General features: G+C 38.8%; 4 long non-coding RNA genes across 4 annotated transcripts in view; all 4 read right to left on the bottom strand.

Moving 5' to 3' along the window:
* Nucleotides 1-22,260: 22,260 nt before the first annotated feature.
* LOC105946489 lies at nucleotides 22,261-46,996 on the bottom strand. The gene is made up of 3 exons (XR_004221322.1): nucleotides 46,938-46,996; nucleotides 46,677-46,730; nucleotides 22,261-22,472 (listed from the first exon to the last, which is right to left on the bottom strand). It is a non-coding gene; the product is annotated as an uncharacterized LOC105946489 (long non-coding RNA).
* LOC108645861 lies at nucleotides 35,825-36,250 on the bottom strand. The gene is made up of 2 exons (XR_001924147.2): nucleotides 36,139-36,250; nucleotides 35,825-36,039 (listed from the first exon to the last, which is right to left on the bottom strand). It is a non-coding gene; the product is annotated as an uncharacterized LOC108645861 (long non-coding RNA).
* On the bottom strand, nucleotides 36,364-41,117 carry LOC105946490. The gene is made up of 3 exons (XR_004221323.1): nucleotides 38,594-41,117; nucleotides 38,381-38,489; nucleotides 36,364-38,274 (listed from the first exon to the last, which is right to left on the bottom strand). It is a non-coding gene; the product is annotated as an uncharacterized LOC105946490 (long non-coding RNA).
* A 23,670-nt stretch (nucleotides 46,997-70,666) lies between the features above and the next one.
* The window catches only part of LOC105946488, a 4,826-nt gene continuing 3,403 nt past the window's right edge, over nucleotides 70,667-72,089 (bottom strand). The window contains exons 2-3 of the long non-coding RNA XR_004221321.1: nucleotides 71,646-72,089; nucleotides 70,667-71,448 (exon numbers count right to left, since the gene is read on the bottom strand). The exon at nucleotides 71,646-72,089 is cut by the window's right edge and continues 2,037 nt beyond it. This is a non-coding gene — a long non-coding RNA (uncharacterized LOC105946488). The remainder of the gene's footprint in view (nucleotides 71,449-71,645) is intronic.

Genomic DNA, 72,089 nt, shown 5'->3' with positions numbered 1-72,089 from the left:
AGATTCATCTCAAGTGAGCATGCTCATTAAACGGCTTGGAACTGGGCATGTGCACCACGCCAGGCAGACAAGGAGATTCTGAAGGGAGGGGGGGAGAAGGAGTTACACAGCTCTGCAGCAAGAGAAACTCCAAGGGATCGCTGCAGCTTCAGTGTTTGCTTCTGAGGGACAGGAGTGGCAGGTATTTAAACAGTGCTGTGAGGCTTTTCTCTGCTAAAATTTTTGGTTGGGGGGTTGATATGTCCTTTAATGTGTTTCACCAAATATTTTGTCATTTCACGAATTTTCACGTTTTTTTTTTTTTTTTTTATTTCGCACATTTTCTTTTAAAGCGAGCGCTGTTTCTGTTGCAAACTAAGATATACTCTATGGGTGTTTTATTTGCAGAACCCTTTTTTCTGCTTTTGGGCTATCAATAAATTATTTGTTATTTTTAACTCTTGTGTTCAATCTGTGATTGAGCGAATCTGGCGCTTTTCACTTTGTGTAAAAATTCACAAACCAGGCTCAAAATTCACAGTACTGTGTTAAAGTTAATGGGAAAGTAAAAACACATTTTTTGCCCATATTATACTACACACATTCCCTAGCTCCTATCCACTATGCTGCCACAGCTTTTTCAAATGAAAACAAAAATTCAAATGAAAAAAAAAACCTCCATATTTCTTACAAACATGTCTGATTTTTTACAATTAGTAGATGGTATCATTTGAAGTCCACCAGAAATAAACTATAACTACATAAACACAGGCACAAGTAAAAATATATATGACCAAGTAATATCTGGGTGCTTGTATCCCATTAAAATGAATGAACCATATATTTATGTGTAAGTGTATGAAATCTGAAATACTATGTAATGTAAGGAGACTAAAAATAGTCATGGGTGTGTTAATAACCCAAACAACTTGAAGTACCTTCTGAGTACTTAAATTAGAAAAAAAAACTCCAAATGGATGAAAATTTTCACTTTTTTATTATAAAGACAAACAAAAGCACAATTGTGCTTAAAGGAACAGTAACACCAAAAAATAAAAATGTTTTTAAGTAATCATAATACAATGCACTGTTGCCCTGCACTGGTAAAATTTGCACATTTGCTTCAGAAACACTTCTATAGTTTATATAAAAAGCTGCTGTGTAGCCATGGAGGCAGCCATTCAAGGAGAAAAGGCACAGGTTACATAGCAGATAACAGATAAAACACCATTGTATTGTACAGAACTTATCTGTTATCTGCTAAGTAACCTGTGCCTTTTCTCTTTTAAATGGCTGCCCCCATGGCTACACAGCAGCTTTTTATATAAACTATAGAAGTGTTTCTGAAGCAAATGTGCAAATTTTACCAGTGCAGGGCAACAGTGCATTGTATTATGATTACTTAAAAACATTTTTATTTTTTGGTGTTACTGTTCCTTTAACTAGAAAATGATGCTGCAGGAGTTGGTTTTTCCTGGAGAGGAGCTGGTTGTGCCGACCCGGGAGCTTCTGCCCTGTCTCCATGGAGCCATCCAGCTGGCAATTTAATACATAATAATTTTAGTTTAATACTACACTTGCATTTGTACAGTACACATTATACAGGCTGAGGTATTTTTTGTAACTTTAGGAAAACCACCATCTATAAGTATGGAGCAAGGATTTCTATTAGAATGGGCAGTATGGGGCATGGACATCTTTTGCAGGATAATTGCCAAATCAGCTATCAAGCTGAAAACAGGGAGAAGTAATACACAGTGAAAAAAAAAATCCTTTCACCTAACCCTCTATCAAACAAATTCTTATTGAAGGCTGAAGCTCCTGCTCTGTTAGACTATCCCTTGTACCAGTGCATGAATTCAATAGACCTGTTTACTAAAAATTGCACATTTACCCATCAGGCACAAAACCCCTCCTTATAAGCCACAAGTAAGTTTCCTCTATGGTTTTCCCAAACAAAAGCCCAATATTGCAAAACAAGAAACAGGACTGAATATTCAAAAAGAATTTATAGAAATTAAGGCAAAAAACTAAGTGGCAAACATTTGTTTGCACAGCAATCAATTTATCACTTCTCTCACACTGCATCAAAAGCACAAGTAACCCTCAGTGAAGTGCCAAAATTGAGGCTCAATCTGTGAAACAGAGGCTGGGCTTGAACAACATTGTAAATTTGTCCATCAACTAATACCTAGTAAAGGAAATGGGATTTCAAGTAACTTGCCAAGTCTGTAGTACCACAGTGACATTGGCATCTCTCTTTTTATCGGTTTTCCTGATTTGGCAAGAGTTGAAGAAAAACACCAATAGTGAAATTGTCCATCCGCCCATACTACCAAAGAAATGGCATACCAAGTAAGATGCGAGGTTGTACAATGGCAGGCAGATTTTTGTTTTTTGCAGGTTTTTCATTTTGACAAACATGACCCGGCTGAAGTACAACATCCCCATAGAGTCCATCCAGTCCAAAAGAAACAGGATCCCAATTAACCTGCCAATGATAATGGATCGCAGCTGCCATATGTTTTGCAGATCAGGAATATCTGTAAAAACTAAAATACTGACATTTAAGAATAATGCAACCATAGGTAAATTTCCATCCACTCATACCTACCAGAAGAAACAGAATCCCAAATAAAATGCCAAAACTGAAGTACCACAGTGGCCAGACATTTCCAGAACAGAAAAACCTGTAAAAATAAGTCAATTAAAAGGTTGAAGAATCACTCTTCATACACATCTATTCCTCTACTCACATACTGATCACATACTCCAGAAATAGGATCCTAAGTAAAATGCCAAGGCTGACGTATCACAGGAGCAGGGCGTTATTCAAACCAAAAGCCTGTAAACAATATGGATACCTGTCTGAAGAGAGTCATTTATCTGTGCACATATGATCACTATGTGAGTAGAGTGATATAAGCACCAGCTGTCCAAGGTAACATGTATCTGCTGCTAGACTTCCTACACCAAAGCCCAACCTGTAAAAACACCCCAAGAAACGTGCATGAATTTATAATCTCAATTCATTTCATATCTATTCCTCTACTTACATACCAATCACAGGCTCCAGAAGTCCAATATCTACATTGGGATCTTGAGATTTGCAAACTTTCAGAAACCTAACATGATACTTCATGTATTTATTTTAACAAGTAAAAAGGCTGAAGATGCTGAATCTTTTTTCCATTCTCATCTATTCCTCTACTCGCATACCAGTTATAGGCTCCAGCAGTCCAAGGTTACCTTCATCTGCTGCTAGACTTCCTACACCAAGGCCCAACCTGTAAAAATAAACATGCCCTGGGTTAAGAATGACAACAAGAATGACTGTAAGTACATTTGTACATCCACTCACACCCATCAATAGGATCCCAAGTAACCTGCTAAGGCTGAAGTACCAGATGCCAGTAATTTTCCAAACCAAGATAACCTGTAGACAAGCTTTACCAGTACAACATTACGTGCATCTGCTGCTAGACTTTTCTACACTGGGGCCAACCTGGCCAAAGAATCACTTGTTTTCATTTTACCTCTGATCAGTATCTCATCACAGGAACAGAGGTAAAATGAAAACAAGTGATTCTTTGGCCAGGTTGGCCCCAGTGTAGAAAAGTCTAGCAGCAGATGCATGTTACCTTAAAGCCTTTCTACACCAAAGCCCAACCTGTAAAAACACACCAAAATAAATTCCTCCATCCACTCTTACCTAGAAGTATCACAGGAGCCATACGGTTTTTTAAACAATAAAGCCTGTAAAAACAAAATGAATATTGGTCTGAAGAGTCTCTTAACTGTGCAAATATATCCCTCTACTCACATATTGATCATATGCTCCAGCTGTCCAAAGTCCAACCTGTAAAAACAAAGATGCCCTGGCTGAAAAATGACACCAAAAGAAATTACTATATCCACTCATACCTACCAAAAGGAAAAAGTATGCCATGTAAGATGCCAAGTCTGAATGGTCAAAGTGACATTTACCAAGCTGCAAAACAAATAAATGAAGATGCTGAAGAGTTTTTTTTCCATACTCATTTATTCCTCTAGTCACATACCAATAACAAGCTCCAGTAGTCCAAGTTTACCTTAATCAGCTGCTAGACTTCCTAAACCAAAGCACAAACTGTAAAAAGAAACATGTCCTGGGTTAAAAACAACAACACCATAGTGAATTTGTACATCCATTCATACCTACCAAAAGTAGGATCCCAAGTAACCTACAAAGGCTGAAGAACCAGATGTCAGTAGTTTTCCAAACCAAGATAACCTGTAAAAAAATCTGATCAATGCACATTTACTTCGATCCATTGATACGTACCATAGAAAACAGGATCCCAAGTAAAATGCCAAGGATGAAGTTTCACAGCGGCATTTGCCAAATCGCAAAAAACCTGTAAAAATAGATACATGAAAATCATGAAGATTTTCTCTCAAATCATGCAAATTTGATATTAGACCTTTCCTACACTGGGGGGCCAACCAGCAAAAGAAAAATGCCAGGACTGAAGATCACCACCATAGTGAATTGGTCATCCTCTGATACTAAGTAACCTGCCAAAGCAGAAGCAGTACAACAGTGACAAACCAGGAATGTCTGTAAAAAGAAAGATGCATGGGCTGAATAATAAAACACCAGTGAATTGGTCACCCCTTGATACCTACCGAAGGAACCTGGATCCCAAATAAGATTCCAACCCTGGAATTTCCTGGAAGAACCACAGTGGGCAGATGTTTTTGCCAAAACACACATGTCAACACCATAGTGATGTTGTTAATCCACGTAATCCTACCATAAGAAACAGGATCCCGAGTAAGATGTAATGGCTGAAGTACCTCAGGAGCCAGAAGATTTCCAGACAAATTAAACCTGTAAAACAAATTGTAAGTAGAGGGATAAATGCGATACTTGGCTGAAGTGCCTCATTTCTTTGCAAACATATCACAAGCTCCAGCTGTCCAAGATTACATTTACCTGCTGTAGACTTTGTTCTACAGGTTGGTCCCTGGTGTTGGAAAAGATGCCCAAGTTAGTTTAGATTTATGGGAATATTTCAAATTAATCTGTTGCAAGGTAAATAGCTATTGCTGGTTATGTTGGAGCACTCAGTCTGAAGTGTCCTATCCTTTCCAGTCTCTCTAAATGATTTAGTTGTTTCATTCCAACCTATAATCGCATATGCTTGCAGATGAGAGGCTTTGCTGTTATAAGCAGTGAAAAAAGCCTCCAAAAAAAGACTGTATGATTTTTGTGCAGTATATAGTAGTAAAATCACCTGCCAAAAATGAATATATTCTTGTGGCAGAACAATTCCCAAACCAGGGCCTAAATTCTAAAAGAAAAATATCAAATAAAATTGCACACTTTTTTTTTAAATTGCATATTTGTTTAGATTTGCATATCTATCACCATGGATCCGCTTTACCTACAAAGGATGCTTTGCTCTGGAACAGGAGTTTTGGCCTCATTGGGGTTCAATCTGTAAAATTGGGCATTTTTCAAACACCAAACCAATTATCCATTTGCCCTCACCCTACCTTAATCGCCTGCATGCCTACTCCCTATGAAGACTGAAGAGCTTCTGGGGCTGAGTATTTGGATATTTAGGATGGCCTTTGGGACTGCTGGTCATCTTTGCCAAATCACTCACCTGGCAAGGCGAAATTTCACCACACAAACTTTCCAAAACTAGGATTCATCCTGTAAAACAAATTAGGTGAAGGGATAGATGCCTAGGTAAAGTACACACTGGAAGCAACTATGAGCACCAGTAACCACCCTTGCCTACCAAGGCTGTAGTTCCTTGGTAGGCATTTAAACTTCAAAACCTAAACTGCACAATAAAGAATACTTACACACCAATATCCACAACCCACCACTAGCACCAGGCACATGCCTGCTAAACTTGTTTAAATCTAAGGTCTAACCAGTAAAAAGGACATTCAGGCTGACATGGCACAATGGCTGAATAAAACCCATTTTTAGATTTGTGTGAACCAAAGGTGACCAGGCTAAAAAATATTTTTCCTAACCTTTATATGTATATACTAACCAGAAAAGATGCTTGACTCCTTGCTCTATACACCAGTACACAGCAACATTCATTACAAAATGAACCAACCCCATGCCTTATAAAGCCAAAATGGAGGGAAACCCCAAACTGATGATGTAATGATTGTCCCACACTGATGACATCATATCCTCCTCCTCCATCTTAACATCCCCCATGTAATAAAAACACCAGCTTGTTAAAGGACTGTATAGCAGTCTAGTAAATGAATAGGAATAATAAAAAAAAGGTAAACAGTTCACACAGGTTGAGCAAAAACACAAGTTGGAATGGAATCCTTCAAATTCTGTTAAATAAGTGTAATACAAATAATCATATTCAAAGAGTAAAATGGCAATAAAGAAAGAAATCAAATAGTTACATAGGGTTGAAAAAAAGTCCAGAGTCTTCCAAGTAAACCCAGCACACACAAACCTATACTGACCTATATACTCACATACATAAACTATATATACTAACATCAGTACTAACTGTAGATATTAGTATCACAATAGCCTTGGATACTATGCTTGTTCAAGAACTCATCCAGGCCCTTCTTATAGGCATTGACAGAATCTGCCATCACAACATCACTAAAAAGGGCATTCCACAACCTCACTGCCCTCACCGTAAAAAAACCACCTGCTTCAAATGGAAGCTCCGTTCCTCTAATCTAAAGGGGTGGCCTCTGGTGCGCTGATCATTTTTATGGGAAAACAGAACACCCCCCATCTGCCTATAATCCCCTCTAATGTACTTGTACAGAGTAATCATGTCCCCTCGCAAGCGCCTCTTTTCCAGAGAAAACAACCCCAACCTTGACAGTCTAACCTCATAGTTTAAATCTTCCATCCCCTTTACCAGTTTAGTTGCACGTCTCTGCACTCTCTCCAGCTCATTAATATCCTTCTTAAGGACTGGAGCCCAAAACTGCACTGCATACTCAAGGTGAGGCCTTACCAGGGACCTATAAAGAGGCAAAATATGTTCTCATCCCTTGAGTCAATGCCCTTCTTTACACAAAAAGTAGATTGCGGTCTTAAGTGTGGGTGTGTAAGTCTGTATGCATGGGCTCCATTTGCCAGTACATTCTGACAGCTGTGGGTGGTCCTGTCTTATCCCTAAAAGCTTGGTATCCCCCAGCTGCTGTGATACACTATATTCTGATTGATTTCTGCCTAACACAGAATAATATGACCAAATGTAAACAAATCTGATTAATGGAAATTTAGTGTAGGAGACTGAGTAAAGGTTGGGTACCTCAGCAGCAAATCACAGGACACAAGGTCACTGGTATTATGTTATAATGTGCTGCAGTGAGAACTGGACAGCTTAGTGAATGTGGTTGTGCAAGTCTCTATGTCTGTATGTTTAAGTAAAAAGACACATGGCATGCGATTGGTTGCGGTGACTTGTATAATAACCTATGGCAGGTAAATCCCTACGATTTGTCTTTGTGATCTACTTTTTAAAAGATGGGGTGACTAGTCACCCCATATGTCTTTGCCAATCCCCACTTGCAGTCTTTCCGCTCACCTTTAAAGCAAAGGTGAAGAGGGCCCACCAAGGTGTTAAAGCAGCAATGCTTGTCATAGGATGGTGGAGGGCTTTTATTAAGAAAACTAATCTTTTTTTGAGGTTCTGGGCTGCCTGGGATGATAGAGGCATTAGTAGCCACAGGTGATTATCCCTTAGTTGAGATGTCACCTTTTCTGGAAAAGAAAACCAGCCTTCCTATATTTTTATTATTTTTCCATTAATAACACTGGTGTCAAGCATCATTTTTACTAACCAGACTAGTAAAATACCTGCCGGGTGGTGACCCTAACCCTTAGGGTTTGCTGAAAGTGATAGGCACCATTACTAAAGATGCTTTTTTATACAATGGCAACTGGAGAAAGTGTGCCTGCAAGACAAAGGTTTTGTGCCGATGGCGCTGACACAGTAATGATGTGGAGGTCACAATGTGAGCACTATTTTCAGCGGCATGAAAAAGAGATGTCACACTGCTTATAAATATCTGGTTCTCTTATAACTTATTAACACCATGCTATTGATTCCCATGCCAGACAAGCAGATAAGGCATTTCCTGCCCATTGAAGGTAACCCAGGCCTGCACCTAAAAAAATAGGTAAAGAAATATTAAAGCTGTGTTATGATAGTATCTTATGATCATTCCACAGCTGCAGAAAATGATCAGTCTTCCAAAAGAACATTGAAGTTATTTTTACAAGAATCAAATTCCAAGTGGAAAGGACGCAAGATTTTGGCACACCTGTCTCCAGTTACCTCTACCAAACCAAAACTTTAATTAAATCAGATAAAACCAATTATTACCATTAAAAAAACAAGAAAAAAAGAAATAAAGAATAGAAGTTAAAATATCAAATCTCAATACCTTTCTATGATAGTTAGTCAGCAACATTGTAACAATTTCAGCAACAGCCCTGATCTATTTGCAGAGGTTATAATAATGTTACAAGTTATCTTACTTCTTCAGATGCCGGCTGAGCCTAAGGATTTTTTAGCAAAATATAACTGTTACTAAAATATTTTAACAGTTCGCTCTCATTCGAGACTGATTTAACAACATCTCTACCATTTGCTGATAACCCCTTCAATTTATTACAATTTTTACAAGAATGGCAAGCATCTATTCAAGATCTCTGGATGCTAGATCCAAAGTTTTATAATTAGTCCCTACAAGGAGGAGAATTTCTACCTATTTAAGAGTCTCGAGCTTTTCTCTTACAGAGAGACACAAGACACAGTACACAAACACATGCAGAAATCCAATCTTTCTTCAGGAGTTGAGATGGATAATAAACTTTCAAAAAGCTTTGGTACGAGTGGACTTTTCCAGTGACAAAAACACTATATAAAATACTATAAAAGTTTACCATTTTCTTGTTTTGTATTAGGACTGTAACGCTTACTCAGTGCTCTTCCTTTATATGTAAGTATTCATCTGCATGTATGTTTGTGAATTCACATGAGTGGGAGATGTGCCAAAATTCTCATTCAAGCTGTAAGAGAATGTTTTTCAAAGACTCTAGTTAAAGCATTACCTCTGTGGGCCAAATTATCATCATCTGCTTTGTGAATACTAGTCTACAATAATGTGGCCTTTTCGGCATTAAAGGCAGAAAGCCATTTATTTTTTGTGGTGGTTGTTTTTCCACTAAAATATTTTGCTATCCAATTAAGCAGTAGCAGACAAACAAAAGTAGATACACTTGACATTATTATTATTAAGTATATGATGCACTGTTGTAAGCAATACTCTTTTAGAACAGTAATTGTGTCCCATACAGCTTGCTACTTCACATGGTTAGTTTCACCAAATCACCAATAAATGTACCCTCCAGAAAGTTCCAAATTACAGAAATGCAGTCTCCCATAGACTCCATTATAAGCAAATAGTTGGAATAAAGTACAAGGTACTGTTTTATATTTATAGAGAAAGAGGAAACTATTTTCAAAAACTAGAACGAAGATATAATCAATTCTTATTGGAGGTAAAATAATTGTATTGGGTTTATTCAATATTTAAATCATTTTTAGCAGACTTAAGGTATGGAGATCCAAATTACAGAACAATCCGTTATCCAGAAAACCCCAGGTTTGAAACACTCAGAAGGTCCCATACCTGTATTACTATCTAATGTGATACCAGATTTGGTGTCTGAGAGGCAACATGTGTGAAACATTTAGCACTCCAGCTATTTCCAAAAGTTAATTTCAGGTGCCCTGGGAAACATTGTGACACTGTAGAATTCAGGAAATATATCACTTCTAAAGATTTTTGATGTTTTGTACATTATAGAACACATTTAAAATGTCTGTAAATACCATTAAATGAAGAAAGAGACATTGGGCTGGAAGTTACATGAGTATGTATTTAATAAAAACATTTTACAATCTTAATACAAATATAAAATCCATCTGGATACATCATGGCATGGTGACACTCCAGGTTTTTCATCCTTTTGAGATGGCTAAGGTGCAAGGTAGAAAGAATGTTGGGTTCTGAGTTGGTGGGACATCACAATAAGGAAACATCTCGAAGGCAGAGACTTTTCCCAAACCAGGTCAGAACCTGTAAAACAGACATGACCAAATTAAGCCAAAGCACACACAAAATGTTATCATCCCCACCTGCACCTCTACTTCAACTAAAATCTGTGCACTGAAATGTCCCAGGGCTTACTTGCAATTTGACCTCTGCAGTAGCTGTTTCCAGTAAGACCAGACTATGTTCACAACTGAGGATGAAAATTACTTTATGTTCCTGTTGACTTTCAGGTGGAAATCATTTCATAAAATTACAAAAATTAAGACAAAGCATTGCATATAGATTAAAGAGGTGGTAAGCCCAACCCCCCAAAATAACTTTGCCTAAAGAAAGAACACAAACCCCCATATGCAAAAAAAGGCAATAAGTTTGCCCAGGAGCAGTATTAAGTTTTTAAACAAGTGACCAGTATATTCTACCTGCTGGATGGTTATGGCCAAAATTGGTGTATTTTATTACATAACCACACAAGGGTTTCTTGCTCTCAAGACCAGGGAAGTTTTAAAATCAAAAAGGATGATAGAGATTAGAGAATCCAACCCAGATTTCAAAAATAATGCACCTACACTTTGAGTTCACCAGAGTTCAACCTCTTCATTGATAAAACTAGGCAGCACCTTCATCGACAAAATATAAATAAAAATAATCTAATCCCCTCTAATACAGCCACCAGCAAGCCCATTCACCTGCCTATCAATTTTTAATGCTACCAACCTGTATAAAACAACAATGCATAGGTAAGAAATCACACTTATGTATATCTAAAGTAATATATCCTCCCATCTGATCAGTTACCAAAATATCCAGCATAACCAACCATTCACATGAGAAGCTGTGCAACCACAGCCAGACTTTTCCAAATCTAGTTTATTTTGTTTTAGTTCCTTTATTTTAAATAATTCCACATGAACCCCAACTACAAATATCACTCTGCTCTCCTGCCAGAATTGAAGAGCCACATTGGCAGGATCATAGGTGGATTTTCAATAAGGCTAGGGGAGGCTAAGCCTCCCTAAACCTGCTTGGCACCTTAAAAAAACCTTAAAAAACAAACAAAAAAAAAACCTCACTCCGTTTCTGCACTGCCCTGGAAACCTTCTGTACCTGCAGGCCGATTATGCTGCGCTCCGAGTGGATCTTTCTTCTTGTGGATTCTTCAATCAGAGCACAGCTTTCTTGATAGAGATGTAGCGAACCTCACAAAAAAAGTTCGCGAACCCGTTTGCGAACTTCTGCCAAAAAGTGCGAACTTTTGCGAACCCCATAGACTTCAATAGGAAGGCGAACTTTAAAACCAAGAAAAGCCATTTCTGGCCAGAAAACTGATTTTAAAGTTGTTTAAAGGGTGCCACGACCTGGGCAGGGGCATGCAGGAGGGGAATCAAGGGCAAAAATTTCTCTGAAAAACACGTTGTTGACACAGTGTTGCGTTTTGTGCTGGAAAGGGCAGATATCACACTACATTTCTAAACTTGTGTAATAAACTGCTTTATAATGTCTGGCATCTACATAAATTACAGTAGCAAAGTAAAAAAACACAAATAAAAATTATGTGAATGTGTGGTTGGTGCTTAGTGCACTACTATGAGCAGCACACCTGTCTCCAACACACACAGACGGAGCTGCAGTACACAATGAAAAGAAGAGTAACAGTAATCAGAAAATAAAAGCAGTCCTTACAAGGACTATTGGGTTACAGCAGATGAGATCAGCAGGACAGCTGTCCCCAGCAGCTACATACAGAGCAGTAGAAAGTAGATTACTAGTCAGCAAAGCTACCTAAACTGTCCCTCAAACCCCTGCACAGCTCTCTCCCTATGCTAACTCATCAAGCACACACAGGCAGAATGTAAAATGGCTGCTGGGCTTCGGTTTATATATGGAAGGGAGTGGTCCGGGGGTGGTCCAGGAGGGAGAGCTGCCTGATTGGCTGCCATGTATCTGCTGGCTCTGGGGTGAGAGGTCAGAATTTGGCTCCAGCTAAGGCGAACCCAAAATTGCGAACTTCGCTAAAAGTTCGCGAACTTGCGAACACCCGATTTTCGTGCGAATTAGTTCTCCGGCGAACAGTTCGCTACATCTCTATTTCTTGACAGACAGTAAAATTGACCAATCAAAGCACAGATGCGCACAGGGATCGGGAGATTTTGCAAACTGAAGGCAGTGCAGAAATGAAGACTGAAAAGAAGAATCTGCAGACTTTACCTGAGAACCAACTCAACTTTTGCTGCAGATTTCATCCCACTGCCACAGGTGCTATACACAGGTACTATACAGTTCTGAAGGCTAAATCACTACTTGAAATTAGTTTTTTTGCCTGATCTGACATTTATAATATCCCTATCCCCTACCCTAACATATGAATGGTAAGTTAACTTTTTCCCCCTGAAAAAGCTCATTGCGCTTTTATATATTTGTTGTTTTTTGCACTTACTATTTTGTATTTTTACTTTTGTAATTGTTTTGTTAATTTCTAGTTACAGTGGGGCCAACGTTGTGCCATCCGTACCCACTGCTTCTCATGGCATGTAATATGCTGGTTTTGTAAATACAGACTGCGTCTCACTGTATATAATGTGCCTTGGATGTCAGTACCCATTGCCTCTCTCTCTAGAAAATTAACTTAATGTTAAACACATATAAAGGGGAGGTTCATTTTTAAGTTTAGTATGTTATAGAATGGCCTATTCCTAGCAACTTTGCAATTGGCCTTCCTAAATAATTTTTTTTATAGTTCTTGAGAAATTTGCCTCTCTTCTGCCTCTTTCCAGCTTTCAAATGGGGGTCACTGACCCTGGCAGCCAAAAAGTATTGCTCTGTAAGGCTACAATTTTATTATTATAGTAATTTTTTATTACTTATTTTTCCATGCAGGCCCTTTAACTATTCATATTCCCATCTCTTGTTTAAACCACTACCTGGTTGCTAGTATAAATAAGACCCTAGCAACCAGAATACCTGAAATACCAAATGGAGAGCTGCTGAACAAAAACCTAAATAACTGAATAACCCTTAAAAATAAAAGAGAACCAATTGCAAATTGTCTCAGAATATCAATGTCTACATAATATTAAATGTTAATTTAAAGGAACAGTAACACCAAAAAATGAAAGTGTATAAAAGTAACTAAAATATAATGTGCTGCTGCCCTGCACTGGTGAAAGTTGTATGTTTACTTCAGAAAGTCTACTATAATTTATATAAATAAGCTGCTATGTAGCCATGGGGGCAGCCATTCAAAGGAGAAAAGGCACAGGCACATAGCAGATAACAGATAAAACACTATTGTATTCTACAGAACTTATCTGTTATCTGCTATGTAACCTGTGCCTTTTCTCCTTTTTTCCAGCTTGAATGGCTGCCCCCGTGGCTACACAGCAGCTTATTATATAAATTATAGTAGATTTACTGTAGCAAACACACCAGTTTCACCAGTGCAGGGCAACAGTGCATTATATTTTTATTACTTTAAAGCTCTTTCATTTTTTAGTGTTACTGTTCCTTTAAAGGTGAACTACCCCTTTAAGCTAACTGATCCTAAACACAAATGGATGAAGAACCCCTAACAGAAGTGCACGTATGAATACTTTTACATCCTAAGCATTTTACGGTAAAAAAGCCCTCCCACCTGCACTTTTGCACAGAATCCCTGGGAGTCAGTGGGAACCGCAAGAGATAGTTGGGAGGTTAATTTTTTACACCAGCAGCAAATCCACTAAGGCTCACATTAGCTGTAGGTCAGACTCTGTATGGCCCATCTTTAGCCTCCCCAAACAAAAAAAAGTCACCCTTCGCCTATGGGCAGGATGACTACTAAACTAGGGTCCAACCTACGAACCTGACATCCTGCAGCAACACCACGTATGTACATGTCCTTGCTAAGGCTAAAGGGCACTTGTGGCTGGATATTCTTAACCAGACACCCTGTAAGACAGGGAAAACAGGGAGACTAAAGCAGAACACACTGAAACAAAACAAACCGTCCCTTCACCCAAAACCTCTATATCAAACGTCAGCATTCTTATTGAAGGCTAAAGCTTCCGCTTGCTTAGACTATTCCTTGCGCCAGTGCATGAGTTCACACTCAATTAAGAGCAAGCCAACCATTAACCCCTAAAGCACAAAGCCCCCACTTACAAGCTGCAACTAAGTCTCCTGTATGGTTTTTCCAAACATAAGCCCAAAACTGCAAAAGAATCCCACACTGAAAATCCAAAAAAACCTCAAGAAAGTCATGACTAAAGAAGCACGCACAGAAATCAATCTATCCCTTCTCTTACACTGCATCAAAAGCACCAGCACCCCCGACTGAAGTGCCAGAATTGAGACTCAACCTGTAATACACGATACTGGGCCTGAACAACATCATTAATTTGTCCATTGACTCATACCTAGCAAAGGAAATAGGATCTCAAGTCTGTAATACCACAGTGACATTTGGCAAATCAGGAAAACCAATAAAAAGAAAGATGCGAGAGTTGAAGAAAAACACCAATAGTGAAATCGTTCATTTACCCATACCTACCAAAGAAATAGCACCTCAAATAAGATGCAAGGCTGTACCACAGCAGCCAGATGATTGCAAAAATGAAAAAAACCTGAGAAAAAAAAAAACCAAGGATGACTGGGCTTAAGAATAACAGCCCATTGAGACTTTGTTCATCCAGTTACCTACCACAAGAAACAGGATGCCAATTGATATGTCAAGGATAATGGACCACAGCAGCCATATATGTTTTGTAGACCAGGAGTATCTGTAAAGACAAAAATACTGGTACTTAAGAATAATGCAACCATAGGCAAATTGTCCATCCACTCATACCTACCAAAAGAAACAGGATACTTATACCACGACTAAAGTACCACAGTGGCCAGACATTTCCAGAACAGAAAAACCTGTAAAAATAAGTCAATTAAAAGGTTGAAGAATCACTCTTCATACACATCTATTCCTCTACTCACATACTGATCACATACTCCAGAAATAGGATCCCAAGTAAAATGCCAGGGCATTATTCAAACCAAAAGCCTGTAAACAAAATGGATACCTGTCTGAAGAGAGTCATTTATCTGTGCACAGATATCACTCTACTCACATAGTGATCATAAGCTCCAGCTGTCCAAGGTCACATGCATCTGCTGCTAGACTTCCTACACCAAAGCCCAACCTGTAAAAACACTCCAAAACAAATTCCTCCATCCACTCCTACCTATCACTGGAAATAGGATCTCATGTATGATGCCAAGGCTGATGTACCACAGCAACATTTGCCAAGCTGCAAAAACCTGTAAAAATAGAAACATGCATGAATTTGTATTCTCAATTCATTTCATATCTATCTATTCCTCTACTTACATACCAATCACAGGCTCCAGAAGTCCAATATCTACATTGGGATCTTAAATTAAAAGGCTGAAGTATCATGTTGAGATTTGCAAACTTTCAGAAACCTGTTAAAATAAATACATACATACATACCAGTTATAGGCTCCAGCAGTCCAAGGTTACCTTCATCTGCTGCTAGACGTCCCAACCTGTAAAAATAAACATGCCTTGGGTTAAGAATGACAGCACTGTAAGTACATTTGTACATCCACTCACACCCATCAATAGGATCACAAGTAACCTGCGACGGCTGAAGTACCAGATGCAAGTAATTTTCCAAACCAAGATAACCTGTAGAAAAATAAAAAAACAGTAGCTGAAATATCTGATCAATGCACATCTACTCCTATTCCTTACATACCGATCACAAGCTTTACTAGTACAACATTACATACATCTGCTGCTAGACTTTTCCACACTGGGGCCAACCTGCAAAACAAAGATGTTCTGACTGAAGGATAACACCAACATAGTGAATTAGGCCATTCAATGATACCTACCAAAGAAAACAGCATCCCAAGTAACCTGCCAAAACTAAAGTATCAGAGGTCAGACATTTGCCAGAGGAGGAGACCCTGTAAAAGTAAAAAAAAAAAAAAAAAGCCAAAGAATCACTCGTTTTCATTTCACCTCTGTTCCTCTCATCACATACTGGTCATAGGCTTCAAGGTAACATGCATCTGCTGAGAGACTTCCTACACCAAAGCCCAACCTGTAAAAACACACCAAAATAAATTCCTCCATCCACTCCATCCTAGAAGTATCACAGGAGCCATACGTTTTATCAAACAATAAAGCCTGTAAAAACAAAATGAATATTGGTCTGAAGAGTCTCTTAACTGTACAAATGTATCCCTCTACTTACATACCGATCATACGCTCCAGCTGTCCAAAGTCCAACCTGTAAAAACAGATGCCCTGGCTGAAAAATGACACCAAAAGAAATTACTATATCCACTCATACCTACCAAAAGGAAAAAGTATACCATGTAAGATGCCAAGTCTGAATGGTCAAAGTGACATTTGCCAAGCTGCAAAAGCAAATAAATGAAGATGCTGAAGAGAGTCTTTTTCCATGCTCATCTATTCCTCTACTCACATACCAATAACAAGCTCCAGTAGTCCAAGTTTACCTTAATCAGCTGCTAGACTTCCTAAACCAAAGCCCAACCTGTAAAAAGAAACATGCCCTGGGTTAAAAACAACAACAACACCATAGTGAATTTGTACATCCATTCATACCTACCAAAAGTAGGATCCCAAGTAACCTATAAAGGCTGAAGAACCAGATGTCAGTAGTTTCCCAAACCAAGATAACCTGTAAAAAATCTGATCAATGCACATTTACTTCGATCCATTGATACATACCATAGAAAACAAGATCCCAAGTAAGATGCCAAGGATGAAGTTTCACAGCGGCATTTGCCAAATTGCAAAAAACCTGTAAAAATAGATACATGAAAAATGATGACTATTTTCTCTCAAATCATGTAATTTTGATACTACACCTTTCTTACACTGGGCGGCCAACCAGCAAAAGAAAAATGCCAGGACAGAAGATCACCACCATAGTGAATTGGTTATCCACTGATACTAAGTTACCTGCCAAAGCAAAAGCAGTAGGACAGTGATAAACCAGGAATGCCTGTAAAAAGAAAGATGCATGGGTTGAATAATAAAACACAACAATTCATTATGAGTGATTCATTATTCATTAGTCACCCCTTGATACCTACCTAAGGAAACAAATAAAACTTGTAAATACAAATTGATACCGGCTAATGAGCCTTTTTTCTTGTACATTTATCCCTCTACTCACAAACCACAAGCTCCAGCCATCCAAGATTACATTTAACTGCTGTAGACGGGGACCCACCTGTAGAACAAAGATGCCCAGGTTAGTTTAGATCTATGGGAGTATTTCAAATTAATCTTTTGCAAGGTAAATAGAATACTATTGCTTGTTATGTTGGAGCACTCATTTAGAGAAAGACTGGAAGTGATAGGACACTTCAGGCCGATTTAGTTGTTTAATTTCAACACTCTCATCTGCAAGCATATGTAATTAAAGGCTAGAGGCTTTGCTGTTATAAGCGAGGGAGTGAAAAAAGCGTCCCTCAAAAAAGATTAGATGATTTTTGTGCAGTATATAGTAGTAAAATCACCTGCCAAAAATGAGGATCTTCTTGTGGCAGAACAATTCCCAAACCAGGGCCTAAACTGTAGAAGAAAAATATGCCCAAGCACAAAAAGCACAAGTGTGTAATATTAGGGAGATATTTGATTACATTTGCATATCTATCACCATGGACCCAGCTTTACCTACAAAGGATGCTTTGCTCTGGAACAGGAGTTTTGGCCTCATTGGGGTTTAGTCTGCAAAAGAAAAATGCCCAATTTTACAAACACCAAACCAATCTATCCATTTGCCCACACCATTCCTTAAGCACTTGCATGCCTACTCACCTATGAAGACTGAAGAGGAAGAGCTTCTGGGGTTGAGTATTTGCCAAAGCAAAGGCCATCCTAAACATCAAAGATGACCACCATTCCCACTCACCTAGCAAGGCTGAAATGCTTTCCAAAAGCCAGAATTCATCTTGTAAAACAGATTGAGCCTACTGAAGTTGTAGTTCCTTCCATGGCTAACATATTTAACTTCAAAACCTAACCTGAACAACAAAGAATTCTTATACACATCTAAACCAATCCCCACACCCCACCACTTGCACCAGACACGTACCTGTTACGGCTGAATGGCCTGCTGGTTAGGGCTTTCTCCAAATCAGGGTCAAACCTATTAAACAAACACATGGTCATACAAGTAATACATTTCTTGTCCTGCACCCTTACCAGAAGAACCAAAACCTTCACTCACCTCTCAAGAGGGGAAAGTTTTCATTTAAAAAAAACCTGTAGTAGAGAAATTTTATGCACATAAATCAATTCATTCCTCCACCAAAAACCCTTACTGCAAACTCACCTGAACAAGCTGAAGTGCCCCAGCTGTACTTTTCTCACACCAGGACACAGCCTGTTAAAAAAACTCAGTACATCAGTAAACCTCATACAAGCACCAAAACTGACCTGAATAAGTTAAACTACCACTGCAGCCATTGTTGTTAACCTGCAAAATAAAGGACATTCAGGCTGAAGTGGCACAATATCACATAAGAAAACAAAAAAACTGTTTATTGCTCACCACTCATAAGCAGTATTATCCCTGTTCTACTAAAGATAAAACACCTGTTTCAATAGATTTGTCCCAAAGTGTATTCTGTGAACCAAAGGTGATCAAGACTATTCTTCCTAACCTTTATATGTACAGTATATACTTACCTGAAAAGAGACTTGACTCCTTGCACTATACACCAGTACACAGCACCATTGACAGTATTGGTAAAAAAAAATCCAAAATCAACTAGCCCCCTTCCTTATAAAGCCAAAATGGAGGGAAACCCCACACTGATGATGCAATCATTGTCCCACACCGATGACATCATATCCTCTTCCTCCTCCATGTTAACATCCCCCATTAAATATAAACACCAGCTGGCTAAAAGACTGCATAGTGGTCTAGTAAATGAATAGAAACAAAAAAGGGTAAACAGTTCACAGAGCAAAAACACAAGTTAGAATGTAATCCTGTAAATGCTATTAAATAAGTGTAATACATGCAGTAATATACAAAGAGCAAAATGGCATTAAAGAAATAATGCAAATGGAAAAACATAGAAACAATCTACTTTTTGAGTGTGGGTGTGTAAGTCTGTATGCATGGACTCCATTTCCCAGCACGTTCTCTCCCAGCACAGCTGTGGGTGGTAAGACGTGTCAATCCTCTCTTATCCCTAAAACCTTGGTGTCCCCCAGCTGCTGTGATACATATATTTTGACTGATTTCTGCCTATAAATATAAATCTAATTAATGGAAATTTAGTATAGGAGACTGATTTGCTGCTTAGGCACCCAACCCTTTACTCAGAGGACACAAGGTCAGCAGTATTAAGTTATAATGTGCTGTACTGAGAACTGGACAGCTTAGTGAATGTGGTTTTGCAAGTCTCTGTGTAAGTACAAAAAAGTTGTGGTGACTAATTGGCATGCTGCAAACGCATGCTATTGGTCACGGTGACTTGTATATTAACCTATGGCAGCTAAATCACTGAAATTAGTTGCTGTGATCGTGTTTTTTAAAAGTTGTGGCAATTAATGGCCTTAAAGTATGTCTTTACCTTAGAGGTAATGGGAAGGACTGTGGGTTGGCAAAGGTGGAGGGGGTCCACCAATTCTTTGCCAATGGCCAACCAAGGCGTTAAAGCACCCCTGCTTGTTGTAGGATGGTGGAGTGTTTCTTTATTATGGAAACTAGTATCTCTGTCTCTTTTTGAGATTCTGGGCCCCTGGGACCATAGGGATAATCACCTTGGTTGAGCCCAGTTATCATGGGGGTACTATTGCTATTGGGTTGTCAACTTTTCTGGAAAAGAATATCAGCCTTGCTATATTTTCATTATTTTTCCCCATTAATAACATTGGTCTCAAGCATCATTTTTACCAATCAAGCTGGTAAAATACCTGCCAGGTGGAAACCCTAACCCCTAGGGGTTGCTGAAAATTATAGTTGTCATTACTAAAGATGCTTTGTGTGCCTGGCCTGCAAGACAAAGATTTTGTGCCAATGGCACATCCAAGATGGCGCTGACAGTAATGACGTGGAGATCACAATGCAAGTTTTTTCTGCGGCATGAAAAAGTGATGTCACACTGCCTATGAATATCTGGTTCTCTAGTATCTTCTTATAAACACCATGCTATTGATTCCCATGCCAGACAAGCAGGTAAGGCATTTCCTGCATATTGTAGGTAACCAAGGCCTTCGCCTCAAAAATAAGTAAATTGATGTTAAAGCTGTATTATGATCTTTTTCTTGCTTTTCAAATGTCCACAGCTGCAGAAAATGATCAGTCTTCCAAAAGAAGAACATTCATATTATTTTTACAGGAATGGCAAGCATCTATTCAAGGTCTCTGGAGGCTAGATCCAAAGTTCTAGAACCAGTTTCTACAGAAGGAGAATTTCTACCTATTCAAGAATCTCAAGCTTTTCTCTTACAGAAACACATAGAGAGATTAGTGACGAGGGAATTTTTTTGCCAGACATCGTTTCGCAGTGAAATTCCGCATTTCGCCATCTGCGAAAAAAGGTTGTGTGAAAGCCTGAAACATTGCGGTTTGTTAGAGATTGAAGCCAGATGTGAGTAATAGCAAATATTAGGACTGTAACGCTTCCTCTGTGCTCTTACTTTATATTTAAGGATTCATTTGCATGCTTGTTTATTCACATGAGTGGGAGATGTGCCAAGGTTCTCAATTGAGCTGTAAATAAATGTTTTTCATAGACTCCAGTCAAAGAATTACCTCTGCGGTGGCAGTCTTTAACTTTCCAAAAGTGGTAACTAGAGAATGTGACTACCCTTTGACCCAGATGTCAATTTCTATTCAGCAAGATATATCATTGAGAGTATTCTGAGCAATTATCAATTTTAAAGACAAAGTCACCTCACCCCTTCTCATTTTGGGTTGAAATCATTGACACTTAATACGTACAGTAGTGATTTGTGTTGTGAATGGGAGTCAGAGCTCATAACAAATAGAGACTGCTCTTTCCCCACTAACTTTTGTGTGCCTCCTAAATGGTGCAGTTCCCTGGATGCCTGACAACATCAAACACCCATATTAATGCAAATCCATAACCCATTTCTTCAGCCAATATCATCTCTGAGAATTGGGTGGAGGGGGTCATCACTTCCAAGTGTCAGAGTGGGAAAAAAAAAAAAAATTAAAATGAAGGAACCTATTGCAAAAATACTGCTACCCACTAAAATGAGTTGACATCACAGAGGCTTGGATAATATACTCACTTCCCACAGAGTTCTAATAACCCACTGAAATGCATGTGTTAAACTGATCAAATGTTGAATTTGACCAAATAATACTTTCATCTACTTTGATAACAATTACATGGCCTTCTTGATATTAAATGCAGAAAGTTATTTCTTTTTTTGTGGCGGATCTTTTTCCACTAAAATATTTTCATCTGTACCTCTACATAGTTGCCAGCTACTATGTCTCTCTTAATATTGGTTTTAAATGTAATCATTAGAATATCTATACAACTAAAGGTTTTATAGGATTTGTCACCAAAAGTATCTAAATTGATTCAAATCATGATCCCATGATACCTTGAGATGGAGAGATATAGAAGCATGCCAGTCAGTTGCCTGCTGCTATCCAATTAAGCAATGGCAGACAAACAAGTGTAGATACACATGACATTATTAAGTATATGATGCACTGTTTTAAGAAATTCTTTCAGGAACAGTCCTTCTCTCCCCCCCATAAGTGACCAATGTAGCTTATAAATTGGTTAGTTTCAACAAATGACCAGTAAACATGCTCTTTTAAATACTTATTAGCAGACATGTGCAAACTTTGAGACTATTACTGTGACACCAGTTTTGGATTCTGTCATAGTGTGAAAGGGAGATCTTCCCTGGGTGATGATGCAACACAGGAATCAAACCTAGTGACTGAAACACTTTGCACTCCAGCTATTTCTAAAAGTTAATTTCAGGTACCCTGGAAAACATTGCGACACTGTAGAATTCAGGAAATGCATCACTAAGGACTAATTGATGTTTTGTAATTTATATAACATTTATCTAAAATGTTTGTAAAAACCTTTGAAATGAAGAAATAGACATTGAACTGTGTGTGTATTTAATAAAAACATTTTACAATCTTAATACAAATATAAAATTCATCTGGATACATCATGGCATGGTGAGACTTCAGGTTTTTCATCCTTTTGAGATGGCTCAGGTGCAAGGTAGAAAGAATGTTGGGTTCTGAGTTGGTGGGACATCACAATAAGGAAACATCTGGAAGGCAGAGACTTTTCCCAAACCAGGTCAGAACCTGTAAAACAGACATGACCAAATTAAGCCAAAGCACACACAAAATGTTATCATCCCCACCTGCACCTCTACTTCAACTAAAATCTGTGAGCTGAAATGTCCCAGGACTTACTTGCAATTTGACCTCTGCAGTAGCAGTCTGGTCTTACTGGAAACAAACTATGTTCACAACTGAGGATGAAAATTACGTTATGTTCCTGTTGACTTTCAGGTGGAAATCATTTCATAAAAATTACAAAAATTAAGACAAAGCATTGCATATAGATCAAAGAGGAGGTAAGCCCAACCCCCCAAAATAACTTTGCCTAAAGAAAGAACACAAACCCCCATATGCAAAAAAAAGGCAATAAGTTTGCCCAGGAGCAGTATTAAGTTTTTAAACAAGTGACCAGTATTATTCTACCTACTGGTTGGTTATGGGCAAAATTGGTGCCTTTTATTACATTAGTCCATAAGGGGTTCTTGCTCTCAAGACCAGGGAACAGTTTTAAAATCAAAAAGGATGATAGAGATTAGAGAATCCAACCCACATTTTAAAAATAATGCACCTACACTTTGAGTTCACCAGAGTTCAACCTCTTCATTGATAAAACTAGGCAGCACCTTCACGGACAAAAAAATAAATAAATAAAAATAATCTAATCCCCTCTAATACAGCCACCAGCAAGCTTATTCACCTGCCTGTCAATTTTTAAGGCTACCAACCTGTATAAAACAACGATGCATAGGTAAGAAATCACACTTATGTACATTTAAAGTAATAGATCCTCCCATCTGATCAGTTACCAAAAGATCAGCATAACCAACCATTCACATGAGAAGCTGTGCAACCACAGCCAGACTTTTCCAAATCTAGTTTATTTTATTTTATTTTAGTTCCTTTAATTTAAATAATTCCACATGAACCCCAACTACAAATATTATCACTCTGTTCTCCTGCCAGAATTGAAGAGCCACATTGGCAGGATGACTACTAAACTAGGGTCCAACCTACGAGACAGACATCCTTGCAGCAACACCAAGTATGTACATGTCCTTGCTAAGGCTTGCTAAGGCTAAAGGGCACCTGTGGCTGGATTTTCTTAACCAGGCACCCTGTAAGACAAAGAGAAACCTAGGCTCATGCACACTTAGGTGTGAGGGATTGATTGCTTTTCACAAGCCAAACAGAAACAACAGAATCATCCATCATGTAGAAATGCCTCAAAAGAACCAGCAAATGCATAGACCCGCCAAGGCTAAAATGTTCCCAAACCAGGGTCAACCCTGAAAAACAAAGGAATGCCCAAAATGAAGCATCATATTGATACAAACCCAATCGCCCTTGCAAGCTGCACAGAAATGCCAAAAGAGAGGTATTCCTAAGAGCTCCTTATAAGGATAATTAGCAAATCAGCAATCAAGGTGAAAAACAGGGAGACTAAAGCAGTACACGCTGAAACAAAACAAACCCCCCCTTCACCCAAAACCTCTATATCAAACATCAGCATTTGTTATTGAAGGCTGAAGCTTCTGCTTGCTTAGACTATTCCTTGCGCCAGTGCATGAGTTCACACTCAATTAAGAGCAAGCCAACCATTAACCCCTAAAGCACAAAGCCCCCACTTACAAGCTGCAACTAAGTCTCCTGTATGGTTTTTCCAAACACAAGCCCAAAACTGCAAAAGAAACCCACACTGAAAATCCAAAAAAACCTCAAGGAAGTCATGACTAAAGAAGCACACACAGAAATCAATCTATCCCTTACACTGCATCAAAAGCACCAGCACCCCCGACTGAAGTGCCAAAATTGAGACCTGTAATACACGATACTCATCATCATCATCATCATCATCATCATCATCATCATCATCATCATCATCATCATCATCATCATCATCATCATCATCATCATCATCATCATCATCATCATCATCATCATCATCATCATCATCATCATCATCATCATCATCATCATCATCATCATCATCATCATCATCATCATCATCATCATCATCATCATCATCATCATCATCATCATCATCATCATCATCATCATCATCATCATCATCATCATCATCATCATCATCATCATCATCATCATCATCATCATCATCATCATCATCATCATCATCATCATCATCATCATCATCATCATCATCATCATCATCATCATCATCATCATCATCATCATCATCATCATCATCATCATCATCATCATCATCATCATCATCATCATCATCATCATCATCATCATCATCATCATCATCATCATCATCATCATCATCATCATCATCATCATCATCATCATCATCATCATCATCATCATCATCATCATCATCATCATCATCATCATCATCATCATCATCATCATCATCATCATCATCATCATCATCATCATCATCATCATCATCATCATCATCATCATCATCATCATCATCATCATCATCATCATCATCATCATCATCATCATCATCATCATCATCATCATCATCATCATCATCATCATCATCATCATCATCATCATCATCATCATCATCATCATCATCATCATCATCATCATCATCATCATCATCATCATCATCATCATCATCATCATCATCATCATCATCATCATCATCATCATCATCATCATCATCATCATCATCATCATCATCATCATCATCATCATCATCATCATCATCATCATCATCATCATCATCATCATCATCATCATCATCATCATCATCATCATCATCATCATCATCATCATCATCATCATCATCATCATCATCATCATCATCATCATCATCATCATCATCATCATCATCAATCATCATCATCATCATCATCATCATCATCATCATCATCATCATCATCATCATCATCATCATCATCATCATCATCATCATCATCATCATCATCATCATCATCATCATCATCATCATCATCATCATCATCATCATCATCATCATCATCATCATCATCATCATCATCATCATCATCATCATCATCATCATCATCATCATCATCATCATCATCATCATCATCATCATCATCATCATCATCATCATCATCATCATCATCATCATCATCATCATCATCATCATCATCATCATCATCATCATCATCATCATCATCATCATCATCATCATCATTCATCATCATCATCATCATCATCATCATCATCATCATCATCATCATCATCATCATCATCTCATCATCATCATCATCATCATCATCATCATCATCATCATCATCATCATCATCATCATCATCATCATCATCATCATCATCATCATCATCAATCATCATCATCATCATCATCATCATTTTGTCCATTGACTCATACCTAGCAAAGGAAATAGGATCTCAAGTCTGTAGTACCACTTGGCAAACCAGGAAAACCAATAAAAACATACCAGAGTTTAAGAAAAACACCAATAGTAAAATAGTTCATTTAGCCATACCTACCAAAGAAATAGCATCCCAAATAAGCAAGGCTGTACCACAGCAGCCAGATGCTTGCAAAAATGAAAAACGTGAGGGGAAAAAAAAAACAAAAAATGACTGGGCTTAAGAATAACAGCCCATTGAGACTTTGTTCATCCAGTTACCTACCACAAGAAACAGGAAGCCAATTGATATGTCAAGGATAATGGACCACAGCAGCCATATATGTTTTGTAGACCAGGAGTATCTGTAAAGACAAAAATACAGGTACTTCAGAATAATGCAACCATAGGCAAATTGTCCATCCACTCATACCTACCAAAAGAAACAGAATCCCAAATAAAATGAAAAGACTGAAGTACCACAGTAGCCAGACATTTCCAGAAGAGGAAAACCTGTCAAAATAAGTCAATTAAAAGGCTGAAGAGTAACTCTTCAGTCATACACATCTATTCCTCTACTCACATACTGATTACAAGTTCTAGAAGTCCAAGGAAATCTGCATCTACTGCTAGACTTTCTTCATTCAAGCAACCTGCAAAGGATAGATACCTAGGCTGAAGAGGATCACTGACAGTTAATGGGGCTCTCCACTGATACCTACCAAATAAAAAAAAAGGACCCTAAGTAACCTGCCAAAGCTGTATGATAGGCAGTTTTGTAAAACCAGGGCAACCTGTAAAGAGAAAGATGCAATGGTTGAGAAAAAAAAAAAATCACAGCCATAGTGAATTGGTTCACCCACCGACACATACCAACAGAAACATGATCCTAAGTAAAATGCCACAGCTGAATTAACACAGCATCAGCCAAACCAGGAAAACCTGTAAAAACAGAGATGCCCTGTGTGTATAATGACAAAACACTCCATCTATTCATACCTACCAAAAAGAAATAGAATCCCAAGTAAGATGCCAAGGCTGTACCACAGAAGCAGAAAGTTTTCAAAACCAAAAGATTAAAAAAAAATACCAATCTGAAGAGTCTCTTATCTGTGTACATATATCCCTCTACTCACATATCAATCATAAGCTCCAGCTGTCCAAAGTTACATGTATCTGCTGCTAGACTTCCTACACCAAAGCCCAACCTGTAAAAAACAAAGACATGCTGAATGACAACACTGAAGTGATTTTGTAAATTCACTCATACCTCCCAAAAGTAGGATCCCAAGTAACCTGCCAATGCTGAAGTAGCACAGATGCTAGTAGTTTTCCAAACCAAGATAACCAGTAATGAGGTTGATGAGCTGAAATATCTGATCAATGCAAATCTGCTCCTAGTTACTTACATAAAAGTTACAAGCTCCAGCAGTTCAATATTAGATGCAGGTGCTGCTAGACTTTTTCTACACTGGGGACCAACCTGCAAAACAAAGATGTTCTGACTGAGGGATAACACCACCATAGTGAATTGGGTCATTCACTGATAGCTACCAAAATAAACAGCATTACAGGTAAAATGCAAAGCTAATGTAGCACAGTAGTCAAATATTTGTGAAATTAAAAACCTGCAAAAATAAAATTGACTGCATTTAATACTCCCATAGAGCCATCCATGATTACCTACTAAAAGAAGTGGGATACCAAGTAACCTGCCAAGTATGATAGACTGCAGTGGCCAGATGTTTGCCAGGTAAACCTGTAAATAGAAATACATGAAAAGGCATACATTTGCTCTTTTTATCCATTCAAGTGTATCTCTCTACTCATATACTGATCACAGGCTCCAGCAGTCCAATGAAGTACCACGGTGACATTTGCCAAATCAGGAAAACCTATAAAAAGAAAGATGCCAGAGTTGAAGAAAAACACCAATAGTGAAATTGCCCATCCACCCATACCTACCAAAGAAACAGCATACCAAGTAAGATGTGAGGTTGTACCACGGCAGGCAGATGTTTGCCAAAATGAAAAACCTACAAAACAGGGATGACCTGGCTGAAGTACAACACCCCCATAGAGATTTTGTCCATCCAGTTACCTACCATAAGAAACAGGATCCCAATTAACGTGCCAAGCATGATGGACCACAGCAGCCATGTGTTTTGCAGACCAGGAATATCTGTAAAAACAAAAATACTGGCACTTAAGAATAACGCAACCATAAGTAAATTTCCATCCACTCATACCTACCAGAAGAAACAGAATCCCAAATAAAATGCCAAGACTGAAGTACCACAGTGGCCAGACATTTCCAGAACAGAAAAACCTGTAAAAATAAGTCAATTAAAAGGTTGAAGAATCACTCATACACATTTATTCCTCTACTCACATACTGATCACGAGCTCCAAAAATTCCAAGGTGACCTGCATCTGCTGCCAGACATTTTCTACTTTTATCAAACCTGCAAAAGAAGGATGCCTGGGCTGGAGATCGCCAACATAGTGAATGGGGCTTTCCACTACTACCTACCAAATTAAAAAGGATCCTAACTAACCTGCCAAAGCTGAAGTACGACAGTCAGTTTTGTCAAACCAGGAAAACCTGTAAAGAGAAAGATGCTGTGGAAATTAGAAAAATCACAGCCATAGTGAATTGGTTCACCCATTGATACCTACCAAAGGCAACATGATCGCAAGTAACATGCCAAGGCTGAAGTACCACAGAAGCAGGAAGTTATTCAACCAAAGCCTGTAAACAAAATTGATACCGGTCTGAAGAGAGTCTTTTATCTGTGCACCTATATCACTCTACTCAAATATTCATCATAAGCTCCAGCTGTCCAAGGGTCACATGCATCTGCTTCTTGACTTCCTACATCAAAGCCCAACCTGTAAAAAAAAAAAAAAAAAAAAAAAAAAACCAGACACCTTGAATGCAGAATGATTTTTTTAAATCCACTCATACTCACCAAAAGGAGTAGGATCCCAAGTAACCTGCCAAAGCTGAAGTATTACACATGCCAGTTGTTTTCCAAACCAAGAATCCCCTGTAATGACAAATGGGTAACAAACTTAAATATCTCTGATCAATGCACATCTACTCATATTTACTTACATACCAGTTGCAAGCTCCAGCAGTCCAAGATTACATTTCTACACTGGGGACCAACCTGCAAAACAAAGATGCTCTGACTCAAGGGTACCATAGTGAATAGGGCCATTCAATTATACCTACCAAAAGAAACAGGATCCTAAATATTATACCACGACTGAAGTACCACAGTGGCAAGACATTTCCAGAACAGAAAAACCCTGTAAAAATAAATCAATTAAAAGATTGAAGAATCACTCTTGAGTCATACACATCTATTGCTCTACTCACATACTGATCGCATACTCCAGAAATAGGATCCCAAGTAAAATGCCAAGGCTGAAGTTTCACAGGAGCAGGGCGTTATTCAAACCAAAAGCCTGTAAACAAAATGGATACCTGTCTGAAGAGAGTCATTTATCTGTGCACAGATATCACTCTACTCACATAGTGATCATAAGCTCCAGCTGTCCAAGGTCACATGCATCTGCTGCTAGACTTCCTACACCAAAGCCCAACCTGTAAAAACACTCCAAAACAAATTCCTCCATCCACTCCTACCTATCACTGGAAATAGGATCTCATGTATGATGCCAAGGCTGATGTACCACAGCAACATTTCCCAAACTGCAAAAACCTGTAAAAAAAAGAAACGTGCATGAATTTATATTCTCAATTAATTTTATATCTATTTCTCTACTTACATACCAATCACAGGCTCCAGAAGTCCGATATCTACATTGGGATCTTAAGTAAAAAGGCTGAAGTATGTTGAGATTTGCAAACTTTCAGAAACCTGTTAAAATAAATACATGAAGATGCTAAATATTTTTTTTCCATTCTCATCTATTTCTCTACTCATATACCAGTTATAGGCTCCAGCTGTCCAAGGTCACATGCATCTGCTGCTAGACTTCCTACACCAAAGCCCAACCTGTAAAAATAAACATGCCCTGGGTTAAGAACGACAACACTGTAAGTACATTTGTACATCCACTCACATATATCAACAGGATCCCACGTAACTTACCAAGGCTGAAGTACCAGATGCCAGTAATTTTCCAAACCAAGATAACCTGTAAAAAATAAAAGAAAAAAATCTGATCAATGCACATTTACTTCAATCCATTGATACATACCATAGAAAACAAGATCCCAAGTAAGATGCCGCTATGAAACTTCATCCTTGGCATTTGCCAAATCGCAAAAAACCTGTAAAAATAGATACATGATTTGAGAGAAAATAGTCATCATTTTTCATGTAATTTTGATACTACACCTTTCTTACACTGGGGGGCCAACCAGCAAAAGAAAAATGCCAGGACTGAAGATCACCACCATAGTGAATTGGTCATCCACTGAAACTAAGTTACCTGCCAAAGCAGAAGCAGTATGACAGTGATAAACCAGGAATGCCTGTAAAAAGAAAGATGCATGGGCTGAATAATAAAACACAATCATAATGAATTGGTCACCCCTTGATACCTACCTAAGGAAACAAATAACACATGTAAATACAAATGGATACCAGGCTAATGAGCCTCATTTACTTGTACATTTATCCCTTTACTCACAAACCAATCACAAGCTCCAGCTGTCCAAGATTACATTTAACTGCTGTAGACCAGAGACCAACCTGTAGAACAAAGATGCCCAGGTTAGTTTAGATCTATGGGAGTATTTCAAATTAATCTTTTGCAAGGTAAATAGAATACTATTGCTTGTTATGTTGGAGCACTCATTTAGAGAAAGACTGGAAGTGATAGGACACTTCAGGCCGATTTAGTTGTTTAATTTCAACACTCATCTGCAAGCATATGTGATAAAAGGCTAGAGGCTTTGCTGTTATAAGCGAGGGAGTGAAAAAAGCGTCCCTCAAAAAAGATTAGATGATTTTTGTGCAGTATATAGTAGTAAAATCACCTGCCAAAAATGAGGATTTTCTTGTGGCAGAACAATTCCCAAACCAGGGCCTAAACTGTAGAAGACAAATATGCCCAAGCACAAAAGGCACAAGTGTGTAATTTTAGGGAGATATTTGATTACATTTGCATATCACCATGGACCCAGCTTTACCTACAAAGGATGCTTTGCTCTGGAACAGGAGTTTTGGCCTCATTGGGGTTTAGTCTGTAAAATTGGGCAATTTTACAAACACCAAACCAATCTATCCATTTGCCCACACCCTACCTTAAGCACCTGCATGCCTACTCAACCCCAGAAGCTCTTCAGTCTTCATAGGTGAGTATTTGCCAAAGCAAAGGTCATCCAAAAAATCAAAGATGACCACCATTCCCACTCACCTAGCAAGGCTGAAATGCTTTCCAAAAGCCAGAATTCATCCTGTAAAACAGATTGAGGTGAAGGGATAGATGCTTAGGTAAAGTACACACTGGAACCAACTTGGAGTACCAGAAACCACCCTCACCTACTGAAGTTGTAGTTCCTTCCATGGCTAGCATATTTAACTTCAAAACCTAACCTGAACAACAAAGAATTCTTACACACATCTAAACCAATCCCCACACCCCAACACTTGCACCAGACACATACCGGTTACAGCTGAATGGCCTGCTGGTTAGGGCTTTCTCCAAATCAGGGTCAAACCTATTAAACAAACACATGGTCATACAAGTAATACATTTCTTGTCCTGCACCCTTACCAGAAGAACCAAAACCTTCACTCACCTCTCAAGAGGGAAAAGTTTTCATTTAAAACAACCTGTAGTAGAGAAATTTCATGCACACAAATCAATTCATTCCTCCACCAAAAACCCTTACTGCAAACTCACCTGAACAAGCTGAAGTGCCCCATCTGTACTTTTCGCACACCAGGACACAGCCTGTTAAAAAAACTCAAAACATCAAAAACAATCTAACTCTTAAAGCTCATTCAAAGCACAAGCCAAACAAATCAAGGCAGAGGCCCTTGCATGACTAGACTTAACCCAAGCAATGACCCATCCTATAAAACCAAAGCACCCAGATTAAAAATATACACTCTTCTTTCCATCTAAGGCAATCAATACTATCATCAGTACACCTCATACAAGCACCAAAACTGACCTGAATAAGTTAAACTACCACTGCAGCCATTGTTGTTAACCTGTAAAATAAAGGACATTCAGGCTGAAGTGGCACAATATCACATAACAAAAAAACTGTTTATTGCTCACCACTCATAAGCAGTATTATCCCTGTTCTACTAAAGATAAAACACCTGTTCAGATAGATTTGTCCCAAAGTGTATTCTGTGAACCAAAGGTGATCAAGACTATTCTTCCTAACCTTTATATGTATATACTTACCTGAAAAGAGACTTGACTCCTTGCACTATACACTAGTACACAGCACCATTCATAGCCTTGGTAAAAATTCCAAAACCAACCAGCCCCCTTCCTTATAAAGCCAAAATGGAGGGAAACCCCACACTGATGATGCAATCATTGTCCCACACCGATGACATCATATCCTCCTCCTCCATGTTAACATCCCCCATTAAATATAAACACCAGCTGGCTAAAAGACTGCATAGTGGTCTAGTAAATGAATAGAAACAAAAAAGGGTAAAAAGTTCACAGAGCAAAAACACAATAATGCAAATGGAAAAACATAGAAACAATCTACTTTTTGAGTGTGGGTGTGTAAGTCTGTATGCATGGACTGCATTTCCCAGCACTTTCTCTCCTAGCACAGCTGTGTGTGGTAAGATGTGTCAATCCTCTCTTATCCCTAAAACCTTGGTGTCCCCCAGCTGCTGTGATACATATATTCTGACTGATTTCTGCCTATAAATATAAATCTAATTAATGGAGATTTAGTATAGGAGAGGCTGAGGCGCCCAACTCTTTACTCAGAGGACACAAGGTCAGCAGTATTAAGTTATAATGTGCTGTACTGAGAACTGGACAGCTTAGTGAATGTGGTTTTGCAAGTCTCTATGTGTAAGTACAAAAAAGTTGTGGTGACTAATTGGCATGCTGCAAACCCATGCTATTGGTCACGGTGACTTGTATATTAACCTATGGCAGCTAAATCACTGAAATTAGTTGCTGTGATCGTGTTTTTTAAAAGTTGTGGCAATTAATGGCCTTAAAGTATGCCTTTACCTTAGAGGTAAGGGGAAGGACTGTGGGTTGGCAAAGGTGGAGGGGGTCCACCAATTCTTTGCCAATGGCACACCAAGGTGTTAAAGCACCCCTGCTTGTGGTAGGATGGTGAAGTGTTTTTTTTTATTATGGAAAATAATATCTCTGTCTCTTTTTGAGATTCTGGGCCCCTGGGACCATAAGGATAATCACCTTGGTTGAGCCCAGTTATCATAGGGGTACTATTGCCTCTTAGTTGGGTTGTCAACTTTTCTGGAAAAGAATATCAGCCTTGCTATATTTTTATTATTTTTCCCCATTAATAACATTGGTCTCAAGCATCATTTTTACTAACCAAGCTGGTAAAATACCTGCCAGGTGGAAACCCTAACCCCTAGGGGTTGCTGAAAATTATAGTTGTCATCACTAAAGATGCTTTGTGTGCCTGGCCTGCAAGACAAAGATTTTGTGCCGATGGCACATCCAAGATGGCGCTGACAGTAATGACGTGGAGGTCACAATGCAAGTGTTATTTTCCGGGGCATGAAAAAAGTGATGTCACACTGCCTATGAATATCTGGTTCTCTAGTAACTTCTTATAAACACCATGCTATTGATTCCCATGCAAGACAAGCAGGTAAGGCATTTCCTGCATATTGTAGGTATCCAAGGCCTTCGCCTCAAAAATAAGTAAATTGATGTTAAAGCTGCTTTATGATCTTTTTCTTGCTTTTCAAATGTCCACAGCTGCAGAAAATGATCAGTCTTCCAAAAGAAGAACATTCATATTATTTTTACAGGAATGGCAAGCATCTATTCAAGGTCTCTGGAGGCTAGATCCAAAGTTCTAGAACCAGTTTCTACAGAAGGAGAATTTCTACCTATTCAAGAGTCTCAAGCTTTTCTCTTACAGAAACACATACAAAGATTAGTGACGAGTGAATTTTTTCGCCAGGCATCGTTTCGCAGTGAAATTCCGCATTTCGCCATCTGTGAAAAAAGGCTGTGTGAAATCCTGAAACGTTGCTGTTTGTTAGAGATTGAAGCCAGATGTGAGTAATAAAGGCTTTTTAAACTATCTTTGGAGAAGGTGCTACTATGTTTAATATCTGATGTGGCTGAAGTGTGGACAGTCTTAACATGCACTTAACATGCAATACAAATTTTTGGAGTGGTGAGTGCTGACTAAAAACATTGAACAGCCATCTGCAATTTTTTTTCTGTTTAACAGGTGCAAGATGTCACCGCTGAAAATTTGCAGTGGCGTAAAGGTGTCACGGTCACATCAAATAAAGTTGTGTGCATCAAATAAGACACGTTTTGCAAAACGAAATAGATTCACTCATCACTAACAAAGATCCAATGTCTTTTGTATGGAGTTGAGAGCTTAGGGATGATGGGGGGGGGGGGACTATACAAGTGACAAAAAGACTATACAAGAGAAATAGTGCAAACAGTAAAAAAATAAATAAAATGGTAAATATTAGGACTGTAACGCTTCCTGTGTGCTCTTACTTCATATGTAAGGATTCATTTGCATGCTTGTTTATTCACATGAGTGGGAGATGTGCCAAGGTTCTAATTCGAGCTGTAAGTAAATGTTTTTCATAGACTCCAGTCAAAGAATTGTCTTTAGTTACCACTTTTGGAAAGTTAGAGAATGTGACTACCCTTTGACCTAGATGTCTATTCAGCAAGATATATAATTGAGAGTATTCTGAGCAATTATCAATTTTAAAGACAAAGTCACCTCACCCCTTCTCATTTTGGATTAAAATCATTGACACTTAATACATACAGTAGGGATTTGGGTTGTGAATGGGAGTCAGAGCTCATAACAAATAGAGACTGCTCTTTCCCCACTAACTTTTGTGTGCCTCCTAAATGGTGCAGTTCCCTGGATGCCTGACAACATCAAACACCCATATTAATGCAAGTCAACCCATTTCTTCAGCCAATATCATCTCAGAGAATTGGGTGGAGGGGGTCATCACTTCCCAGTGTCAGAGGGGGGGATAATAAACTCACTTCCCACAGAGTTCTAATAACCCACTGAAATGCATGTGTTAAACTGATCAAATGTTGAATTTGACCAAATAATACTTTCATCTACTTTGATAACAATTACATAGCCTTCTTGGTATTAAATGCAGAAAGTTATTTCTTTTTTTGTGGCGGATCTTTTTCCACTAAAATATATTCATCTGTACCTCTACATAGTTGCCAGCTACTATGTCTCTCTTAATATTGGTTTTAAAGGTAATCATTAGAATATCTATACGACTAAAGGTTTTATAGGATTTGTCACCAAAAGTATCTAAATTGATTCAAATCATGATCCCATGATACCTTGAGATGGAGAGATATAGAATCATGCCAGTCAGTTGCCTGCTGCTATCCAATTAAGCAATGGCAGACAAACAAGTGTAGATACACATGACATTATTAAGTATATGATACACTTTAAGCAATTCTTTCAGGAACAGTCCTTCTCTCCCCATCCAGCTTGCTACTTAAGTGACCAATGTAGCTTATAAAATGGTTAGTTTCAACAAATGACCAGTAAACATGCTCTTCTAAATACTTTTTAGCAGACCCGTGCAAACTTTGCCACTATTACTGTGACACCAGTTTTGGATTCTGACAGTGTGAAAGGAAGATCTTCTCTGGGTGATGAGGCAACACAGGAATCAAACCTAGTGACTGAAACACTTTGCACTCCAGCTATTTCTAAAAGTTAATTTCAGGTACCCTGGAAAACATTGCGACACTGTAGAATTCAGGAAATGCATCACTAAGGACTAATTGATGTTTTGTAATTTATATAACATATTTATCTAAAATGTTTGTAAAAACCTTTGAAATGAAGAAATAGACATTGAACTGTGTATGTATTTAATAAAAACATGTTACAATCTTAATACAAATATAAGATCCATCTGGATACATCATGGCATGGCGAGACTTCAGGTTTTTCATCCTTTTGAGATGGCTAAGGTGCAAGGTAAAAAGAATGATGGGTTCTGAGTTGGTGGGACATCACAATAAGGAAACAGCTGAAAGGCAGAGATTTTTCCCAAACCAGGCCACAACCTGTAAAACAGACATGACCAATTTAAGCCAAAGCACACACAAAATGCTATCATCCCCACCTGCACCTTCACTAATATCTGTCAGTGTCTGAGGACTTACTTGCAATTTGATTCCCTCTGCAGTAGCAGTCTGGTCTTACTGGAAACTATGTACGCAACTGAGAAAGAAATGTACTTTATGTTCCTGTTGACTTTCAGGTGGAATTCCTTTCATAAAATTACAAAAAAAAAAAAAAAGTATTTGTATATCAGTAAAAAGTAGATTAAAGCGGAGGTGAACCCATCCCACAATAATTTTTACCCAATGAAAGAACACAAACCCCCATATGCAATAAAAGGCACTAAGTTTGTCCAGGAGCAGTAACCCACAGCAACAAATAAGATTTTTGTGTTTAAAGAGGTGAATAGTAAATTGTACCTGCTGGTTGGTTATGGGTTATTGCTCCTAGGCAAACTTGGTGTCTTTTATTACATTACCACACAAGGGTTTCTTGCTCTCAGAACCAGGGAACAGTTTTAAAATAAATAGGAAGATAAAGATTAGAGAACCTGAAAAGTAAAGTTAGGTATAAAGGAAGGAGAAGCCATAGCTGAAAACCTCTGGCTAGACATCTCCTACACCAGTTTGCAAACATGTAACCCAAATACAGTTTGAATGTTAAGGAAGGCTACAGCAGAACACTCCCAGAAAAACCACAATTAATTCTTGAAACTACAAGTGTACCGATGGTGAAAGCATGCCCATTAACCTGTCAAGGATGAGGCTCCACTTCAGAAGGATTTTTCCCATAGTAGAACACAACAGGAAAAAACAGCCAGCTGTGGCACTCTCAAGCTTAACGACCCAACCAGAAAGTACTAGCAACTCCACTCACTAAAAATTGAAGAGCCTTATCTGACTATATACATTTGATTACTTTGATATTTCACACTTGGCAAATGCAGGAGTCCTAATTATACTCAATCCCAAAGTATGGATAAGTGGCTTAGGCTTTTTAAATAAAACTGGAATTAGTGGTTGAAGTGTTATTTTGTCTATGGAGATGTGATGACAGTAAAACCAAAAAGGCACCAAAGCTGAAGCAGCATACATGCACACAAAAATCAATCTAATCCTTTTCAAGGGATTTTGCAAAACCTTGACCACAAGCACCTATAATCCAACCCACATTTTAAAAATAAGGCACCTAAACCTTTTCACTTCACCAAAGTTAAACCCCTTATCGATGAACCTAGGCAGCATATTCATGGACAAAAAAATTAATCTAATCCCCTCCACCCATACCACAACAACCAGCAACCCCATTCACCTTTCAATTTTTAAGGCTACCGACCTGTAAAACAAAAATGCATAGGTAAGGTATCACACTTGTACATCTAGGCACCCAGTAAGACAAAGAAGCCTAGGCTCATGCACACTTGGGCATGTGAAAAGCAATCAATCCCTCTCACACCTAACAGAAGCAGCAGAATCCTCCATCGTGTAAAAATGCCTCAAGAGAACCAGCAATTGCACAGACCTTTCAAGGCTAAGACTAGTCCATGACTAAAGCTTTCCCAAACCAGGGTAAACCCAAAACGTAGCATCATATTGATACAAACCCATTCGTACTTGCAAGCTGCACAGGAATTCCAAAAACAGGTATTCCTAGGAGCTCCTTAGAAGGATAATTGGCAAATCAGCCATCAAGGTGAAAAACAGGGAGACTAAAGCAGTACACACTAAAACCCTCCCCTTCACCCAAAACCTCTATATCAAACATCAGTATTCTTATTCAAGGCTGAAGGTCCTGCTTTGTTAAACTATTACTTGCAGTTGAGTTCAGCAGGCTTGTTTACTTAAAATTGCACACTCAGTCAAGAGTAAGCTAAGCATAAATAAGCACAAACCCCCACTTACAAGGCACAAGTTTCCTGTATGGTTTTCCCAAGCAAAAGTCCAAAACTACAAAACAAGAACCCCAGACTGAATATTCAAAAGAACTCAAGGAAGTAATGGCTTAAGAAGCACACACTTGTGTGCACAGAAATCTCTCTCTTCTCTTACACTGCATCAAAAGCATCAGCACCCCCCACTAATGTAACAAAATTGAGATTCAATCTGTAATACAAAAATACTGGGCCTGAACAACAACATCATGAATTTGTCCATTGACTCATACCGGTCAGAAAACAGCATCCAAATTAACCTGCCATGTCTGATGTACCACAGGGACATTTGCAAAATCAGGAAAACCTATAAAAAGAAACATGCCAGACCTGAAAAAAACACCAGTATAGTGAAATTGTCTGTTTATCCATAGATACCAAAAAAAACAGCATTCCAAGTAAAAGAGACATACCTGGGCTGAAGATGATCACCAGCATAGTGAATAGGGCTCTCCATTGATGCCTACCAAATTAAAAAGGACCCAAAGTAAGTTACCAAAGTTGAAGTCAAACCAGGGAAACCTGTAACGAGAAAGATACCATGGTTGAGAGAAAATTATGGCCATAGTGAATTGATTCATCCACTGATACATACCAAAGGAAACAGTATACCAAGACTTACGTACCACAGGAGCAGGAAGTTTCCCACAAAATAAAAATTTATACTGGTCTGAAGAATCTTTTATCTGTGCACATATCGATCATAAGCTTCAGTTCTCCAAAGTTACATGTATCTGCTGCTAGACTTCCTACACCAAAGCCCAACCTGTAAAAAGCAAAGATGTCCTAGATGCAGAATGGCAACACAAAAGTGATTTTGTAAATCCATTCATACTTACTGAAAGTAGGATCCCAAGTAACCTGCCAAAGCTGAAGTAGCACAGATGCCAGTAGTTTTCCAAAGATAACCTGTAATGACATATTGCAAACATCTCAACAACAATCTTGTCAAAATCTCATCTGCTCCTATTTACATACATACCAGTTACAAGCTCCAGCAGTCCAAGATTACATGCATGTGCTGCTAGACTTTGTCCATTCACATATTCCTCTACTCACATACCGATCAAAAGCTCCAGAAGTTGAATGATTCCTGCATCTGCAGCTAGACGTCCTACACTAAAGCACAACCTGTAAAAACAAAGAGGACCTGGCTGAAGAATGACAACGCCAAAATAAATCACTCCATATGCTCATACCTACCAAAGGAAATAGGATCCAAAGTAACCTGCCAAGGCCAAAGTAGCAGTGGTCAGACGTTTCCCAGAGGCAGGAGGATGACCTGTAAAAATAAATCAATGAAAAGGCTGATCTATCACTCTCCTTGTGCATGCACATCAATTCCTTTATTCACATATGGGTCACAGGCTCCAGCAGTTCAATGTTGTTACCTGCATCTGCTTCTAGACTTCCTAAACCAAAACCCAACCTGTAAAAGCAAATATACCCCTGGCTGAAGAATGACTACACCAAAATAAAGGATTCCATTCACGCATACTGTACATACCAAAGGAAATAGTATCCCATGTAAGATGCCAAGTCTGAAGGATCAAAGTGACATTTGCCAAATTTTAAAAACCTGTAAAAATAGATAAATGAAAAGGCTGAAGAATCTCTTAATTCCTGCAACTCTATTCCTCTACTCAAATACTGATCACAGGCACCAGCATTTAAAGATGAACTGAATCTGCTAGTAGACTTTCTACACTCAACCAACCTGCAAACGAGAGATGCCTAGGACAAAGAAGAAAACCACTATAGTGAATTGGTTCACCCACTGATACCTTCCAAATCAATAAGGGTCCCAAGTATCCTGCCAAAGCTGAAAGTATGACAGCCACATTTGCCAAACAGAGAAAACCTGTAAAAAACAAAGATGCCCTGTCTAAAGAATTACAAGACCAAAATTACCCCATCATCAAAAGAAATAGGATCTCAAGTAAAATGCCAAGGCTGAAGTACTACAGGACCAGGAAGTTATTCAAACCAAAAGCCTGTAAAAACAAAATCGACACCAGTCTGAAGATTTGTATTTCTGCACATATATCCCTCTACTCACATATCAATCATAAGCTCCAGCTGTCCAAGGTTACTTGCATCTGCTGATAGACTTCAGACACAACCTGTAAAAACGAAGATGCTCTTGCTGAAGAACGAACACCAAGATAAATTCCTCCATCTACTCCTACCTATCACTGGAAATAGGATCCCATGTATGATGACAAGGCTGATCACAGCAATATTTGCCAAACTGCAAAAACCTATAAGATACCTGAAATGGCTGAAGAATCTAATTTAATGCACATCAATCCCTTTACTTACACACCAATCACAGGCCCCAGCAGTCCAATATCTACATTGGGGTCTTAAGTAAAAAGGCTGAAGTATCACGTTGAGATTTGTAAAATTTTAGAAACCTGTTAAAATAAATAAATGAAGATGCTGAATATTTTTTTTCCATTCTCATCTATTTCTCTACTCACATACCAGTTACAGGTTCCAGCAGTTCAAGGCTACTTTCATCTGCTGCTAGACTACATACACCAAAGCCAAAAAATAAACATGCCCTGACTTGAGAATTACAACACTGTAGTGAAATTGTACATCCACTCACACCTACCAAAAGTAGGATCCCAAGTAACCTGCCAAGGCTGGAGTACCAGAGATGCCAGTAGTTTTCCAAGCCAAGATAACCTGTAAAAATAAAAATTCTCTATTCCTCTAATCGCATACTGATCACAGGCTCCAGCACTCCAAGGTAACATGCATCTGCTGCTAGAATATTTACACTCAACCAACAAAAAAAAAAAAAGATGCCGTAGTTGAAGATCACGCCATAGTGAATTGGTTCATCCATTGATATGTACCAAAGAAAACAGGATCCCAAGTAACATGCCAAGGCTGAAGTTTCACAGCGGCATTTGCCAAATCACAAAAACCTAGAATAGATACATGAAAAGTCTGAAGATTCTCTTAACTCATGCACATCGGATACTAGACTTTCTTACACTGGGGACAAACCTGCAAAACAAAGACGCTCTAGCTGAAGGATAGCACCACCACAGTGACTTGGGCCAATCCATTGATACCATCCAAAGAAAACAGCTACCCAAGTAACCTGCCAAGTCTAAAGTACCACACTGACATTTACTAAATCAGGATAACCTATAAAAAGAGCTGAAGACCAATACCAGTATAGTGACATTGTCCATCCACACATACCTACCAAAAGAAACAATCCCAAGTAAAATGCCAAAACTGAAGATGCGCAGTGGCCAGATGTTTTTCAGAACAGGAAAACCTGTAAAAAAAAATAAAAAAATTTTATATATATATATATATATAATTAGTGAAAAGGCTGAAGAATCACTTTATTCAAACACATCTTTCCTCTACTTACATAACAATCACAGGCTCTAGTAGAACAATGGTTCCTGCATCAATGGTTCCTGCGTTAGACTTTCTAACGCTCACACCTATAAAAACAAAAGATCCCCCCTTGCTGCAGAATGGCAACACCAAAATAAATTACCCTGTCCACTCATACCTGCCAAGGCTGATGCATCACTGCAGGCAAAGGTTTGCCAAAATGGAAAACCTGTAAAAAGAAAGAAAGATGTGGCTGAATAAAACAACCATTGCGATTTTGACAATCCACAAAATGGTTACATTTCCAGGAAGCCTGTAAAGCAACAAAGCACATGCTGAGAATCTCAACGAAGATGCCAAAGATGAAGTCCCACTGTGGGCAAACTGAGAAACCCTGTAAAAACAAAGATGCCCATGGTGAAAAATCTCTCACATACCAATCACAAGCTAGCAGTCTAAGGATACCTACATTTGCTGCTAGGCTTTTTCTACACTGGGGGCCAAACTGCAAAGCAAAGATGCCTGGCTGAAGAAAATTTACTACCATAGTGAAAATGCAATGATTCATACCAAAAAAACAAGCTCCCAAGTAACCTGCCAAGGCTGAAATAACAGAGGTCAGATGTTTTCCAGAGAAGGAAGGATGACCTGTAAAAATAAATTAATGAAATGGCTTAATTATGACTCACCCTATCCATGCATCTATTCCTCTACTTAAATACCAATAAAAGGCTCAAACAGTCCAATATGTCCTGCATTTATTACTAGCTCTTTTCTACACTGGGGACCAGCCTGGAAAAGAAAGATGACTTGGTTTAAGATTACCATTATAGTGAATTGGTCATGCACCAATGCCTACCACTAGATTTAGTAGGTTACTTAGGATCAAAGTGCAAGAGCAACAAACCAGGAATATCTATTAAAACAAAGAATGGGCATGGGCTGAAGAATAACACCAACATAGTGAATTGGGCCATTCAATGATACCTACCAAAAGAAACAGCATCCCAAGTAAGATGCAAGGCTAAAGTACCACAGAAGTCTGATATTTGTAAAAATGAAAAACCTGCAAAAACGAAAATGACTAGGAAGTAGAAAAACTCCCTCACTAAGACTTTGTCCATCCACGTTTACCTACTAAAAGAAGCAGGATCCCAAGTTACCTGCCAAGGATGATAGACCACAGTGGCCCGACGTTTCTCAGAACAGGAGACCCTTGCTGAAGAATGACAATACCAAAATAAATTACTCCATACACTCATACATACCAAAGGAAATAGTATCCCATGTAAGATGCTACAGTGGCCAGATGTTTTAAATACCAAGAAACCCTATAAAAAACAAAGATGCCCGTGGTGAAAATTCTCTCCTTTTGTATGCATATCTATTCCTCTGCTCACATACATCACAAGCTCTAGCAGTCTAAGGTTACCTACATTTGCGGCTAGGCTTTTTCTACACTGGGGGCCAACCTGCAAAGCAAAGATGCCTGGCTGTAGAATTTTACTACCATAGTGAAAATGCAACAATTCCTACCAAAGGAAACAGGCTCCCAAGTAATCTGCCAAGGCTGAAGTAACCGGTCAGATGTTTTCCAGAGGAGGGAGGATGACCTGTAAAAATAAATCAGTGAAAATGCTGAAGTACCACTCTCCTTATCATGCACATCTATTTCTTTACTCACATATGGGTCACATGCTCTAGCAGTCCAATGTTGTTACCTGCATTTGCTGCTAGACTTGCTAAACCAAAGCTCAACCTGTAAAAGCAAAGATGCCCTGGCTGAAGAATGACTACACCAAAATAAATGATACCATCCACTCATACCTACAAAAGCAAATAAGATGCTGAAGTCTGAAGGGTCAAAGTGACATTTGCCAAATTGCAAAAACCTGTAAATGAAAATGCTGAAGAATCACCTAATTCATACACATCTATTCCTCTACTCACATACCAATCACAGGATCCAACAGTCCAATATGTCTTGCATCTGCTACTAGACGTTTTATATACTGGGGACCAACCTGGAAAAGAAAGATGAGTGGGCTAAAGATTACCACTATAGTGAACTGGTCATCCACCAATACATACCACTGATACCAAGGAAGCGGCCAAAGCTGAAGTACAAGTGTGATCAACCAGGAATCTCTTGAAAAAGAAAGATGCATGAGCTGAAGAATAAAACACCAACATATTGAATTGGTTATCTCCTGATACCTACCAAAGGAAACAGGATCCCAAGTAAAATTCCAAGGCTGAAAGTACCACAGTGGGCAGATGTTTGGCAAAAAGGAAAACCTGCAAAAACAAATAGACGTCCTGCATGAAAATACATTTCTTCATCCACTGAAATAGGATCTCAGGAAAGATGTAAAAATAGGTACATGAAAAAGCTAAAGAATCTGTGTTAATTCATGCACATCTATTCCTCTGCTCATATATCACAGGCTCCAGCAGTTCAAGGTTACCATCATCTGCTGCTAAACTTCCTACATCATGGCCCAACCTGTAAAAAAACAAAGATACCCTGAATGCAGAATGACAACACTGAAGTGATTTTGTAAATTCATTCATACCTACTTAAAGTAGAATCCTATGAACCAAACAAAGATAACCTATAATGTCAAACGGATATAGCTGAAATATCTAAATGCACATCTGCTCCTAGTGACTTACAGACCAGTTACAAGCATGTGCTGCTAGACTTTTTCTACATTGGGGACCAACCTGCAAAAACAAAGATGCTCTGACTGAAGGATAACACAAACATAGTGAATTGGACCATTCAATGATACCTACCAAAAGAAACCGTATCCCAAGTAAGATGCAAGGATAAAGTACCACAAAAAGTCAAATATTTGCAAAAATTAAAAACCTGAAAAAACGAAGATGATCGGGCTGCAGAATAAAACCCCCATAGAGACTCTCCATTCTTGTTTGCCTACTAAAAAAGTAGCAGGATCCCAAGTAACCTGCCAAGGATGATAGAGCACAGTGGCCAGACGTTGGCCAGAACAGGAAAACCTGTAAAATAGAAATGAATAAAAAGGCATAAATTTGCTCTTGCTATCCATTCACGCCTATTCCTCTACTCACATGCTGATCACAGGCTCCAGCAGTCCAATGTTAGCTGCATCTGCTACACTAAAGGGCAACCTGTTAAAATAGATGCCCTGGCTGAAGAAAGACAATAACAAAAAAAGTACCCCATCCACTCATACCTACCAAAGAAAATAGGAATCCAAGTGACTTGCCAAGGCTGAAGTAACACAGCAGCCAGACATTTGCCTGAAGAGGATAGCCTGCAAAAAGAAATAAATGAAAAGGCTAAAAAAAACACTATTCATATCCATTCATGACTATTCTTCTACTCACATACTGATCACAGGCTCCAGCAGTCCAGTGTTACCTGCATCTGCAGCTAGACCTCCTACACTAAAGTGCAACCTGTAAAAACAAATAGATGCCCTGGCTGATGGATGACAATACCAAAATAAATTACTCCATACGCTTATACCTACCTAAGGAAATATGCTCCCATGTAAGAAGCCAAGGATGTCCCACAGTGGCCATATGTTTTCTAAACCAAGAAACCCTGTAAAAACAAAAATGCCCATGCTTCAAAATCTTTTCAATGCACAACTATTTCTCTGCTCACATACCAATCACAAGCTTCAGCGGTTTAAGCTTACCTACATTTGCTGCTTGGATTTTTCTATACTGGGGCCATACTGCAAAGCAAAGATGCCCTAGCTGAAAAATGTTACCACCAAAGTATATTGGGCCATCCAATGATACCTACCAAAGGAAACAGGATCCCAAGTAAGCTGCCACAGCTGAAGTACCACAATGACCTTTGCCATACTAGGAAAACCTGCAAAAAGAAAAAAGCAGTGGCTGAAGAATACAACTACCATAGTGAAATGATTCATCCACCGATACCTACCAAAAGAAACGGTCCCATGTAAGATGCCAAGACTGAAGTACCACAGGAGACAAAACTTTTTCAAACCAATAAAACCTGTGAAAACAAATTTTAAGGATAAGAGGCTCTTTAGCCTGGTATCACATATCTCTATACTCACATACTGACCACAAGCTCAAGATGTCAGCTTACATGCAATACTGGTACACTTTTCCTACAATAGGGGCCAACCTGTAGAACAAAGACACCCAGGTTAATTTGAAATAGTCCCATAAATATAAACTAATCTACTGCAAGGTAAGTAAGGATGCTATTTCTTGTTAAATTGTAGTGTTTGTTTAAAGAAATTGAAGCAATTGAAGATAACCTTAAAGATCCTGTGGCAGAACAATTTCCAAATGAGGGCCCAGCCTGTAAAAGAAAAAATGCCTAAGCAGAAAAAGCGTAAGTGTGCAATTTGAGGGTGAGATTTGTTTAGATTTGCATGCCTATCACCATGAATCCACATTCACCTACAAAGGTTGTGTAGTGTGCTTCTGGAACAGGAGTTTTACCTCTTCAGGGTCCAGTCTGTAAAAGAAATATGCTCAGTTTTACAAACACCAAACCTATCTATCCATATGCTCGCACATACATTAAGCACTTGCATGCCTACTCACTAGTGATGAGCGAATCTGTCCCGTTTCGATTTGCCATAAAATTTGCGAAACGCATTTGTTGCACTTTTTTTGCCGCCCACGCCCAATTTGACGTGTGACAAAATAAAAATAAAAAAATCTGCGCAGTAAATTTTTCCGGAAGTTTGCCGAAAACAATTCGCCGATGGCGAAATGCGGAAATTCGCTGCGAATCCATACCTGCCAAAAAAATTCGCTCATCACTACTACTCACCTATGAAGACTGAAGAGCTTCCAGTATATATTTTCCAAAGCAAAGGCTATCCTAAAAATCCAAGAGGAGCAGCATTTCCACTCTCCTGGTAAGGTGGATTTAACCTAAAAAACAGATTGGGAATAAGAGATACATGCCCAGGTGAAGTAGCACACATCAAAAACCCTCACCTAACAAGGCTGTAGTTCCTTCCTGGTTAGCATTTAAAAAAAGTCAAACCCCTATCTGTACAACAAAGGATGCTCACACACATCACTACAATCTCCACAACCCACCACTAGCACCAGACACATACTTGTCATAGCTGAAGGGTCTTGCAGGACAGTGGTTTATTTAAATCAAGGTCCAACCTACACATTGTCATGAAAACAATACTTGTCTTGTCCAACACCCTTGACTAAAGATTTGAATTTCCACTTACCTGCCAAGATTGAAAAGTCTCCAGCCTTCAAAACAACCTGAAGTAGTACAATAACACACACAGCAAACCATTCCTTCACCTAAAACCTTTAGCGTAAACTCACCTGAAAAGGCTGAAGCACTTCCGCTGATGTCCTTTACTCATATCATTAGAAAACCTGTTAAAGAGACTCATAGGCTGAGGAACTCTACCCACACACATTAAAATAAATCTAACCCTTCACTCTCATCCAAAGCCCACAAACCCCCAGACCCACATACTATTAAAACAAAACACCCACAAATAGAGTGAATATTGTTAGTCTATTTCATATTTATATTTAAGGCAATATACCAGCAAGTCTCATAGAAGTACCAACACTCACCTGGATAAATTGAACCACCACTGCAGTACTATTGTCTCAGACTACAGGCCAACCTGTAAAATTAAGGACATTAAGGCTGAAGCAGCACACTTACATTCACAAAAACGGTAAGGGAAGCACGATTCTACAGTTCAAAAGTGAGGAACAATTAATTAAGGACAACCCAATGCCTATTCTTTGAACCAAAGATGGTCTGGCTTTAAAAAAAAGAAAAAAACCCCCACAATTTTAAGCCTTTCTAAGTCTATGGTTCTTAACCTGTATAATAAACCATCTCCCTGTATAATACAGCATGAACATTGCATAACAAGCACACATATTTAAGAGCATTCAGGAATGTATATAATTACCAGAAAATATACTTGCATTCACAGGCTATATAGCAGTGCACACCAATGTCCACAGCCCTTAACAAAATTACATAAGCAACCAGTCCCCTGCCTTATAAAGCCAAAATGGAGGGAAAACCCACACTGATGATGCATTCATTGTCCCACACAGATGACATCATATCCTTCTCATCCATGTAAACAACCCCCATTGAATGTAAACACTGACCAATTAAATGACTGCATTGCAGCCTAGTAAATGAATAGGAATAGAATGTTATCCTACAAATGCGTTTGAATATACATAATGCATGTAATCTTATACTAAAAACAAAATGACAATAAAGAAAGAATGCAAATGGAGGTACATGGAAACAAATCCACTTTTTGAGTATAGGTGGATGTGTAAATCTATATGCATGGACTCTATTTCTTAGTACTTTCTGATGGGGTTGCTGTGGGTAGTTAGGCATGTCAGTCCAGTATTATATCTATATCCTTGGTTCCCCCCCAGCTAATGTGATCCACTATATTCTGACTGATTTTTAAAAAAAATAATATGACCAAATGTAAACAAATCTGATTAATGGAAAATTAGTGTAGGATATTGTGTATAGGGTTTGGCACTTCAGTAGCAAATCAGAGGACACAAAGCCACAGTTATTAAGTTGTAATGTGCTGCACTGAGAACTGTATGGTTTAGTGAAAGTGGTTGTGCAAGTCTCTATGTCTGTTTAAGGGTGAGGGTTAGTTATGAGAATTTTTTTTCACCAGGCATGGATTTGCAGTGAAATTCAGCATTTCGTCATTGACAAAATGTTTTGTGGAACTTCAGTGAAAATTTGTGGGCGCATAAAAAAAGCCTCTGTTGCATCAAAATACGTGCAGTAGCATAAAAAAAGGTGAGGTTGCATCTAAAAAATATTACGTGGCACCCGCCATGATTTTTTCCGTCATTTCACAAATTTTTTTTTACAAATTTTTGGAATTGCAAAATGGGACAGATTCACTCATCACTAGTGAGGGTAATGCACGTGAGTGGAGGTTGGCACAGGTGGAGGAGGTCCACCAACAATTTTTGTCTTTGGTAGGATGGTGAAGTTATGGAATTTATGTAAACTAATATCTGTTTTCTTTTCAAGGTTCTGGGCCCTCATTGGGTTCCTAGACTAGCAGCATAAAAATGTCATGTGTAGCAATCTTAAAGCTATGGTATGATAGTTTTGTATGATCTTTTCTTACTAGCCAATTACAATGCCTCACCAAAACTGTATAGGTAGCTGCTAGACACAACCCTGAAATCCCTGCAGATTCTACTGACTGGATGAAGGAATTTATGAAGTCCAATATGAATGAGATGGGCTTTATTTATTTGTTGCTGATTATGTATTCAGATTAATTTAATGGGTAACAACATGGAAGATTCCTTCCAGTTAGGCATCTTTGGTAAAGAAGGCAATAACCTATGTACTGCACAAGCTATTTCAGTAAGAAGGGCATTGTGGCTGAAGATTTGGAGGGTCACTTATTATGTAAGGGCATTACAATGCAAAGGGTTCAAAATTTCTTTACGGTAGGGGAAGGAATGACAAGATCTATTCAAGATCTCTGGATGCTAAGAAAAATAGGATACCAAACAGCCCTCACAGATATATCTTCTAAATTGTGTTGCACCTTGGTCTAGAAAAAAGCTATCATGGATTTTTGTGAAGTCCAAAGTTTTAGAACCAGTCCCTAAAAAAGAATGTCTTGTGTTCCTCTTACAGAAACAATGAGCACTGTCCTGTTTCTTCAGCAGATGAGATGGATAATAAACATTCAGAGAAAAAATGGTAGCCTATGCATATTAAATACTGGCACATTCTGCCTCAGGAGTCTTATTCATCTGCATATTTGTGTGTTCAAATGAGTGGGAAATGCACTGCAGTGAAAGAATTACCTCTTGGGGCCATATTACCTTAAAGATGGTACAAGTCATTCTTAACTTTCCAAAAGTGGTTACTAGCATTGTCTGACTGGGACCAGTGTTGGAACCAGGTATTCTAGCACCCCAGGCAAGCCCCACAGCTGGTGCCCCCTACCCCCATGATGGTTTTAATAGTACGTTTACACTTTGAAAAAAAAAAAAGTACTCTGATCTATATGTCCTTTACCCCCTCTCCCTTTTTTATTTGTCTATTCTTTCTTACTTTCAATATTTTCTTCTCTATTGCTGATCCTTTTTAATTCTTTTTTTTTAACAAGATTTCTCTGCCTTCCCTTTCTATGCCACTTGCTCTTTAGTCTTTCCATGTTATTCTCTTCCACATACTACATGTGCAGTTCTCCCCATTAACTGAAACATACAACTTTACCCACTTTTCTTGTAATACTATTTTCCCTAAACCCTTTACTCTCTCTCCTTTTATCCCTAATATTCTATATCTCCCGTTCCCCTGTACTAAGCATAATTCTTTGTATTTCTTTCCACTACCCAGCATCAACATACTCAGTTGTGTCTAGATTCCACTACTTTAAAAGAATGTCAAGTCTGGAGAAGAGTGCACTGTTAATTTGCAATTGCAGTGTGACCTATGTAGTAAATCAAACCCGGGGCAAGCTGCTTTTATGTGACCCTGTACAAATCATCAAATCAAACCCTGGCCCTGCCAGCCACCCTTAAAGCTACAGATACACTCAGCTCTGTGACTAAGCTGAATGCTGGCCCTGTCACTGATCAGAGAATGAAGTGTGAGGGGAGCTACTGATCCATATGCTGGGCAATGGGTTAACATTGCTGCCTCCTGACAGAAACATAGAATATTATGATTAGGTGCAGCCATACAGGATAGGCGCCAGCATCAGTCACAGATAGTAGAAGGCCAAGTCCACTGATTATGTGAGCAGGGTCCTCAACTTGGACTGGTTTACCCAGTAGCCCAGTTAATTTAGTCAATCTGGTCCGGACAGCTACTGCACAGTACTGCGTTGAGCCCACTGCCCAAATCTCTCATTGGTGCTCATGCTCGCATCACTTTGATTTGTGTGGCTGGGGGGCCTTCTGCCCTGGTATATGTGATGAGAACGAACAGACCAGCTGGTACAATTTTTTTATTATGCAGACAAGACCCATTGCGAACAGGGGGGTGCAGTGGCTTCCCTCCCGGTGCCCTGGCAGGCCAGTCAGACCCTGGATACTAGTAAATGTGACTAATCTTAGACCCAGAAGTAAATGTGTATTCAGCAAGTTATGTAAAATTGAGTGTGCCCTGGAAAACCTCCTCTGCAGCAATCTGCAGAATATTCCTTACTTCTAAAAGGATTATTTGATACATATATTCTATGAAATATAATGCATCTAAAATGTCAGTAAGATGCCACTGAAACAAGAAAATAAAAATACATTGAATTGAATGTTAAATGAGTTTGTATTTAATAAAAACCATTTACAGTCTTAATACAAATATAAAATCCATCTTGAAACATGGCATGGTGTAAAAGAAGAGGTCTGGTTTTTCATCCTCTCGAGATGGCGTAGGTGCAAGGTTACAAGACTGATGGGTGCCGAGTTGGTGGGGCATCACCATAAGGAAACAGCAGAAACTAGGTCACAACCTGGAAAAAAAAAAAGCCCAAATTTAGAAAGAGCGCACACAAAATGTTATAATCTGCACCTTTACATTTACTAATATCTGTGCACTAGAATATCTCAGGACTTACTGCAGAGGGACTCAAATTGCAAGTAGCAATGTGGTCTTACTGGAAACAACATGCACAACTGAGGTAGAAACTTAAATTTATAAATTTATTTAACTTGCTCATAAAGAGAAACTGTTTTGCATGTCAGTATAGAGTTATTAAAAGAGGTGCAAAACCACCCAACAGTTTTGCCCTGTGAAAACACACACACTAGGGCACCCATTCATGAAACCACAATTTTTTTTTCATAAACTTTTTAGAACTTTTCATAATGACCACGATAATATTGTTAAAATTGCAAAAAAGTGGTTTTCGTTAACTTCCACGAAAAAGTCGTATTTTTCGCAAAGACTACGACCATTTCGGAATTCATTCAAGCTTTGGTATCATGACTATCTTTTGGCCTGGTTGGAGCTGTAGAGTGCCATTGAGTCCTACGGAAAGCTTCCAAAATCATGCATTGAAGTTTTAAAGCCAGAAACGTTTTTGCGCTTTTACGATAATTTGGATCCGAAAATTGTGACTTTCGGATCGCAACCACAATATTTTCATATGACCAAGAAAAGAATGAGCTATTTTTGCACATCAGAAATAATGGTGATTACTCCAAATTTATTCCATTCGTGCTTTTAAACACCAAAAAGATCATGCTTTAATGAATGGGCCCCTAAGTTTTAATTTCTGCCAAGAACCAGGAAACAGTTTTAAAATAAAGGATGATGAGAACAAAGGAGATTAACATTTTTCTGGTGTTTTTTGGTCACTGGGGTCTGCCCTTCTGCTTCAGGATTGGAGAATTGGCATAAAAATAATGAATTAAAAATGATTATAAATGAAATAATCCAGGGCACAGCTTGTATAAAGGAATACATCAACAACAAGAATTTAAGCTTCTCAAAACAGATAAGGATGAAGCACATGGTCATAACAACGGACTGCAAACAATAGATTTTCTTCCACCCTTGCCCATATCAAATATTAGTAAGTCTCTAGTCAAGCCAAAAGTGTCTCAGCAGCCCAACTTAAGCGTAATAAAAGAAAAGCCAACTTTGCCGGTTAATTGATTGCTGCAAAGGTGGATGGGCAACCATTAGTGTACATTTCTATATATTTCTATTTATTTTATTCTATTTTCCAATCAGCTACCAAAAGCTCCAGCATAACAATCCACCTGAAAAAGCAAAAGGGCCACCACTGCCAGACTTTTCCCAAATAAAAGGCCTAAACTCTTTTATTAATTTTGTTTTAGTTCCTTTATTTCAAATAACTCCACATGAATCCAGACTGCAAGTACTATCACTCTGCTCTCCTGCTGGAATTGAAGAGCCACAGTGGCAGGACAGCTCTTAAACTAGGGTCCAACCTATGAGACAAAGACATCCTGCAGCAACACACTCATGCACACATCTACATGTCCAAACATTCATAAAAACCCAATTGTTCTTGCAAGTTGTACAGAATATCCTCAGTGCAGGGCTCCTTAGTAGTATAATTGTTAAATCAGCCTTCATGACATCAATGGCTAACCCCAGACACCCAATCTATAACATTAACAAACCAAAAACTACATCACATCTTTTACATGGACTGGTTGGAGGCAACAACTAGGAAAGAACAAAACACCTTAAAATTCTTCAACACATGGCTTGCATACATATCCCCCCTTCCACAACCAATCAGATTACCTTCTGTGTATAGTCTACATGTTTAGGCAAACCACATGGTATAATATGGAAACACTCAGGGAACATCCACTTGTAACTGAAGCATCCCAGTACTTTCCAAACCAACAAAATCATGAAACTGAACAACAAAACTACGGACCCCTCAGGAGCCAACAAATAAATGAATGTTGGCAAACTACTTGCAGTGAAAGCTATTGCTTATAGTGCCCAAAGAAAACAGGTATGAGCTAAAAGTTTTGATGTTTTTATGAATGTTCAGTTCAAAAGTTTTATATTTCAAACATTCTGTCATTTAAGAAACACGAATGTGAAACAAAATATCATAACAAATATGTCTGATAATATGAAAATAAAAACAAAAAGTAAAAAAAAAAGTCAAAAACAGGGAGACCAAAGCAGTACACACTGAAACCATACAAACCATCCCATCACCCAAAACCTTTATATTGAAAATCAGCATTCTTAGTCTAACAGAGCAGGAGCTTTAGCCTTGAATATTACTTGTACCAGGGCATGAACACAATAGATCTATTTACTAAAAATGGCACACGTAATAAAAAGCAAGCTAACCATTAACCTATCAAGCACAAAACCCCCATTCAAAAGCCACAACTAAGTTTCATGTATGGCTTTCCCAAACATAAACACAAAAAATGCAAAAGAAACCCAGACTGAATATCCAAAAGATCTTATGGGAGTCATGCCTCCCATACATCCCATCTATCCCTTCTCACACTGCATCAAAAGCACAAGCAAAATTGAGGGTCCTGTAATACAAAGATACTGGGCCTGAACGACATGAATTTGTCCATAGACTCATACCTACTAAAGGAAATAGGATCTCAAGCAACCTGCCAAGTCTGTAGTACCACAGTAACATTTGGCAAATCAGGAAAACCTATAAAAAGAAGCCCTGTGTATAAAATGACAAAACAAACAAAAATACTCCATCTATTCATACATAAGATGCAAAGGCTGACGTACCACAGGAGCAGGAAGTATTCCAAACCAAATGCCTGTAAAAACAATATTGATACCAATCTGAAGCACATACAGATGAAGCCACTTTGGTTCATGTGTTTAACACAGAATAACTAAACCCATTTAACTCACTTATCCCATTTAACACAGCATCACAAGTCCCATCTAATAAAGGAGTTGCCTTACGTAAAAAATGGTATCCTTTGAAAGGTTAAATTTGCTAAATGAGTTTTACATTACTTAAACTGAAGAAACTGTTCTTATCTCAAGTCATGACGCATTTATCTGTATATCCCTTTACTCACATATCATTCATAAGCTCCAGCAGTCCAAGGCTACATATGTATCTGCTGCTAGACTTCCTACACCAAAGCCCAACCTGCAAAAAACAAAGATGCCCTGATGTAAAATAGTTACATAGTTACATAGGGTTGAAAAAAGACCAGTGTCCATCAAGTTCAACCCATCCAAGTAAACCCAGCACACCTAACCCACACGTACCATCTATACGCTCGCATACATAAACTATAAATAGAACCACTAGTACTAACTGTAGATATTAGTATCACAATAGCCTTGGATATTCTGATTGTTCAAGAACTCATCCAGGCCCCTCTTAAAGGCATTAACAGAATCTGCCATTACCACATCTCTAGGAAGGGCATTCCCCAACCTCACTGCCCTCACCGTGAAAAACCACCTACGCTGCTTCAAATGGAAACTCAGTTCCTCTAATCTAAAAAAAAATAACACAGAAGTGATTTTGTAAATCCACTCATACCCACTGTTATATTGGACAATGTTCATTAAATGATATTGGTCAAAAAGACATTGATAGGTTTCCAAGCAATCTTTGGAAATCAGCTACCAACTGTCACAAACAATAAACAAAGATGTTTGGGAAGATGGTGTCACTAAACAAAGAAGAGAGTCACCTTCCCCAACTGAATCCATGTAAACAATACTGACCATCTCCCAGAAAACTGGTTTATCAAGAATATGGTAAGCTTGGAAACCCCATGGAACAGTGGCAGCTATGTGTGACATTCAGTATAACAGGTCATTGGAAATGAATGGAGACCTATGGCAAGGGAAATATCCCTTGGTCTACAGCGACTACTTCTGGGCAGTGTTTCATTCTAGTTACGGGATGTTTACATGCAAACACTGAGGGGCTAGGGCCTGGTTGTCATGAAGGGCTAGTGGATATAACTTGAAGCCCTTCCACTTGGTGTAGCAGCAGAAGAAAGAAAGGAACAAGAAACAGGGGATGTATCTGGAAGAAACACCTTTAAGAATAGCTGCACAGACATCACACCTTATACATGCACACACAGACAGTAGCGCAGTATAGTTAGAATATATTTATTAGAAGCCTTGTATGCTGGATGCTTCTCTTACTATAGGATTCAATGTAACTGATAATATTGTTTGATTATACTGACTGTAGTAATTAAAGTTCTATGTTTATAAGATATCAGAGTCATGGATATGTTATCACAGGTTCATAGAATATATGTGTTATTAAACAAAGCCTGACAGGTTAAAGTTGCTAACCCGGTACTTAGGGGGGCTTATATACATATATATATAGTTGTTCAGAGTCAAGGAAAGCCTGACAAGTTATAGTCAATAACCCAGTATTTAGGGGGGCTTTTTACACCTACCAAAAGAAGTAGGATCCCAAGTAACCTGCCAAAGCTGAAGTAGCACAGATGCCAGAAGTTTTCCGAAGATAACCTGTAATGACACATTGATAACGAAATCTCATCGACTCCTATTTACTTACATACCAGTTACAAGTTCCAGCAGTCTAAGATTACATGCATGTGCTGCTAGACATTTTGTACACTGGGAACCAACCTGCAAAACAAAGATGTAAAGAAAAGGCCAAAGAGTCATACATCTATTTCACTAATTACATAACAATGTTACCTGCATCTGCTTGTAGACTTCCAAAAGCCCAACCTATAAAAACAAAGATCCCCTTGCTGAAGAATGACAACACCAAAATAAATTATCCCGTCCTCTCATACCTGCCAAGGCTGATGTATCACTGCAAGCAAATGTTTGCCAAAATGGAAAACCTGTAAAAAGAAAGATTATGTGGCTGAATACCACCACAAAATGATTAAATTTACACAGCAGCCATACGTTTTTCACTTCAGGAAAACCTGTAAAAGCAACAATGCACATGCTGAGAATCTCAACTAAGAAGCCAAGGATGAAGTCCCACAGTTGCCAGATGTTTTTAAAACCATGGAACCCTGTAAAAACAGATGCCCATGGTGAAAAATCTCTCCTTTTCTATGCACATCTACTCCTCTGCTCACATACCAATCACAAGCTCTAGTAGTCTAAGGTTACCTACATTTGCTGCTAGGCTTTTTCTACACTGGGGGCAAAACTGCAAAGCAAAGATGCCTGGCTGAAGAATTTTACTACCATAGTGAAAAGAATTCCTTCCAAAGGAAACAGGCTCCCAAGTAATCTGCCAAGGCTGAAGTAATAGTGATCAGATGTTTTCCAGTGAAGGGAACATGACCTGTAAAAATAAATAAATGAAAATGTAAAAATGTAAAAATGAAAAACATGCAAAAACAAAAATCACCGGGCTGCAGAATACTACCCCCATAGAGACTTTGACCATCCATGTTTAGCTACTAAAAGAAGTGGGATCCCAAGTAACCTGCCAAGTACGGTAGACCGCAGTGGCCAGGCGTTTGCTAGAACAGGTAAACCTGCAAATAGAAATTAATGAAAAGGCATAAATGTGCTCTTTTTATCTATTCACGTCTATTACTCTACTCACATACTGATCACAGGCTCCAGTAGACTAATGTTAGCTGTATCTGCAGCTAGACGTCCTACACTAAAGTGCAACCTGTAAAAACAAAGAGGCCCTGGCTGAAGAATGACAACATCAATATAAATGTCTATATGCTTATATGTACCGAAGGAAATAAGATCCCAAGTATCATGCCCAGGCTTAAGTAATACAGTGGGCAAACGGTTTCCAGAGGATGGAGGATGACCTGTAAAAATAAATCAATGAACAGGCTGAACTATCCTTATCCATGCACATCAATTCCTTTACTCACACATGGGTCACAGACTCCAGCAGTCCACCAGTTCCCTGCATTTGCTGCTAGACTTGCTAAACCAAAGCCCAACCTATAAAAGCAAGGATGCCCTGGCTCAAGAATGACTACAGCAAAATAATCCCATCCACTCATACCTACCAAAGGATATAGTATCTCATGTAAGATGCCAAGTCTGAAGGATCAAAGTGAGATTTGCCAAATCGCAAAAACCTGTAAATAGATAAATGAAAAGGCTGAAGAATCTCTTAATTCATGTATATCTATTCCTTTACTCACATGCCAATCACAGTCTCCAACAGTCCAATATGACCTGCATCTGCTACTAGACCTTTTCTACAATCGGGACCAACCTGGAAAGAAAGATGCATGGGCTAAAGAATAAAAACAATAACATAGTGAATTGGTCATACCCTGATACGTAAATGAAATAAGATCCCAGGAAAGAGGTCAAAGCTTAAGTATCACAGCAATATTTTCCAAAACCTGTTAAAACAAAGATACCCTGGCTGAAGAATGAAAACACCATGCACATCAATGAACATTTACTTCTATTCCTTTACCTACTGTACATACTGGTCACAATTTCCAGCAGTTCAAGACTAGGTGCATGCGCAGCTAGACTTTCTATACTTGGAACCAACCTGCAAAAAGAAAGCAACATCTGCCAAACCAAGAAAACTAAAAAGAAAGATGCCCTGGCTGAAGAATGACAAAGTTAAAAAAAAAAAAAAAAAAAAATATCCCATCGAATTACCTGTAAGTAAAACAGGGGACAGACTATTTGCCAGAAAAATAAATGAAGTTCATTAAAATAAATCAAAGAATAGGCTGATTCATTATCCATGCAGAACCATGCCATTACTCACACACTGGTCACAGGCTCCACAGCAGCCCAAGCTGAGCTGCATCTGCTACTAGACCTTTTCTACACTGGGGACCAACCTGCAAATGAAAGATGGCTGGGCTGAAAAAGATAGTGAATTGGTATATCCTTTGATACTTACCAAAGAAAAAAGGATCCCATGTAACATGCCAAGGCTAAATCACATTTGCCAAATTACAAAAACCTGTAAAAATAGATCCATGAAAAGGCTGAAGAATCCTTTTTAATTCATGCACATCAATTTCTCTACTCACATCAACCACAGGCTTCAGCAGTCCTAAATTACCACCATCTGCTGCTGGACTTCCTACATCAAAGCCCAACCTGTAAATAATGAAGAAACCCTGGAGACAAAATGACACCATCAAAGTGATTTTGTAAATTCACTCATACCTACCAAAAGTAGGATCCCAAAACTGAAGTACTACAGATGTCAGCTTTCCAAACCAAGATAACCTGTAAAAACAAGTTGATAATGAGCTGAAAACTCTGGTATGTAAGTAAAGGAATAGGTGGAGATGTGCATTGATCAGTCATTTGCTCTGGTATTTCAAGATTACATGCATGTGCAAAACCATGATGCTCTGGCTGAAGGATAATGCCACCATAGTGAACAAGGCCATCCAATGATACATACCAAAGGAAACAGTATCACAAGTAACCTGCCATAGATGTACCACAGTGTTTTCCAAACCAGGAATATCTGGAAACACAAAAATAAAGAACTTAATAATGCAACCATACCTCATACCTACCGAAAGAAACAAAATACCATATAAAATGCCAAGACTGAAAAACCACAGTGGCCACACATTTGCAAGAACAGGAAAAACCTGTAACTATTCCTCTACTCACATACTCACAGCCTGTAAAAACAAAATTGATACCAGTCTGAAAATTATTTTATCTGTGCACATATATCCCTCCACTCACACATCAATCATAAGTTCCAGCTGTCCAAGGTTACTTGCATCTGCTGCTAGACTTCGGGTACAACCTGCAAAAATAAAGATGCACTAGCTGAAAAATCATAACACCAAGATAAAATCCCTCCATCTACTAATGGAAATCCCATGTATGATGCCAAGGCTGATGTGACATTTGCCATGCTGAAAAAAACCTGTAAGAATAGATACATGAAATGGCTGATGAATCTAAATTAATTCACATCTACTCCTCTACGTACATACCAATTACAGGCTCCAGCAGTCCAATGTTATCTGCATCGTCTACTAGACTTTTAACATTTTTACATTGGGATCTTAAGTACAATGGCTGTAAGTATCACGTTGACAGTGGCTAAATTCAGAAACCTATATAAATAAATAAATGATGCTAAAGAATTTTTTCCCCCAGGCTCCAGCAGCCCAAGTTTACCTTTATCTGCTGCTAGACTTACACTCAACCACGCTACAAAGAAAAATGCCTTGGCTGAAATAGAAACCATAGTGAACTGGGCTCTTCACTGATACCTACCAAATTAAACAGTGCAGCCATATTTGCCAAACCAGTAAAGCCTGTAAAAGAAAGATACTATAGTTGAAGATCACTGCCATAGTGAATTGGTCACCCTTTGATACCTACAAAAGGAAACTGGATCCAAAGTAAAAATCCAAGGCTGAAGTACCAGAGTGCAGATGTTTTTGCCAAAAAGAGATGCCCTCCCCAGAAATTTTCCCAATCAAATAAAACCTGTAAAGACAAACTGCAAGGACATCAGGCACTTCAGCCAGTATCACATTTATCCCTCTACTCAAACCGATCACAAGCTCCAGCCGTCCAAGATTACATTTAACTGCTGTAGACTGGGGGCCAACCTGTAGAACAAAGAAGCCTAGGTTAGTTTAGTATTTCAAATTAATATGTTGCAAGGTAAATAGAATACTGTTGCTCTAAATGAGCACTCTAACATAACAAGCAAAACTGGAGATGAAATGAAACAACTAAATCAGCTGAAGTGTCCTTTCAACACTCTGCTGTTATATGTGATTAAAGGTTAAAGTCATCTGCAAGCATAAGCAGTGAAAAAGCCTCACTCAAAAAAGATTAGGAATTATTTTTGTGCAGTATATAGAAGTATAATTACCTTCCAAAAAGGTGGCAGAACAATTCTCAAACCAGGGCCTAAACTGTAGAAGAAAAATATGCCCAAGCAGAAAAAGCACAAGTGTTCATTTGTTCAAAAGTGTTCACAAGTTCAAGTGTGCAGTTCAAGATTACATGTATATGCAGCTAGACTTTCTACACTGGGGACCAACCTGCAAAACAAAGATGCTCTGGCTGGAGGATAGCACTACCATAGTCAATTGGGTAAATCCATTGATACCTACCAAAGAAAACAGCATCCCAAGCAACCTGCAAAGTCTAAAGTACCATAGTGACATTTGCTTAATCAGGAAAACCTATAAGAGCTGAAGAACACCAGTATAATGACATTGCCCATCCACACATACCTATCAAAAGAAACAGCATCCCAAGTAAGATGCAAGGCTAAAGTACCAAAGATAGGAGATGCTTGCCAGACCCAAAATTTGCAAAATGATGACCGGGTTGAAGAAAAACACCCCTTTTTTGGACTTTGTCTATCCACGGTTACCTACCAAAGGAAACAGGATCCCAAATAACCTGCCAAGTACCACAGCAAACATGTGATTTGCAGACTGGGAATATCTGTAAAAACAAATACTGGAGAGTTTAAGAATAATGCAACCAAAGTGAAATTGTTATTCTACTTATACCTACCAAAAGAAAAAGAGTCCCAAGTAAAATGCGAAGTAGCACAGTGGCCAGATGTTTGCCAAAATAGGAAAACCTGTAAAAAGAAAGATGACGTGGCTGAACAATACCACCATTGCGATTTTATCCAAACACAAAATGGTTAAATGAACACAGCGGCCATACTGTAGGTTTTCCACTCCAGGAAAGCCTGTAAAGCAACAATGCACATGCAGACAATCTCAACTAAGATGCCAAGGATGAAGTCCCACAGTGGCTAGATGTTTTCCAAACCAAGAAACCCTGTAAAAACAAAGATGCCCATGGTGAAAAATCTCTCCTTTTCTATGCACATCTAAACCTCTGCTCACATACCAATCACAAGCTCTAGTTACCTACATTTGCTGCTAGGCTTTTCCTACACTGGGGGCAAAACTGCAAAGCAAAGATGCCTGGCTTAAGAAATTTACTACCGTAGTAAAAATGCAATGATTCATACCAAAGAAAACAGGATCCCAAGTAACCTGCCAAGGCTGAAGTAACACAGAGGTCAGATGTTTTCCAGAGGGAGGATGACCTGTAAAAATAAATTAGTGAAAATGCTGAAGTACCACTCTCCTTATCCATGCACATCTATTTCTTTACTCACATATTGGTTACAGGCTCCAGCAGTCCCATGTTGTTACCTGCATTTGCTGCTAGACTTGCTAAACCAAAGCTCAACCTGTAAAAGCAAAGATGCCCTGGCTGAAAGAATGACTACACCAAAATAAATGATCCCATCCACTCATACCTACCAAAGCAAATAAGATGCCAAGTCTGAAGGGTCAAAGTGACATTTGCCAAATTGCAAAAACTGGTAAATGAAAATTCATACACATCTATTCCTCTACTCACATACCAATCACAGGATCCAACAGTCCAATATGTCTTGCATCTGCTACTAGACCTTTTCTACACTGGGGACCAACCTGGAAAAGAAAGATGAGTGGGCTAAAGATTACCACTATAGTACACTGGTCATCCACCAATACATACCACTGATACCAAGGAAGCGACCAAAGCTGAAGTACAAGTGTGATAAACCAGGAATCTCTCGAAAAAGAAAGATGCATTAGCTGAAGAATAAAACACCAACATATTGGATTGGTCATCTCCCGATACCTACCAAAGAAAACAGGACCCCAAGTAAAATTCCAAGGCTGAAAGTACCACAGTGGGCAGATGTTTGCCATAAAGGAAAACCTGCAAAAACAAATAGACGTCCTGAAAGAAAATACATTTCTTCATCCACTGAAATAGGATCTCAGGAAAGATGTAAAAATAGGTACATGAAAAAGTTAAAGAATCTGTCTTAATTCATGCACATCTATTCCTCTGCTCACATATCACAGGCTCCAGCAGTTCAAGGTTACCATCATCTGCTGCTAAACTTCCTACATCACGGCCCAACCTGTAAAAAACAAAGATACCCTGAATGCAGAATGACAACACAGAAGTGGTTTTGTAAATCCACTCATACCTCTTGAAAGAAGTAGGATCCCATGAACTAAACCACAATAACCTGTAATGACAAATTGATAGAGCTGAAATATTTCTGATTAATGCAATTCTGCTCCTAGTTACTTCCAGACCAGTTACAAGCTCCAGCAGTTCAAGATTACATGCAGGTGCTGCTAGACTTTCTACACTGGGGACCAACCTGCAAAACAAAGATGCTCTGAATGAAGGATAACACAAAAATAGTGAATTGGGCCATTCAATGATACCTTCCAAAAGAAACCGCATACCAAGTAAAATGCAAGGATAAAGTACCACAAAGTCAGATATTTGCAAAAATGAAAAACCTGCAAAAATGAAGATGACCTTGCTGCAGAATAAAACCCCCCACAGACTTTCTTCATTCATGTTTACCTACTAAAAGAAGCAGAATCCCAAGTAACCTGCCAAGGATGATAGACCACGTTTGCCGGAACAGGAAAACCTGTAAAATAGAAATGAATGAAAATTTGCTCTTGCTAAACATTCACGCCTATTCCTCTACTCACATGCTGATCACAGGCTCCAGCTGTCCAATGTTAGCTGCATCCGCTACACTAAAGGGCAACCTGTTAAAATAGAGGCCGTGGCTGAAGAATAACAATAACAAAATAAATTACCCCATCCACTCATACCTACCAAAGAAAATAGGAATCCAAGTGACTTGCCAAGGCAAGTAACACAGCAGCCAGACATTTGCCTGAAGAGGATAGCCTGCAAAAAGAATTAAATGAAAAGGTTAAAAAAATCCATATTCTTATCCATTCATGACTATTCTTCTACTTACATACTGAGCACAGGCTCCAGCAGTCCAGTGTTACCTGCATCTGCAGCTAGGCCTCCTACACTAAAGTGCAACCTGTAAAAACAAATAGATGCCCTGGCTGATGGATGACAATACCAAAATAAACTACTCCATACGCTTATACCTACCAAAGGAAATAGGCTCCCATGTAAGAAGCCAAGGATGAAGTCCCACAGTGGCCATATGTTTTCTAAACCAAAAAACCCTGTAAAAACAAAAATGCCCATGCTTCAAAATCTTTTCTTTTCAATGCACAACTATTTCTCTGCTCACATACCAATCACAAGCTCCAGCGGTTTAAGCTTACCTACATTTGCTGCTAGGATTTTTCTATACTGGGGCCATACTGCAAAGCAAAGATGCCCTAGCTGAAAAATGTCCAATGTTAGCTGCATCTGCTACACTAAAGGGCAACCTGTAAAAACAAATAGAGGCCCTGGCTGAAGAATGACAATAACAAAATAAATTACCCCATCAATTCATACCTACCAAAGAAAATAGGAATCCAAGTAACTTGCCAAGGCTGAAGTAGCACAGCAGCCAGACATGTGCCTGAAGAGGATAGCCTGTAAAAAGAAATTAATGAAAAGGCTAAAAAAAAAAAAAAAAAAAAATCACTATTCTTATCCAATTAGGTCTATTCTTCTTCTCACATACTGATCACAGGTTCCAGCAATTCAATGTTACCTGCATCTGCAGCTAGACTTCTTTCACTAAAGCCCAACCTGTTAAAACAAATAGAGGCCCTGGCTCATACGCACCACATGCTCATACTTACCAAAGGAAATAAGATCCTACGTAAGATGCCAAGGCTGAAGTCCCACAGTGGCCATATCTTTTCTAAACCAAGAAACCCTGTAAAAACAAAGATGACCATGCTTAAAACTCTCCTTCAATCACAACTATTTCTCTGCTCAAATACCAATCACAAGCTCCATCGGTCTAAGCTTACCTATATTTGCTGCAGGTTAATTAGAAATACTCCCATAAATATAAACTAATCTGTTGCAAGGTAAGTAGGAATGCTATTTCTTGTTAAGTTGGAGTGTTCAATTTCCAGTCTTGCTTCAAACAAAGATAACCTTAAAGAAAAAGCACAAGTGTGCAAATTGAGGGTGAGAGTTATTTAGATTTGTATGACTCACCACGGATCCACATTCACCAACAAAGGTTGTTGTTCTTCTGGAACAGGAGATTTACCTCTTCAGGGTCCAGTCTGTAAAAGAAATATGCTCAGTTTTACAAACACCAAACCTATCTATCCATATGCCCACTCCCTACCTTAAGCATCTGCATGCCTAAGAATGAAGAGCTTCTGGTGTTAAGTATTTACCAGAGCAAAAGCCATCCTAAGATTACCAGCATTCCCACACACCTGGCAAGGTAGATTCATCCTGTGAAAGATTGGAATTAAGGCATAAATGCCTAGATGAAGTAGCACACACTGGAAGCAACCATGAGCACCAGAAATCCTTACCTTCCAAGGCTGTAGTTTCTTCCATGGTTAGCATTTTTAATGTCAAAACCCTATCTGTACAACAAATGATGCTCACACACCCAAAACAATCACCACACCGATCACTAGTACCAGACACATACCTGCCAAGGCTGAAGGGTCTGCAGCACATGGCTTTCTTTAAAACAAGGTCCAACCTACACATTGTCATGAAAACAATACCTGCCTTGTCCAACACCCTTGACAAAAGATTCAAAATCTCCACTTACCTTCCAAAATTGAAAAGGTTTTGGGTGAAGGAATGGTTTGCTGTGTATGATATTGTACTATTTCAGGTTGTTTTTGAAGTCTGGAGACTTCAAAAACAACCTTAAATAGTACAATATCATACACAGCAAGCCATTCCTTCACCCAAAACCTTTACCATAAACTCACCTGAAAAGGCTGAAGCACCTCCGCTGATGTCCTTTACTCATACCATTAGAAAACCTGTTAAAGAGACTCATAGGCCGAGGAAGTTTACCCACACACATTAAAATCAATATAACCCTTCACTCTCATCCAAAGCCCAAGCCACCCCAATAACCAGTTGAGGCTGAAACCCCACCATGGCTTGAATTTCCACAAACCCCCAGTGACCCATCCTATTAAAACAAAACACCCACAAATAGGCTAACAATATTCACTCTATTTTACATTTATATTTAAGGCAATCTACCAGCACACCTCACAGAAGCACCACCACTCACCTGGATAAATTCAACCACCATTGCAGCTATTATTGTCTAAAAACTGAACCACCACTGCAACTATTATTGTCTATCCCTATATAATACAGCACCAGCATGAACATCGCATAATGTGCACACAAATTTAAGAGCATGCAGGAATGTATATAATTACCAGAAAAGATACTTACAGGCTATATAGCAGTGCACAGCAATGTTCACAGCCCTTAACAAAATTACATTAGCAACCAGTCCCCTGCCTTTTAAAGCCAAAATGGAGGGAAAACTCACACTGATGATGCAATCATTGTCCCACACAGATGACATCATACCATCTCATCCATGTAAACCACCCCCATTGAATGAAAACATCGACTGATTAAATGACTGCATTACAGCCTAGTAAATTAATAGGTAGAGAATGTTATCCTGCAAACGCTTTTGAAAATATGTAATGCATGTAATCATATAGAAAGAGCAAAATGACAATAAAGAAAAAATGCAAATGGAGGTACATGGAAACAAATCCACTTTTTGAGTATAGGTGGGTGTGTAAATTTATATGCATGGACTCTATTTCTCTGTACTTTCTGATAGCTGTGGGTAGTTAGGCATGTCAGTCCAGTATTATCTCTATATCCTTGGTACCCCCCAGCTAATGTGATCCACTATATTCTGACTGATTATTTTTTAGAATAATATGACCAAATGTAAACAAATCTGATTAATGGACATTTAGGGGCCCATTCATTGAAGCACTATGACCACGATTGCAAAAAATTGTATTTTTTGAACTCTTCGTACTGTTAACGATATTATCATTAAAATAGTATGAGTTTTTGTGATACGTTTGTTATTCCGCGAAAAAGTTGTGGAATTTTTTTTTTCATACTTTGTGCAACGACAACGAAAATTTTGGAATTCAATCAAGCTTTGGTATCGTGACTATCTTTTGGCCAGGTTGGAGTTTCAGAGTGCCATTGAGTCCTATGGAAGGCTTCCAAAAACATACATTGAAGTCAGAAAGGTTTTCACGCCATTTGCGTTTGCATACGAAAATTTTTTAACTTTCAGGTCACAACCCCAATATTTTTGTATAACCACACGAAACACAACACATTATTTTGGTTACTACGAAATTTTTCCAATTGTGCTTTTAACAATTCGAAATTCGTGCTTAATGTATGTACCCCTTAGTATATGCAATTGCGTAAAGGGTTGGGCACCTCAGTAGCAAATCAGAGGACACAAAGCCACTGGTATTAAGTTGTAATATGCTGCACTGAGAACTGTATGGTTTAGTGAATGTGGTTGTAAAAATCTCTATGTCGGTTTGTCGGTTTGTCGGTGTTAGTGATGAGCACATTTATTTGCCAGGCGTGGATTTGCAGTGAAATTCTGCATTTCGCCATTGGCAAATTATTTTGTGGAATTTCAGTGAAAACTTGTGGGCGCATAAAAAAAAGGCGTTGTCATGTCAAAATAGGTTCAGTAGCATCATAAAAGGTGCGGTCCCATATAAAGGGCGTGGTTGCACCTAGAAAAGTTTAGTGCATCAAAGAAATTATGTGGCACCTGTGTTTTGTGATTTTTTTCGTCATTTCACAAATTTTTCTATTGTTTTGCTAATTTTTGGCATTGCAAAATGGGACAGATTCACTCGATGACAGATCACTAGTGAGGGTAATACACGTGAATGGAGGTTGGCACAGGTGGAGGAGGTCCACCAACAATTTTTGTCTTTGATAGGATGGTGAAGTTATGGAATTTATGTAAACTAATATCTGTTTTCTTTTCAAGGATCTTGGCCCTCATTGGGTTCCTAAACATCCTGGGGGTACTATTACCCCTTAGGTGACTGAAAATGATAGGTGCCAATAATAAAGATGCTTTGTTACACGATGACAACCGGAGACAGCACATACCTGCAAGGCAAAATGCTTTAAAACATTTTGTGCCAATGGCAACACCATACTAAGATGATGCATCGGCACAATCTTTGATGTGGAGGCCACATGAAAGCTCTATTGTTGAATTGTCAGCAGCATAAAAATGTCATGGAAAGCAATCTTAAAGCTATGTTATGTTTCTTATGATCTTTTCTTACTAGTCAATTACAAGCTGTATAGGTAGATGCTAGACACAAACCTGAAGGATTCTACTGACTGGATAAAGGAATTTTGAAGTCCGTTATTAATGAGATGTTGTTATACAACATTCTGCAGATGAAGAAGAGCTGGGCTTTGGTTATTTGTTGCTGATTATGTATTCAGATTAATTTAATAGGTAAAAAAACACTATGCAAGAATTTGATGATGCTGATTCTTCCTGTTAGGTGCCCCTGGTAAAGAAGCCAGGGCACAAGCTACTTCACAAGACTGCAAAAACTACTTCAGTCAGAAGGGCTTTATGACTGAAGACTTGGAGGGTCACTTATTATGTAAGGGCATTAAGGGGTGCAAAATGTATTTACCGTAGGGGAAGGAATGACAAGCATCTATTCAAGATCTCTAGATTCTGGATTTCATACACAATTTAAAAGATGTCTCTGGAGGCTGTTTTTTTAGAACCAGTCCAGAGAGAAGGTCAACTTATTCAAGTCTCAAACTTTCATCACACAGGGAACTGTCCTGTTTCTTCAGCAGATAAGATGGATCATAAACACTCAGAAATCTTAGGGATGGATGGACTAGATCAGTACCAAAAAGACTACAGAGAAATAAAAGTTAGAAAAAAAAAGCAAGAAGAAAATGGTAAAAAAATAACAAATATTGTGAATATAGTTACTCTGTGCCAGTATTTAATATGCATGGGTTACATACATATTACATGATATTCTGCCTCAGGAGTCTTATTCATCTGCATATTTGTGTGTTCAAATGAGTGGAAGATGCACTGCAGTGAAAGAATTACCTCTTGGGGCCATATTATCTTAAAGATGGTACAAGTCATTCTTAACTTTCCAGAAGTGGTTACTAGCATTGTCTGACTGGGACCAGTGTTGGAACCAGGTATTCTAGCACCCCAGGCAAGCCCCACAGCTGGTGCCCCTTCCCTCAAGATGATTTTAACAGTAAGTTTACACTTAAACAAAACCTCTGATCCTTAGATCTCCTTCCCCCCCACCCTTTGTTTTTTTTCAATTCGATTCTCACTATTTTCTTTACTTTTGCTGATCCTTTAATTATTAACAATTTTTCTCTCCCTTCCTATGTCATTTGCTCTTCTTAGCCTTTCCATGTTATTCTCTCACACATAACATGTGCAGTTCTCTCCCAACTGAAATGTATTAATCTTTCCTACTTTACCCACTTTTCTTGTAATACTATTTTCCCTAAACCCTTTACTCTCTTTCCTTTTATCCCTAATATTCCATATATCTCCTGTTCCCCTGTACTAAGCATCATTCTTTGTATTTCTTCCCCCTTCACAGCATCAACATGTGAGCAGGGTCCCCAGTTTGACTAAATTAACTGGGCTCCTCAGGTAAACCAGTCCAATCTGGTCTGGACAGCTACTGCCTACAACTAGAAGGGAGTGTTTCTGGCAGCATAGGGCCCACCACCCAAATCACTCATTGGTGCTTGTGCTTGCATAACTATATGATTTATGAGGCAGGGGGCCTTCTGCTCTGGTATATGTTACCTGAATGAACAGACAAGATCTGTTGCGCCAAATAAACTAGAGGGCCAAGGGGGCCAACCAAGGGTGGGGGCCCATTGGGTCTTCTCCCGGTGCTCCGGCAGGCCAGTCAGACCCTGGTTACTAGTAAATGTGACTACTCTTAGACCCAGAAGCAAATGTGTATTCAGCAAATTATGTAAAATGGAGTGTGCCCTGGAAAACCTCCTCTGTAGCACTCAGAATATTAATCACTTTGAAAAGGGATTATTTGATACATATATTCTATGAAATAGTGACATTTTAGATGCATTATAACATGCCACTGAAACAAGAAAATAAAAATTACAGTGAATGTTAATTGAGTATGTATTTAATAAAAACATTTTACAATCTTAATACAAATATGAAATCCATCTGAAAACATGGCATGGTGTAAAAGAAGAGAACTGGTTTTTCATCCTCTCGAGATGGCGTAGGTGCAAGGTAAAAAGACTGATGGGTGCTGAGTTGGTGGGGCATCACCATAAGGAAACAGCTGAAACTAGGTCACAACCTGAAAAAAAAAAAAAATAATTGGAGAGATGCCCAAATTTAGAAAGAGCGCACACAAAATGTTACCCTCAGACCCATAAGCAACCACATTTACTTCTCAATTCTAAAGGCTACTGACCTGTATGTAAAACAAAGACTCATAGGTAAAAGATCATATTTATGTACATCTAAATCAATATATCCTCCCATGCAACCAGCTACCAAAAGCCCCAGCATAACCATTCACCTGAAAAAAGCAAAAGGGCTACTTTTCCCAAATAAAGGCCTAAACTCTAGTTATTAGTTTTGTTTTAGTTCCTTTATTTCAAATAACTCCACATGAATCCGGACTGCAACTACTTTCACTCTGCTCTCCTGTCAGAATTGAAGAGCCACAGTAGCAGGCCAGCCCATTCACTTGCTAAGGTTAAAGTGCAACGGAGGTCAGATTTTCCTAACCCAGCCAACCTGTTAGACAAACAAAAGCCTAGGCTCATGCACACTTGCATGTGAAAAGTAATCCCCATCATTTAAAAATGCCTCAAAAGAACCAGTAAACATAAGCCCACCATGACTAGAACTATCCCAAACCAGGGTAAACCCAGAAAAACAAAGGAACACCCACACACATTCATAAAAACCCAATTGCCTTGCAAGTTGCACAGAAATTCCTCAGTGCAGAGCTCCTTAGCCGGTGTCAGATGCCAGAGGCCCACCAGAAAACCTTGGACCATAGGCCCACTCTACTCCCATCTCCTCTCTCAACCTCTGTTATCCAAGTCCCTTTTTTCTTTCCTTGGATCTTTTTTTCCCCCATACAGAAATAGGGAATGATCACGTAATTGGCCAAATAGAAGCAAAAGGGCTAACTAACACCTCGGGCCATTGGGAGTTTTCCTGGTATCCTGGTGGGCCAGTCCAACACTATCCTTAACAGGATAATTGCCAAATTAGCCTTCAAGGTCAAAAACAGGGAGACTAAAGCAGTATACACTGAAACAAAACAAACCACTATATCACATATCACATTCTTATTAAAGGCTGAAGCTCCTGCTCTGTTAGACTATTACTTGTACCAGTGCATGAGTCCAATAGACATATTAAAAATGGCACAATCAAGCGCAAGCTAACCATTAACCCCTTAAGCACAAAACCCTCCACTTACAAGCCACAACTAAGTTTCATGTAAGGCTTTCCCAAACAAAAGCCCAAAAATGCAAAAGAAACCCAAACTGTCCAATATCCAAGAGAACTTATGGAAGTCAAGTCCGTGGTTTTTTTTTTTTTTAGCCATGTGTGCACAGAAATCAATCCCTTCTCTCACACTGCATCATAAGCACCAGCACCCCCCACTGAAGTGCCAAAAATGTAGGTCCTGTAATACAAAGATTCTGGGCCTTAACAAGATCATGAATTTGTCCATAGACTCTTACCTACCAAAGGAAATACACTGTAGCATCTCAACTCAGTCAGAAGTACCAGAGTGACATGCGCGATCACGCATGCACAGGGCTTTACACTCTGGTACGGAGCAGTGAGGGAGGTCCCCATTGCTCCGTACCAGAGAAAAATTTTTTTACATTTTGGTGCGGCAGGGCGGCATGCCGCCCCCAAATGTGCCACCCTAGGCCCAGGCCTTTGTGGATTTCCACAAATCTGGGCCTGTGTGTGTAGAGTGACAAAACCAAAGTAAAATACTTGATCTATTCATACCTATCACAGCAAATAGAATCCCAAGTAAGATGCTAAGGATGATCACTTTACTCACATATCATTCAGCTCCAGTAGGCCAAAGTTACATGCGTCTGCTGCTCGACTTCCTACACCAAAGCCCAATCTGCAGAAATCAAAGCCCTGAATGCAGAAGTTATTTTGTAAATCCACTCATACCTACCCAAAAGTAAAATCCCAAGCAAACTGCCAAAGCTGAAGCACCTGTAATAACATTGTTAACAAAATCTCATCTGCTTCTATTAACATACCAGTTACAAGCTCCAGCAGTCCAAGTTTACATGCATGTGTTGCTAGACTTTCTGCACTGGGGACCAACCTGCAAAACCTGCCAAAGCTGAAGTACAAGAGCAACAAACCAGGAATATCTGTAATAAGATGCATGGGCTGAAGAATAAAAAACACAAACATAGTGACTTTGTCATACCCCAATACCTACCAAAGGAAACAGGACCATAAGTAAAATTCCAAGGCAGAAGTACCACAGTGGGTGAAGGATGGAGAAATTTTGGGTGTTGTCACTCATACATGAAAATAAAGATGCCCTAGCTAAAGAATGACAACACTAAGATATCCCATCGAATTACCTGTAAGTAAAACAGGGGACAGAAGAATCACTCATTCATGCACATCAATGCCATTATTCACACACTGGTCACAGGCTCCAGCAGTCCAAGCCGACCTGCATCTGCTACTAGACCTTTTCTATACCGGGGACCAACCTGCAAAAGAAAGATGGCTGGGCTGAAAAAAGATAGCCTCCATAGTAAATTGATTCATCCATTGATACCTACCAAAGGAAACAAGATGCCATGTAAGATGCAGAGGCTGAATTATCACAGCAACATTTGCCAAATTACAAAAACCTGTAAAAATAGATACATGAAAAGATTTCATGCACATCTATTTCTCTACTCACATCAATTACAGGCTCTAGCAGTCCAAGGCTACCACCATCTGCTGCTGGACTTCCTACATCAAAGCCCAACCTGTAAATAATGAAGAAACCCCTGGAGGCAAAATGACACCATCAAAGTGAGTGAAAGTACTACAGATAACCTGTAAAAACAAATTGATAATGATTGGAAATATCTGATCAATGCACATCTCCACCTATTCCTTTACTTACATACAGGTCATTTGCTCTGGCATTTCAAGATTACATGCATGTGCAGCTAGACTTTAGCTACACTGAAGACCAACCTGCAAAATAAAGATGGTATGGATGAAGGATACCACCACCATAGTGAATTAGGCCATCCAATGATACCTACGGGATCACAACCTGCCACAAATAGACCACAGCAGCCATATGTTTTCTAAACAAGGAACATCTGTAAAAACAAAATACTAACATTGTACA

The sequence above is a fragment of the Xenopus tropicalis genome, chromosome 2, assembly GCF_000004195.4.
Source record: "Xenopus tropicalis strain Nigerian chromosome 2, UCB_Xtro_10.0, whole genome shotgun sequence".
Classification (NCBI taxonomy): Eukaryota; Metazoa; Chordata; class Amphibia; order Anura; family Pipidae; genus Xenopus; species Xenopus tropicalis.
This window is presented reverse-complemented; position numbering and strand designations above follow the sequence as displayed.